At 52.4% G+C, this 70,999-nt stretch overlaps 2 protein-coding genes and 1 long non-coding RNA gene across 4 annotated transcripts; 2 read left to right on the plus strand and 1 right to left on the minus strand.

Annotated features, from left to right (window-relative positions):
- The first annotated feature begins 18,890 nt into the window (after positions 1 to 18,890).
- On the plus strand, positions 18,891 to 35,739 carry LOC119098211 (apoptotic chromatin condensation inducer in the nucleus). The gene is made up of 17 exons (XM_037221138.1): positions 18,891 to 19,043; positions 19,743 to 19,811; positions 23,817 to 23,922; positions 24,450 to 24,539; positions 24,733 to 24,788; positions 25,154 to 25,276; positions 25,445 to 26,788; positions 27,018 to 27,113; positions 27,728 to 27,936; positions 29,549 to 29,632; positions 30,436 to 30,443; positions 31,625 to 31,761; positions 32,210 to 32,281; positions 32,974 to 33,159; positions 33,617 to 33,739; positions 33,774 to 33,848; positions 35,038 to 35,739. Exons 1-17 carry the CDS (start codon positions 18,912 to 18,914, stop codon positions 35,287 to 35,289), a joined length of 3,162 nt encoding a protein of 1,053 aa, XP_037077033.1. The 5' UTR covers positions 18,891 to 18,911; the 3' UTR covers positions 35,290 to 35,739.
- A 1,462-nt stretch (positions 35,740 to 37,201) lies between these two features.
- LOC119099530 (uncharacterized) lies at positions 37,202 to 44,275 on the minus strand. Of its 2 annotated transcripts, none has more exons than XR_005094395.1 (3): positions 44,193 to 44,258; positions 42,788 to 42,837; positions 37,202 to 37,241 (listed from the first exon to the last, which is right to left on the minus strand). It is a non-coding gene; the product is annotated as an uncharacterized LOC119099530 (long non-coding RNA). The 2 variants fall into 2 exon arrangements; XR_005094394.1 differs by having other exon boundaries at positions 37,206 to 37,241; positions 44,189 to 44,275.
- An 8,796-nt stretch (positions 44,276 to 53,071) lies between these two features.
- On the plus strand, positions 53,072 to 56,295 carry LOC119098212 (bifunctional polynucleotide phosphatase/kinase-like). Its single transcript, XM_037221139.1, has 5 exons — positions 53,072 to 53,200; positions 53,713 to 53,856; positions 54,590 to 54,733; positions 55,348 to 55,409; positions 56,066 to 56,295. The coding sequence occupies exons 1-5, from the start codon at positions 53,072 to 53,074 to the stop codon at positions 56,187 to 56,189; spliced, it is 603 nt and encodes a 200-aa protein (XP_037077034.1). The 3' UTR covers positions 56,190 to 56,295.
- Positions 56,296 to 70,999: the final 14,704 nt, after the last annotated feature.

A 70,999-nucleotide genomic window follows, 5' to 3' on the forward strand; every position in this document is an offset into this window, starting at 1 on the left:
TAACAACAGCACGCACGATGAGGAACCACGCAGGACACACTGCAGCACAAACGTGCAGACGGCACATTGCAGCACCGGAAATTTCGGTTCGGGATTTGTTTGCACTGTTTGACATGCTGCGCTGTGTGAGCGGCAGTGGACGCCGGAAGAGTGTGTGAGTGCTAGCACGGCCGGGCCAGCGGCGGGACGACGGTGTTAGCCACTCGGCTCCGCCGTCCCGCCGGGAGCGGACGGCCTCCATCGTTCATCAGCAGATATTGCCTCGGCACCACCTCCGTCGCTAACAGGCAAGAGCAGAGCCGCGCGGGCTGGGGGTCGGCTGGGCCACGAGCGGCAAGGGCAGACACAGCCACGGATGCAATTTGAGGGTACCGTGTCAGTTAAGCAAGGACAAAAGAACCGAACCTATAGGGAAGAGGGACAGAAAGAGAGAGAGAGAGAGAGAGAGAGAGAGAGAGAGAGAGAGAGAGAGAGAGGAGAGGAGAGAGAGAGGAGAGAGAGAGAGAGAGAGAGAGAGAGAGAGAGAGAGAGAGAGAGAGAGAGAGAGAGAGAGAGAGAGGTGAGACAGATAGAGAGGGAGAGCGGCGGAGGGAGATGGAGAAGAGGAAGAAGAATGAGGAAGAAGAAGAAGAGGAAGAAGAATGGGAAAGTTTTGCGTTGTTTTCAGACCTGGGAAGTGGGAAGGGGTGAGGTCTCGTTGAGCCGTGCTGGATCCGCCGGCGACAAATGTAAGAAACAGGCAGGACGTGTGCTGACCTTGACAGTGTGTCCGGGAGGCACAGCGTGCACTTAGCCCGAGACAGCCGACATCCGAAATGCAACCCTCCTATAGAATAGTCATGAGACGAAACTCTCGGAAGCTAGCAGCTAGCTGGCGGAGTGATTTTGACAGCTGCATGCACGTAGAATAAACATTTTCTTCCCAGAAGCTGGCTGAGAGGAGGTGTAGGAATTGCGCACTTTGCAGCATAGGACGGTTAAGAGTATCTTCAATAACTTCAACCTCTAAGCTAAAAACATGGGCTGCGATACACACTGCAGTGAAGAACGCCGTGTTGGAAAATAGTTTGACTTTTACCCCGCGACACTTGATATCGTATTGCATCAGTTTATGAGCTTTTAATATGTTTCAAACATTTGCATTCACGTGTTACTTTCAACGTCCCAGTCTTTTTCGATGCGGCTCGGAGACGCAAGCAGTTCTCTGACGTCCGGAAATGCCTCTGGATGTCAACGCACCACACCACAAAACAGCACCATAGCAAACCGAAACACCAGTAAAAAGCCATAACTGAGGCAATATTTGTCGCACTGCCTTTTATCCAGATTTCAACTTCAGCGTGGTGGGTTTCTCCGCAGAGCATCTAATCATTTGCGGTGCCAGGCTGCCCGCGTGACCTGCTCATTCACGCTGCGGAGCGACCCCCGTCAGGCTAGGCTGTGCCGCCGTACATGCACGCCCCGTACACAAACGGTCATCACGGTTGATGCGTGGGGCTGAGGAAAATTGGCTGTTGTTGGAATTGAGGTTAGCGTCCATGACAATAATTTACATCTGTTTGAAACAGGTTCAGTAGGGTCGCTTTGATACTAAGGACTAGTCAATGCCGTCCCCCCTGCCGGTTTGCCTGGGTGCGCCTCTGTGCAAGCTTACTGCTGTCCACCGCACGTTCCGAGCGCCGGCATACAGTGCACAATGGCCCGCCAGCGGGAGGTGGACGGACGGACGGGTATCGACCCACGTCGGTCGGCTCCGGCAGCGGCGTCCCCGTCGACCAGGCGGCAACACGGCGGAACGTCCGGCCCCAGACGTCGGCCGCCGGCGTCGTGAGGCGAGGAGGCTGAGAAGGCTGCTCGGCTGCGGCGGGGGATGGCGTGCTTGTGGAGATGCTGTGGTGAAACTGTGAAGGTCAGGCCGCCTACGGGGAGGCCTGACATCTCTGAGAGGGCTGCTCCAGGGGTCACGAGCAAGCATTGCTGTTCGACCCGAGTTGAACCGGGTGTGGTGGGCGTGAGCCGTAGATTGGGGCCGACAGGCTCGGGCCCCCGCCGGCCAAGCCTGCGGCCGTCTTCATCGCCGTCTTGAGTGTACCACTCGAAAGACGCGCGACACTACGTCGTTCTACGGCATCTCAATAGCACGTCCTTTGGGACGCTTCGGGCTCGTGTCTCGCAGGTTTTTGAAATGTCCCAAAGTCGGGTCAATGACCCGTCTGAGGGACCCACCGCAACTGCAGACGAAGGCATGTGTCTGGCATCCTGGGTTGTCGCCATGCTCCACGTGTTTTATGTCTGCAGATGTGCGGATTATTCACGAGCGACATTTACCGCTCGCAACGCTGAGAATATTTCAGGGCAAGGGAGGCCTTCACTGCAAGCCAGGTATTTGGAGTGGCGAGTGAATGAAACCGACAGCTATTAAACTTCGCCGATTTTCGGAAACCGCGTGAAACGCAATCAAAGCCGCTGATTTGAGCGTCTTGATTCAGCCGAGCTCCGGCACCTTTCAATCGTGAACGCAAGCCGTGCTGAATGACAATTCCAACCTTGGCTGAAAATGTGAAGTAAATGAAACTGGGTTCGTTCATGGATGAGCTGGCATTTCCGCAAAGATAACGTCCATATCATCGCAAGCCGCCGGTTTTGATCATTCAGATCGCTCTCAACGGTAAATGTGGGAGCACGGTTTTAATCAAATGTCAATCATCACAACACATTTTACCAAAGCATTGTTTATTCACCATTCACAACCCGAAACAAAACACTGTTTACTTCGTGACTGATGATTCCTTTATTTCTAGAAGCTTCTATCATTACTCGACAGAAATTGGACGAGACGTTGCATTCCAAATGCCCGAGACGAAGCTCTAACTTTGCCAGCCTGAGCTGCGCGAAAATAAATCGCTGTCCAGCAGCTGACGTTGGTGACGGTGCCCAGCCGTGGCATGGAAATTACTTCAGCCTCGGCACTACTTTATGATTTATTTTGGATGAGTGCTGCCAGCTTTATGAAACTGGCGTAAGAAGTAGGGACTACGCCGAAATCAATTTGGTCAACTAGAAGGAACAGGTGACTGCTCTTTATGATACTGGTTATAACAAGGGCCAAAATTGGTTACGCACCTGTGCCTAATTTTAAGAGCATCTACAAACGCGCACAGATAAACGTGTTGAATGAAATATTGCAGCCCAAGAAAGAATTAGGTCACGCACAAAATGAAGCTTATCAAATACATGCCGGCAATTTTCATGTGGTAGCTATGACATTGCTAAACATTATGCGTAGGGCGCCAAATGCAATTCAATCTATCCCTTATCCAGTGGTTTAAATGGCTCCACTTCGACGCCTCTTACGCTTTGCGGGTTTAAAAAGGGTTAAATTTTGCACATCACCCATGCTCTGGCCCATACATGTTGATCCCTAATTCCCTAGCCGTTGACGTTTTCTGGTTTGTAGACTGGCTCTCTTTTAATGATTAGCCGTTCAGTGACAATCAATTCGACCTTCGTTTGTATCGACTTCTTGACATTCCGCACATCAAAGTACTGTTTCAGTATGAGTCAAGTCCGAGTTCGAGTCCGAGTCCGAGTCTGAGCCCGAGTCGGCTCTCCTTTGACATTTGGGATCTCAACTGTGATTCCGATCATCTCCGAGGTGAGTCGATTCACGTGAGTCCGAACCACAGCTTGTCATAAGCCGGTTACAATTCCAAAACGGGTAGATCCGAACACATGCCCGACTGCGAGGGCGCCATCGTGCCCGTAGGCTTCATCGTGCCCGTAGGCTTTGAGTTGGGGATATTCGCCGTCATATTACCAAAAGGTGTAGTAAAAAGATATCTACCTAGTTGCCGCTACATACTTTGTTATAGTCGCCATAGTTACACACTTGGTTATAGTCACCATAGCTACATACCTAGGTATAGTTGTGATATTACACACTTACGGGCAAAGACAATGCTGCAGCTGTACTGCTTCCGCTCACCGCTTGAGGCCGAAATAGTGGGCACTAAGCCCACTTGGCACATGTGGCCGCACCCCCGACATTTTCACACGTAAGATTCGGCTTCAAAGCAAGGTTTCAGCTCGCGGAACACAAGGGCTGACGTCAATGCCGTGATTTCGCGACCGTCGAGAGCCGAGTGATCGGCTCTTGCCAAAAGAGCCTCACGGCAACAGCGAAGCAGACGACTTTATCTGCAGCAAACTACAAGCAGGGTCAGGCCGCCCCATCCAGCGTTATCGTGGTGATGGTGTATTAACATGTGCCAACAAACTTCAGCCATCACCAACAGAGGAACTAATCACCAGGTACTATAGCTCGCCAACAGTAGAAGTCTACACGACATTTGAGCGATGAAAGTTTGCTGAATGTCTTCTGAGGAACATCCTGCGTTAGTCCACAGATATTTGAAACCTTTGATTAAAGGTCTATTTTTCATTTGGGCACGTTCACATTTGGTTACGGCTAGACTGCAATTGCAAGGGCCTCTTCTGTTTGCTTCGAGCAGTAGGCGCCCGGGGTACATCGACTTATATGGTGCAGCCAGGTTCTGGACGGCTCCAGCCCGGACAGTGTCGTTAAATTGTTTTTCATTTGGATGGAGGTGTGATGCTGCTGTCTAAGAGGTCAGAGGTGAAAGGTGAAAAAGTAAAAAAAAAATTATATAACTGCTGACATGTTTTAAAGCCACAAAAATGGGTTGGAGCGAGTAACATTTGACAACTTACTACTTGTTCTCTATTCCTTTCTCTTTTTCAGGCCACAATCGCCGCCCTGATGATCTGGTTTCCTTCCCAGGTACAAGCTTTTCCTAATTCCAAACTTTGCCACCACCCGCCATTCGCTGAAGGCGATATGTTCATAGTGTGATAGTTATCCGTGATCGTTAGCCAATGCTTGAATTATTTGAATTAGTAGACAATGCATCTCAAGTGCCCAATGACCTTTAAGAGCTTCTATCAACCGAGCTATAGAGTACACCACACATCGACGAAACCCTGTTGCCACGATTTCAACCCAGCAGACGTTGAAGACACGGTTTTTTCACAGGGTGATGTGGAATTAAAGGGAACTGGGCCTGCCAACAAGTATTGTCTTTCAACATACGTAGAACAGGTAGCATGCATTCAGTGGGCGCTTCTCACGCCACCTCCCCCCCCCCCTTCCCGCACAACAAAGCCAGAGTTCATGACCTAAGTCGACTTTTCGTATCATACTTGCCCAACATTTCCACGACGGATGCATTGCAATGCGGCACTCATCCGTCATTGCGCCTGTGTTGAGAATAAAGCTGCCGAATTACTGCTTCTCAGCAAACCCAGCAAAACTGAGATACCGAATGAATCGAAAGCATGCACGACCTCCCGTACAATTATGCCACTAATGATTTTTGAGAAGCCCATCCTATCAACAATTAAGCAGTGGCGTAGAAGAACTATGTCAGACACCCGTGTCAGCAGATTTTTGTCGGAGGCCAACGGTCTATATCAATATTGCCGGGCACTTTCACTAAGAAGCAGACTTTCTTTTATGTTTAGCAGTGTTTGGGGTGTCCGGCGGTGCGTTCAGTAGCACTTGGGCGGCGTGCCCGAAAGGTCGGAGGTCCCTCCCGAGAAAGGGTGATGGGCTGCCCTGGGAAATAAATGACTGAAAGTGTGTGTTCAGTGAGTTTTTCTGACAAATATGTTGTCTGGTTCAGCGCGTCAGTGGGAATGTGCTACCGTCTTTGAGTATCCCCGTCATTGCTTGGCCGACGGCGATACGTTGTGGGATGAGCTGAAAACCATATAATAACTCCGGCCCTGATTCGCCGTTTTTAATAATGCAGGATTATGGATGGGAGCGATGTAAGCCACTGTCGTCCTCAGATGTAAAAAAGATGGAGCCTGTCCTAAAAATTACAGCACATTGTTCTTTAGGAGATCTCACGATTGGTAATAAGTTGTATGCCGCAAGGTTAAAAGTTGGCTTCATCAGGCCAGGCCAAATAAAAAACTGTCACAAAATTACAGCTCTGTTGGCTTTACCTGCTCATATGTACAGGACCATGCCTTGTGCCGACACAAAGCTTCTACAGACGTATTCATTGTCTAATTCTGAGCACAATAGCATGCAGCTTATGTGTCTTGAGCCAACGTTTATGATGCATGGCTCCGTCGATGTGACAGTGTCGGTCCTTTGCTCATGTCCGCGGAATCGACGGCTGCCACCCGCCCCCCCCCCCCCCACAGTGGGTCGCCGCGCAGTGTTCCTGTTAATGTAGTGATCGTGGGTGTAACTTGGGGGGACATCAAAGGTGCCACTTCACGTGTTACAATGAGGCCCAGACCACCCTAAAACAGCTTGCCATTTTAACATATAGCCATCATAATGAATACAAGAATGGCTTAACAATTCTGTTATCAGTATCAGCAAAATGATCATTGGGTTATAACACTCATTTTAAAGTTCCAGGTGGTGTCATGTTATGTGTTTTAACCGACCTGGGAGCATTTAATTATAAGAAAGTGTGCTAACATAGGTTGCGCTCGGCCCATACATGCACCAATTGTTCCATATAGGGCAAGTAAAGATACCTAACGATAAAGGCACCCAGGACCATGCATGTAACAACTGGGGGATATGTCCCCCAATTTCAAAAAATGGGATTTTGCTTACCTGGGAATGCACGTATGTACCTTTCCCACTAAAATTTCTACTTTCTGTCAGGATGTACCTGTTCAGATTCAAACTTACCTCCCCAATCCTGAATTTGCCCCCCCCCCCCCTCCCCGTCGTAGAGAATGGGTTACGTGCACGCCTAAAACAACACTTAACAGCATAAAAAGCGTTGCCCATGGCCACGATGGTTGTCGCACGATTAATGCATTGTTATTCTTTGTTTGACATCAACAAAGATACAGCACAATTCAGGTATGGCATTATAAACCTTTCCTGCTTCCACCACAGGCTCTCAATGTTGCAGGCACAGAGATGTTTGTTACCTCTGTGACTTTCAAATAGGTGTTGCGAAATAGGCTGCTCAGGTTGGCGTGCTTCAAACTCAGAACCAAGAGAGTTTGGAAAATTAAACAGGACATGACTATAAGCTGCAATAAATGGCCTTGACCAAGACCAGGGCTATTTCAGTTCATAACTCCACACAATTGCGGCGCAGTCTCTCTGAGGTCTTCGGGCACACAGAGATATCGCAGCTACTAGAACATGTCAGCGTAACGCACGGAATTAAATGGGACGTGGCTAAGTCCCCCTCCCCCCCGTCTCCGCATTCCAACTAGCCACCAGTACTGGTACTCCCGAGTATATCAGCAACACCATCGGTCTGGAAGCTTGCGAGCTATGCAACTGCAGTACCTGACACAGACCGCGTTACACAGCCTGGACCCCGAACTGAAACAGGTAAGAGCCGACTGTGTATCCGAGGGGTCAACGCGCTGGATCGCACTCATATTGACCTGCATGTACTACTGTCCAAAGGAGATTTGAAACGAGCAATTCTGTTCATTGGCCACTAAAGAGTCTGTGTGTGTGCTTTGCGCGTCGTCAGAGTGGTTGCCAGTCTTTTATCTTCACCGTTTTATTTTTATTGACGTGTGAGGCGAAGAGCTGCCATGGCTTTGGGTCCTTGACGAATGCACATCTGAATCTGGGTCTGGACTTGGGTACATCCCGGCATCTACCAAGGAATATCGGCAAGCAGATATTAGGACCTGAAGCCCACTTATATTCGGACGATTGGGTCAGTCTAAATAGTTTCATTTGCAAAATATGACTCAGCGAGGCAATTGACCATTAAACAAAGAGGTCAGCCAAATATCAATGGTTCTCTGTCTTGATCTTGCATGTGTATACCGTTGCGTGCTATGAAAGAAAATGCACGGCATTCTCTGCAAAATAGATGAAACTACGATGTTGGATCGACTTGAATACCTCACGACAAAAAAAAAAACGCCAGCTTCAGTGCCGCAACGCAAGCTCCAGCGCGGATTGAATACTACAGCACCGAACAGCTGTGGTTGTTATTTTGACACAGCTGTGTCAAAATAACAACCACAACGGGCGCCGCAAAATAAGCCCGCCAGCTGGATTATGCCAGATATCGATCACTGCAGCACATAACCAACGACCCTCACCTCGAAGGTGCCGAAGCCCTCGTGGTCGCGCGTGCACCTGCGCTCGCGGATGCGCCGCTCTAGGTCTCGCGGTAGCGGCGACAGGGGTGTCATCTCGATCACCTCGGGGTCATGCGCGGCGAGCTGGCATGCCTTGCCATTGCACTGGCTCCACGGCCGGCGGCGCTCCATGACCGCCACGACGCTGCCTCCCGCGGGGTGCAGCTGAGAGACGCGGGGCGGCGGCACACGGCCGTGCCGACCTCACAGAGATTATGCAACTGAGTCGCCACAACCGTATAGAAGTACTGTATCTTGCGACGTATCTTTGGCTAACCTAAAGGTCACCACGTCAGTTCATAGCCAATCGTCGTATCAGAACGCCCACTTCACAGGCAGAGCTCCATAGAACTCCACTGGCCCTGCCGGCACGCCTCGTGCAAGACCGGCCGTCCCTAGCCGGCGGTCACAGCCCCCGATACGACCCGTCACCGCCCCGCCGGCGGTCACAGTTCCCGCGCCGACCAGTCACCGCCGCACCGGCGGTCACAGCTCCCGCGCCGACCCGTCACCGCTTAGGCAGTGATCACAGTTCCCACGCCGACCCGTCACCACCCCGCCGGCGGTCACAGCTCCCGCGCCGACCCGTCACCGCTTAGGCAGTGATCACAGTTCCCACGCCGACCCGTCACCGCCAGCCGGCGGTCTGACCGACTGGTGCTCAGGCTCGCTGGCAGCTCGGCGACGCCGGTGCGAGAGCGCAGACGCGGAGACGCCGTCGGACGCAGGACGGCACCGGCGTCCGGTACCCACCGATGCTGTGGCGCACCGCCTCGCCGCGCTCACGTGAATGACCGGCCATTCTGTGGCATTGGCTGTCTCGATTTAAGCGGGATGTCCCGTATGACAACTCGCAATCTACGTCTGGTCCCGCGTGTTGTTTGCCTGAGATTAGTATCGCTTTGCGAACGAGGTCAACTCATATTGCCTACTAGTTCACATGACAGGACGGGATCATCAGGTCTCGAGTTATTCAGAGGGAGAGCAGTGTCTAAGCTTTGGTCCAATCCTCCTGTCAACTCAATGCTAAGGCTCAGCCAAAACGCTTTCGGGTCGTTTCTGTTGACCCAAACGCGAACCTGAACGCTGAACGCTGCCGACGACATTGTCCACGTCACACCTCAGTAGGTAGGACGTAGGACGTATATATATATATATATATATATATATATATATATATTATATATATATATATACACATATATGTATATATATATATATATATATACATATTATGCATCACTTCATGGCCAGAACAGCAGTCGCTGACATTGTGTAATGTATTTATTTGATGTATTTGTTGCATATTTGATGTAGTGTATTTATTGTACTTGACTGATATGCTCATATGATATACTGATGCAAGACTACTGATACGGTATGACGGGTGTTGTAGAGGCACACCACTTCCTATCACGTGAAATGCATTTTGCTACTTTTGCCGCTAAGGAAGCTCGATCAGGCAGCTTTGCATTATCGATTGGTCTTGGCATGCCCGAGACACGGCTTGTTATCTGAAAGACAGGACCGGTCACTATTTCTTGCTCACACTTGAGTGCAAAGATTTTGAGATATCATATTTTGAAATCGTTCGGGGCCTGCGTTGATAATATTTTTCTAACCTACCCCCGAAATCTTATTTTTCACAGAATTTATTGACATCCGAGTGGCATCCGGGAAGCCACTTTTATTGGCATCCCAAATGAACAAATAAAACAAAAAAACAAGTCTTTAAAAATATGGCCAATTCTGAAATTAGAGCTGATGGCCGTCAACGATCGGCCGGACGAATTCCTGCAGCCAGTTCAGCTGTTGCGCATCCTTGACTGACGTGGGGCGCACCTGGAGCGTCCTTTGCTGTCGCAATTTGACGGGTGTGGAATCAGTGATGACTGCCGCCAAGCTTCGCAAATGTTCTGCCTATATAGTCATATATAAATTACGCTGGCTTTGTGACAAGCATCATACGTGGGCTCAACCCTGTCTAGCTCGCGCTGTAGAGTGCAGAAGCATTTGGGAAAATCTGACCGTACAAGTAACATCCTTTCGAGTCCAGACGCTTCGCCCATCTGACATTACTTAGTCACGTGTGACACTCGCTTTAGCACGGAAAATTTACCGAGATGGAACGACGAAGCAGTTCTCTTGATAATAGGATACTGGAATCGCTTCATGTTCACCACAACATGCCGTCATTATTTATTATGGTGTCTGCATATCTTCTTTGAATTATGGCGTAGCCTTCTTCATGCGAAGTCTAAGTGGTCTTTCGTCGCGTGATTTTGTATTTTTTTTGTGCTGGCCTGACCGAGTGCACAGAGAGGTGCCTTGCTCGTGTTGAATTTTGTTAACCATGATCATAAACTTCCTTTGAGTGACAAGCAGGGTGATACGACCTAGCGATATTTGTTAAATATGCCTTGTTCCATTGTGTAAGGATGCGTCAGGATAATGATGCTCAACGGTAACGATACGCTGACGGATTGTGATAAATGATAGCGGATGCTGCCCTGACCATCAATTTTTATTTCTTCTAGCTATCTGACGATCTTCCATGCATGAGATTAACGAGAAAGAGAGAGAGAGAGAGAGAGAGAGAGAGAGAGAGAGAGAGAGAGAGAGAGAGAGAGAGAGAGAGAGAGAGAGAGAGAGAGAGAGAGAGAGAGAGAGAGAGAGAGAGAGAGAGAGAGGGAGAGAGACGAGGAGAGAAAGAGAGAAAAAGTGAGACAGAGAGAATATATATATATATATATATATATATATATATATATATATATATATATATATATATATATATATATATATATATATATATATATATTTACAAATACTGCAATGAGCGTGAAAGGTCAGAGAGCTTAACAAATCCTTAGGTATATACAAAACAAGACTTTATGTTCACTTGCCAGTAAAGGAGAAACAATCAGTGACACATTCAAAACGCACCGACAAGGGACATCTGCTCCCTCCAATAAAAATGTTTTACGTACATAGGTATGCGAATGAATGAAGTCGTGCATCGCCTAGTTGTTCGTCATCTGCTAGTTGGTTGCGTTCCCGCCAAATATGCATTCCATTTGTTCGAAAATATCGGGTTACGCTAAATGCCTACGACAGATAAAGGTACGCAACTTGTTGAACAAAAGCGTGGACATTCGTCTGATGTATAAAATCAAATCAAATTGGGTACGTTGAGGGAGGAGCAAATGAATGTCCGGTGGGTGAACTCATGTCCATTTCAGGCGGTTTCCCGAAAGTTTTTTTCTGTGGTGTGGTGCACCGTACGATTACTCTAAAAAGGTATTGAGGCGGTTGTTCCGCGGCCGGCTTACACTCCAGTAAATAGTGCTGCTGATCCATAATAACCATCAAATTGGTCAAACGATCAGTTCACAGTCATGCGGGACAACCAGTCTAGTGCAGAGGCCGCCGACGGCGGACGGGAGCAGGACTCAGACAAGGAAGATGCGAAAGGAACGCCTTCACACGGTGACTTGGTTTTTACAGGAGAAATCCGGTTTTACGGCTTTTGAGCCACATTATGTTTGGCAGGTAGTATTTGAAGCTCCGGGGTCTGTTTCTGCCCACAATGCGACAAAAACGTATTTGTTGAAAAGCGGTTGGCGAAATTCAGGTATATTTAAACTCAAGCACGCTATGGAAGGTTCATTCGGATTTGAAATTTTGAACAATCTGTGCCAAGGGCCGTGCTTTGATATCTAAACTTCGAAGAAGCTGCTTCTTTAATCACCCACAAAGCCTACTCGCTCGTAGAAATTTGCCTCCCAATGGGAAACAATGCTGAGACGCAGAAATATTTTTTAGGAAGCTGGGTAACCTCACTTCCTGGATGGTAAAGATGAGTCGAATAGGTAAGATTGTGCACCCACCAGCAGGAAACAGTTGTAATACATACGTATTTCCAAAATGTGTTGTGTGAATGAAGAGCGGGCAAAATTATCCACGTTCACCGGTCGCCCACACATAAAGGTATAATATACCCCGGCACAAAAATATCCCGAGTCCTGCCCTGCTGTCACACACTTTTGGAAGCAGTACTACGCCCGACTGGCTACGCCGGTCGAATCATACCCTCGTCTGATAACACCGCGTAAAGCGTAACGTCCCAAAGCAGCAACGTCCGTGTGACTGTTGTCTCTATAGCCTCGGCCCACGCTTACCAACATATAGTGTCAAGACTGGTCACTGGTGCAGGTCACTCAGCGACTTGCATTTATTGCGTTCATTTTTGACCACTCACATCGATTTTTAAGACGCATAGAGAACAAGCTTTCCTCCCGAAACTTACACCAGGGGATTCAGCATAACAAGTTCGACCTTTAAGGCGTTGGAATCGGTAGTTGTAGTTTGCATGCACTGAACAATGCATATAGATAACACAGACATAAGTCAGGTGCATGTATTCTTAGATGAATTTGAAATCAGCCTAGCAGCGGTGTCATTCTCAGCTATCCGAGTATCAGCAGCATCAACACCGACCACAATTATTAACGCGAGAAAACACCAATGAGCGTCCAAACACAGAGAGGTTGCAGGGAACCTGGGCGGATTCATTTAGAATACACTGAAATTTAAAAACATGACTCGCGTGTTACGTTACACTCCTATGCATGAGGGAACATATGAGATCGTGGGATCGGGTGCATGGTACACAGCTCTCATTCAATATCACTTTGCATGGTGACTTGTGCTTGATTAGGATAGATTAGAAAACATCTCAAGAATCACTGAATACCTGGCAGGAACATCCTGGTCGGGATCATTCAATATGTCACATACATTGGATGCTGATACACTGACACGACATTTTAACTGCGGGCTGACCCATTTACGAAAGGTAACAACCAGCTACAAGACTACCGTCATTTATGCACGCATACGTTTCACACGGTGACATGGGTTTCACGGCAGCCATTCTGAACGCTCCAGGGAGCTAGATGTCACCGAGCGTGACCAACGAGGTAATTTCAAGAAAACAGCAGACACGGCACCCGATGGGGTATGCAATACCTCATGTTCCCCTGTCATTGCACACGCCAAATATCTATCGGTGTTCCTTCTTTATGAGAGGCATCAGGAACTGCGCGTTAGAACCAAGAATGAACTCCGACCGTTACTTTGCATGAGTGTAAGAAAAGTGAACAATTCGTACGTTGGTTCGCAGTGTAGCTCCACGGTCATTTTTGGCCCGGGTCGAATGTCGTTCAGCAGTGCAATCATTTCCATTAATCACCCAGACACCCGTATTTCACCAAAATACAAACAGCATTGTAACTCGTGAGCCGACTCTTCAGCCTCTATCGCGTCACGTTCAGCATTGCGACGCTCATCCCAGGCACCGCCCGGCCCTCTGTAACCCGCACATCACGACCAGCCCGCCTCACTCGCCCCAGCAGTCACAGGGCCCCAGGCACAGCAGGCATGTCTGCGTCTCCATGTGCGTGACGGGCGCTGGGTTCGTCGGCGCCACCATCAGACCGCCTGGCTCCTCCGTCAGCCACGGCGTCTGCGTCTGCGAGTCGTCCGTCAGCCAGGGCGTCTGCGTCTGGATGTCGGTGCCCGAGAGCTCCGAGAGCTCGGGGAACAGCAGCTGCTCCTCGTCCGAGCGCAACAGGTGCTTGATGACGTCGAACGGGTCCTGCGTCTGTGTCTGCGCCGACAGCGTGTCGGCGTCCGTCTGCGAGCCGGCGGCCGGCGGCATCGGCGCCGGCGGCGGCGGCGGTGGCGGGCAGCCCAGCAGCTGGTCCTGGCGCGGGGAGTCACAAGTCACGACCGGGACCATGTCCTGGCCCGCGCCTGCCGCCGCCCCTGCTGCCACGTCCGCCTCCACCTCTGCCTGAATATCCACCACTGTTTCATCATCCACCCCGACGTCCGCCGTGAGGTCCAGCGTCACGCCTGCCGGCACGGCCGCCGCCGCGGCCGGCAGCGGCAGCGGCGGCCAGAGCAGCTGTCCCGGGATGCCCGGCGCCTCGGTCTGCGTCTGGCAGCTGGCCAGTGCGCGGCCCAGCGCCTCGGCGTCGGGCCGCGGCGGCAGCGCCCACAGCAGCTGCACGGCCGGCGCGCCGCTCGGCGCACGCAGCTGCCAGAGCCGCGGCGTCGCCTCCGTCTGCGAGGCACGGGCGGTGGGCGGCGACGGTGGCGCGCACTGCGAGCCGGCCGAGCGGCGGCACCGAGGGCCGCCGCTCGTCAGCCGCGTCTGCGTGCCGCTGCAGCGGCCGCCGCGCGCCGCGCGCCGGCCAACCGTCTGCGTGCTGGCCTCGCGCGTGCTGCAGGCGGCGCGCGCCGGCCCGCTGGCCAGCGCGATCGACGCCAGCAGGTGCAGGTGAAGCGCGTCGCACGGCTTTGGCGCCAACGGGCGCAGACCGGCCGGACGGCCGTCCGGCTGCTCGGCGGTCCAGCGGCTGCGGACAGCGGCAGCCGGTCATTTGGGACCCTGAAGCCTGCGACGCTGGGCCGCAGCGGCCGCCAGCCAGTGCAGCGGGCGATGCAGTGAGCAACTGACGACGACAGCGTGGACGGGCATGGGGTCGCTTATCAGGCGTACAAAACATGGGGAAGGCGCATTCAGCGATGGACGTATCAGTTTTTTCACACTCACGTCGTCATCGAAATCAGGTAATGCAGGAACTGTCTACCGCGCATCAGCTATTCTCGCCTCGCTGTTTATAAAAGTCAGGTCGCAATCCATATCAAAAGCGGATGGTGAGCCAGGAGCCAGCTTTGGGACGCTTTTCAAACTAAGTGCCAACCAAACGTGCGGGTCTGAAAAGTATAACAAATGTCATTTCGCAAGCTGCAACAAGTCCAAGCTCATCAGATCTTCACAACACAGATAACACTCATGGCAAACACGAAACAAAACCACGTCCTAAGACTCCCCACAGACCACATCAAGTGCAGCCACACTCGGCTTCACTCAGCGAGCGAGCGCCCGTGCGCGCACTTACCCGGACGTGGCCACGGGCGTGTGGCCATGGCGCGCCGCGTGTCGGCGCAGCGTCACCAGGTGCGCGAACTGGGCGCCGCAGCCGCAGGCGTGCTCGGCGCCGCAGCTGCGACGGTGCGCGCGCAGCAGCGGCTCGCTGGCGAACGAGGCCACCCGGCACAGCGGGCAGAGGAGCGGGCGCGGCGCGTGCACCTTCAGGTAGTGCTGCCGGGACGGGCCGGGGTCACGGTCGAAGACGACAGGATTTCGACAATGACAAGAGCACCTGTTGATCTTTGGCATTGTGAACAAAGACGGTTTTTCGTTCTCCTCTTAATGACACATATCAGCGTTGTTCTTCCGGTGCACTCTGAGGAAGTGTTTGTTTCATGAAAGATGGCGTGACATGCCGAGCTCTGGACGTCAGTCCACTTACAACTGGGCCTCAGAGGGCGTGGCTACAGCAGCGCCCCGCCTCGCCGAGCCGAGCCTCTGACCGCGCATCGGCGCGACCTGCAGCGCGTCACAGCACGTATCCCCCCCCCCCCCCCGCCCTCCCCCGTTTCTCCCTCCATCTCTCTCATTCGCCACAAACCTGTTTGAGTCGCTTGAGCGTGGCGAACTCTGTCTTGCGCGCGCTGCTCGTGCCCATGCAGACCGGCTCGGGGCAGACGTAGACGGCGGGCGCGGCGGGCGCCACCCGCGCGATCGGCTGGCGCCGGTGCAACCGCGTCACGTGGAAGCGCAGCGCCGACGAGTGCGGGAACACGCGGCCGCAGCCGGGCTCCGGGCAGGGCAGGTCACGCCTCACGCGGCACAGCTCCTCGGCGCTCGGTCGGATCACCCGCCGTGCCTCGGCCGGCGCCGACATGGGCCCGCAAGGGGGCAGAGTGGGCTGGGGACAGCTGTCAGGTCACAGCACAACCATCTAGCTGCAGGGCATGGCCATCTGCTGCAATCAGACACGAAGCAGAAGGTCAGAGGTCAAGGGCCATGACATGTCATCACCAATGGATCCATTGATGTCTAGATTTGACACACATACCAGTTCTTCAGCTTGTTGAATGTTGAATGTTCACAAATTCTGAGGTGAGTGATATCGTGAGCATCCTTTACAAGCTTTTACAAACTTTTACAAATTTTTAAAAAATTACAAACTTTTACAAGTTTTACATGCTTTCACAAGCATGCAATTCTTGTAATCCTGTTAACAACCATGTTTTAACCAGTTCACAATGCAATTACAGCCTCACCCATTCAAACCAGGGAACTGTTTGACACATCTGCTGGATTCCCACCAATTGACAATGACAAAGGCCAACATGCAGTGACATCATTGATTTGGGTGGGGCATTTGCTATGTCCATCACTCAGCCATTTTATGCCATTTCATGCAAGCTACAACTACAATGCACAGTGTGAGCCCCAACTGGTTTGACAGACACCCCAATGACCAAATGTGCATGGTATGGGACACCTCTCAGATTCCTTAACCCAATTCATTTGTGTATATCACAGAATACAAACAGACCCTATTCATCAACCCTGTTCTATTCAGTATTTTCAGGAACATAATCCTGACCATCTTTGACATGGAATTCCACATTGTGGTTTGTTATCAACTGCTGGCGATATCAAACTTCTAAACTTCATTTGTTATACTAGTTTGCTAACCTTAACACGTGCCCGGGTGGCCAGCTAGATACCCTCCGCTCGGGTGGCAGGGGGGGGGGGGGGTCAGTTTGACTCCCCCCTGAGATATCAGGAACTAAGACAGCTAGAGACACTAAATTTGCAGGGTGTCTTGATCTGTACATGAGCTCACTTAGGTCAAAGTTTGAGCTTCCTAGGTCATGACATTCAGGTCAAATAAGGTCAAACAAGGTCAAATTCCAGGTTGGTCTCCAAAGTGCCCCCAGAGCCTGGGTGACTGTTTCTAACAAAAAGGTCAAAACCCATTTGAGGTCAGTGACCTTTTTTACCTTTAGAAGGTTATGGTGACCAAAATCATGCAAGACTGCTTTGAGTTTTGCATTTGAATAAGCACCAAAGATTACTCCAGGCAGCATGTTCCTAAAACAAAATGTTGACCTGGGTTGTCTTAGGTCAATGACCTTTTCGGACCCCTAAGAAGTCAATGGAAGATATATCATGTCGTTCCTGCTGTCAATAAATTTGAAATGAGCACCACAAACTATCCCATACAGCAAGCCCTAGAATAATAAATCAGCTTGGTTGTGACCTTGGTCAGACCTTCATACCTGTCCTTAGGTCAGCATAATTTGCTCATTCAATATTTGTGGTGGCTAAGAAGGCATCTCAGAGATGTATGGCTTTGTCAAACACTCTGTTATTGTATCAGATTGGATGATTCCCCAGAAACTGCCCTCACTGAAACCATGGCCTAACTTTGACCTGCCATAGGTCAGCAATCTTATAAGGTATATCTAAATTTTTGATGACAAGCAATCTGCTATTCAACTGTCTACAGCTATGCAAATTTTGGTGTGTCTATGCCTCGTCATTCAGAAACCATTCTGGAAAAACCTTTAGGGAGTCAATTTGACCACCTCCACCTGAGAGCATGTTAAATCCTGGCAGAGGATACCTTGCTACATTTAATTGTTATGTCAGCAATTCCCTCAACATGAACCCAACCAACACAGCCTTCTTTCTGCTTAGCACATCTGAGTTCTTCAAACTGACCATACCCTGGAATGTACATGCCACATGATTTCTTTCATCATCTGTGAAGATGCGGAGTGCCACAAGTGACAATGATTTATCCTGAGAAGAGATCATTTCACAAGTAGGCAACAAGTGTAACTACATGCCTCCATGTCCAACAACACTTTGCTCTCCCCACATTGTTTGTCTGGGATGAGACCACAGTATACCACCTCAATTGGCTATAGACAGTCAGTGACTCAGGCTAGGATCATCATGGGAGACTGCCTCATGACCTCACCTTGATCTTGGAGGTGTTTGGGTAGCATTAAAGGAGGAAGCTGGTCACATTTCAGGATAATGTCAGCATCTACAGGCCTCTGACCAACCAGCAGGCTTCAAAGGCAATCTGCATTTTTGGTTCTAAGGGACTAAGCTCCTGATCTAAGCTCCAGTTTCTGAACTAGGGTGATGCACACCTCAGTAGTTTGAAGAAACTGCACAGCATCTACCAAAATTGGCAATATTTTATGACAACTGTGGTGATGAGCAAAGATGTGTGCCAATTGTTCCTACAGACGTAATCAACAACGAAAAATTAGAATAATGCTTACTAAGTGCGTTGAGATGATGCCGTACAGCTACGGCTATCGCATGCCGCGACGTCTTGTAGTTACGCTTCGAAGAGGCGGTTCAAATGCGGTATATCCACGAGCGTCTCACCCCGTTAAAAATAATTTGCGATTTAATCATTCCACAAAACCGACTCCGTAAATATAATACAACCAAAGCCGTATACACGTACAACAGTCCTACGCATAACGTCACGATAACCCCGTATTTGTCGCATACAAAATACACATCGTTAGAGTTGCGAACTGTAAAGACAAACTGGCTTTGGGTGAATGGAATGAATATTAAACGCAAATGTAGTAATATCATGCAAGACAAGTCTCGGTTTGCTATCAAAGTATTTTATTCTTTCATATTTAGACGAAAATTGTGATTTTTTTCAGTTTTCAGAAAATAAGTGGCATTGGTTTCCATGTTTTGTGCGCGTTTTGTGCATCTCTACCCAAAATGGTAAGCGTCCACGGAGCGCGCGTGCTGTGCTGCCGCGATGGACGCGGACCTAGAAATAGACGGGAAGCCACTATCGGCACTGCGTGTGATAGATTTAAAGGATGAGTTAGACAAAAGAAACTTGTCTAAGTCTGGCACAAAGAAAGAATTGTTGGAGCGGCTTCGCGCGGTGAGATATTCGAAAGTTTTGGGATTGGTGGCGTTAGTGGCGCTTTGTACATGCGGACTTTGATGCGAAAATTGAGTAGAAAAGCTGTATTTCTATGTCTCAACATTCTATTTTCACTATTTCCACAACTTAGTGACATCCGATAGCTCCAATGTTAGGTAAACTGAGGTCAGTCCGCGAAAATTTTGAAAGCTACTGTTTGAACTCGGTAGATGTGGGTATCATAAACGTTCCTAATCGTGTGCGGAGTGGTCATGTGGCCATTGCCATCAGAGTGTTCAGAGATTCAAACAGTTTTGTGTTTTTTGGTGCACTAGAAGCACATATGCTTACGTCTTTGATATAAAAGTTGCTGGAAGCTGGACAGTTGGCTGCTGGGCCAGGCTGCTTCAGGTCAAAATTGTAGCATCCATTGTAGCACTATTCAAACTTGTTGTTTGTGTGGCATCTCTTGCAATGGATGTTCTGGGGATTATTTAACTCGGACATTGTACAGGTTTTGTCAAAGACCACTGGTTGTAATGTGCAGCTTGTTTACACCCAAATTGTGATGTCAGTCTCATGTGCTCAAAATGCTTACAGTTTGAATGGTCCCTAGGTCTTCACTTACAACCATAGTTGTGGACATTGTCTTGTCATCATGAAATTGGCTCATGGCCCTAAGACCTTTGAACTGACATAACACATTGTCTTTTGCAGCATGTCCATTTGGAGAAAGAGCGAGAAAGAAGTGCTAGCAGTGAAGAAGACCAGGCACCCAACATCAGTGTAAGTTCATCACAGTAATATGTGCACAAACCCACATCATTGATAAAGTCACTGGAGTTGGAGCAACATCTGGGCTGGAGTAAAATGATCATGTAAATATTGCATGCTTTCTCCTATCTTATCATTATCATTGGCATACTGTCATTGCCTCTTGTTGCCTAGCTGCCCTTAACCATAGAGATTTTATTCACTGTCACCCACAATCTTTGTCACATAAAATGCTTGCCGGATGTGCAGAATCCTTGGTCAGGGTGTACTTTCCTACCTCATGTTACAAAAGAACATCGTACATCAATCGTTGTTTTTAAGGCGGAACATAATTAATTTAAAACAGGTGATCTATACTCTTACCTTGGAACTTAACTAATTATGATATTGAACATCTGACCACAGCAAACACAGCACCTGTGATACCGATGCCATTGCTGTGTGCAGTCACAACATTACTAACATTACTGCACATTAAGCAGCATCAAGAACCATAAAAATGTAGGGGGCCAAGGTAACAAGAATCCATGAAATTTGACCATTGATGCCAAGGGGACAATGGGTTGCAGGGGGGATTGTAGTTGTATAGGATGCTAGCCCCTCCCCAACTTTAGGAAGAAGCTTGGTCAAAATCAGGGAGAACATAGTTTGCAACATTTACTTCGCATGGAAGAGTTCTCTGCTCACCTGCTCCACAAAGTTATGTACAAAACTACACCTGGGATGTCAGGCTGCTTCGTGATCAGGCCTTGGAGTCCAACACAGCAGGGGCAGAGGAATCATTTCCTCAGAGGGTAATCCAGCTGTACAAAGTTAGCATCATTACATCTACTCACCAGCTATGAGTCTGATACCATATTTCTCTCAGTGCACGACACTGAGGTGAATTTATGTCTTGCCTTTATCCTTCCTACCAACCAGTTGCGCTATCAGTGCTCCGCATGACTGAGATAAATTATGCATTGCCTCTATCTATACCACCAACCAGTCGCGCTATCACTGCTCCACACGCAGCTCTTGCAAACAAGGTCAGAAGGCTACATAAATGGTATGCACTAAATAGCAGTCTTCAAAGACTGAGCCACTGTAATTTATTTATTGGTTTGTATATTGTGTTCTTAGGACCTTAATGACATTCTAAAAAGATTTATTGGCAAGACCCCACTCAAAGAAAAGGCAGATCTTAAAAAACAAATAATCATCTAAATACAAAGCCAAAAGGTCTGCTCAACAGAGAACAAGAAACCCTGCTTCAGCTTTATGGTGACATCATGATGCTGTGGCGATGCTCTGTAGATCACAAGGAAAAATTCATGCTTTTTTATTCACTTTAATCATGTATTCCATGCGGATTTCTTGGCAAAGAATATGCCTTTTCTCCAATGCTAATTCCTCCGCAGGAGCCGGAGACTCGCGGAGCGTTGGTTTTCCGCGTGCCCAGGCGAGCGTCTGGGATGGTGTTTGACGCCACCATTTACCTTCTATTCAATGCCAATTTTTGATAGCTTCAAAAGCAGTTTTAATAAGGGTGCCTTTTGAAAAGAATTATAAAATTGTTCATCAATATATAATTAATTCACCCTATATTTATGCTAGTGTGACATCATATACTTAAGTAACAATTTGTAGTGTTACGATGATTTTTACGTATAATCGAGAAACGTTGAAGCGTGACGCTTTGAGTGCGGGCTCGGACCCGGCGTCTGAGGGCGTCGGTGTCGTTGGACGGTAGGTGGGTTTAACGTGTGCTGGTGAGCTGCAGCAGACCTGGACACTGAGTGCATTGCGAGGAAATATTGTGTGAAATGGTAGAGAGATTCGGCTCTAACCCGCGAACAGTGTCCCTCGTTTAATCGTGTGAGAGTGGCTCGCGATGCTGTCGAGGTTTCAGTAACAGCTTGCCTTCATCTGACGTCGCCCACGGAGAACAATTTTTACATCCATTCCAGTGTATATTTGTGGAGAACAAAATGTATTGGGGCTTAAAATACCAAGAAGCACCCAAGTTTCAGACACTGGTGTAATGTGCTGAAAACAATATTACTGGCAGGCTTCATGGTTAAAAGAGTTGTCCCTTCTTCTAATGCTTTTCATTCAAACCTAGGTTAGATTTATTCTGAAGGGTTTGCATAGGTGGCTTTTGGTTTAGTTTAGTTGCTAGGTATAATTGTCAGGTTTGCTATATGTTCCCTGAACCCCCCACCTAACTTGTGCCATCCAGTTCCTGGAGACAGGCCATCCCTGCCTGCAAAACAATGTGCATGCTCTGGGATTTGTACCCGGTGCTGCTGGATTGATGTTTGCAATGCACTTATTGGCCAGTATCATTGGGGTTGAATGATATGAGAACCTGAACCACTTTTTAGGGGATGAAGATATCCAAATATGAGGTCATTAGCTCATAAAATCAACACGGCATGATATTAATGTGCAGTAACTTGCATGAGAGCTGGAAACACTTTTTGGAAGGGAAAGTTATTCAAAAATGAGATCATTAGCTGGCAAATTCTACAAAAAATACGTGCAGTGTTTTTTTGAAGTGTTTTGGCAGTGAATGATCCAGCATTGGTCGGGGGACAGGATCCACATTACACCACCTTTCGCTGGTTTTCATTCCACTGCTCTAGAGCAAATCTAAGGCCTTAGAGACGGGCAGCGTCGGTTAGCAGCGCACCAGTAGCGCTCGTGCACATTGAGTCAGGGACGGTGAGGACGCGAGAGCCCACTTGATCCTGTTTAACGTGGCCTGGTGATCAGGAGTTCAGCGAGATGCCAGTAATGGTCTGAGCGGGTCCTTGGGCACGTTCAGCCGTCGTGGAGATCACCGCCGGGAAATCAGCCGACTGAATGACCAGGCCCATGAGCCACCGGAGAGTGGGCATGTCCGGTACTGGGAACCCAGCAGAAGCGTACAGCTGTCATGAGCCCGCTGTCTTCCCATCCCGGGATGCGCTGTAGCTGCAGTGGCTGACCCTGTCGGAGGCGATGATGAGTGTGTCCGCCCGCAACGTGATGTGACGCTGGGGGTGGTGCTCGAGGGCGGCCGCACCTGCTCGGCTTGGCCCAGAAAGCTGGCGTCTGAGTCGAAAACATCATCAGTCAACTTGCTCACGTATTCATCGCCAGCAGTTGCTTCATTGTCTCGTCACTCTCAAACCCGGTTGAAACCAGGCCCATGGGTGACCACAGAAAATTAAGTATTCCCAAGGTGTTCAGAATGTCGTCAGAATCAGAGGTACGCGGTTCGATTCCCCGCGGTGCCCGCTGTTCCAAACAGAGTGAGAAACAGGCGACGCCATAGCGACGCCTCAACAGCTGACTACGTCGGAAAGCTCCAGTCATGATAAATTTACTTGTAATGTAATTTCCCTGAATAACTGTGAACGAAATTCAATTGGGATCCAAAACGACCATGAATTGTAATGTAGTGAACGTCGCACGCAATTCGTGGAGAGTCCATGTCCATTCGCGGAATGACATCTGGTTCTACTTAAAGTAAAATGACTCCAGCGCCGCTCTGAAGTGTTGACTGGGTTATTTGGGCTCGAAAATAGATTAACTGGGCTTAAATCCAGGTTCAAGGGGTTTACCAGAGCATGCGAGCATGCCTTATAGATATGCTCCGAAGGTGGCATAGTCCCTGCATTATGGCTTTGCTACTTCAGTGTGACTGGTATGTGTCACTTATTTTTTATACCGGGCATGCGCAGCTCTTGTCACGGCAATGCGATCTCAAACGCGGAAAGAATTGGTGTCGCGCTGTGAAATCGTCCGGTAGGAATCCTTCAGGACGTCACATAGAAAAGCACATTCTCGGCGTGCTGCGAATACACCCTTAGTCTGAATGCTGCTACTTATTGTCTCTTGGTGTATTTGCTCATCTGTTCTGTTGAAATAGTTATGCCTATTTAGCTGCTGTACCTCGAAGTAATGCGATGTTACGTTGAAGTGTGTACCTGAAGTTAACGCCGGATATCCTGATGGACAACGTCGGTAACTGCGTCTGTCTCATTCCAGTTGAGGAATGAGGGAGCCTTGGCTGGCAATGACTTCATCAAGCAATACCTAGAGAAGCAGCAGGCGCAGCTCATCCAACAGCGTGAGGCCCGCCGTAAGGTGGAAGGTGGGGCTGTCAGGCTTTTAATCAACCGGGCCGTGCCGCACTTACGACATGCATGCGGACGCACTGGGGACGACCAAGGCTGACGGCTTGCGGGGATGCTTTCGCTTCACATTTGCATGATGTGCATTCGTGTTTCAAGGCGTTGCCGTGGAGTTAGACCGGCGGGGTTCTAGCGAGTTACCACGTGTGGCTGGGGCGTCTTAGATGCATCCCCTGAGCGAGACTTCGTGGGGCGTTGTGTTGTGTTTCGTGGTTGGAAAGCGAACAGAGTATCACATTTTCGGCTTCTTCGCCTGCATGCCACAATGGTCTTCGCCGTTCTAAACCAGGTCATCGGATGCCTGGGCCGTCCTCACTAGGTTCCATGAATTCTACCCACTGAATGGAAGTAGTTGATAAGTGTGATTGGAATGAACTAACAGAAGCTAGACAGGTGATCTAATTGTGGAAGTAATTTTAAGCGTTCTTTACTCATTGCTCGCCATGTCTGGCTGGGTGACGGTATTGACAGTGTGCGTGTCGGCCAGGTGACGGACAGCGCGGGTCCCAGTCGGAGAGCGCCGACAGCCAGGAGGAAGAGGAGGTGGACACGGCCCGCGAGCGGCGCCCCACCAGAGGTGAGCACGCACTGCCGGCTGGCGCGCCGATGCGGGCAGAAGGCTGCAAGGCGGTGTGATGTCTGAAGGTGGCGTTGCCACTATTCGCTTTGCTGGATACAGTTTGTGTGTGCTGTGTGTAAATTTTAATGTCTTAGAGTGGTTTCTGTAAGCAGCTGTGTCAGGTGGATTAAGGATGGGCTTTTTGTTCCAGGAGGATCGTCGGAGCAACGCGACCAAACGTTTAAAAAGCCAGAACCCGAAGAAAAGGTAGGCTGACACGATATTGTCGTATGGGATACCTAATTATCGATAGATAGTCAATGCTATACAATATTTTCTTTGAGGAGCCCTCATTTCATGCTGTTTTATGTTTTGCTTCTACACACAGCTCCCAGGATATGTGCAAACGTGACCTACAAACACCTATTAGTGATGAGGCTTTTAATGTTGTGGCATTAGGCATGTCCCGCTCTAGTGTGCAATGGAGGCTATCGAGCTTTCTCAACGTTGCGCTATGGACGGATTTTGAACACAAGTCTCATGGTCCGAATTGCATCGCAGGTGGTGGTGACGGCGATGTCCCCATGTCTCCCGTCAGGCCTACGCAGCTAACTGTACATCGTGTGCCACAGACGTCGCCGCGCAAGGCCCGGCCTTCGGAGGCGGCCGAGCCGGACGGCGGCGCGTCGCCACCGGCGGCGCCGGCCGGCCGCCGCACGCGCCGCCACACCGCCTCCACAGACACGGACGGCGACGAGCCGGAGCCGCCGCCGCCGCCGCCGCGGCGGAGCCGGCGCGGCCCGCGGCCCTCCACTGACGACAGCGCCGCCGAGCGGCAGGACCCCCAGCCGGAGGAGGAGGCCGGCGGTCGGCCGGCGGCGGCCAGACGGACGCTGGCTGACGGAGGCGACGGTGATGTGCAGGAGAAACCCGCTGCCGGCGAGACGGAGGAACGGGCGGAGAAGGGGAAGGTGGAGGAGGCTGAACGGAAAAGGCGGGAAAGCAAGGAACAGGCAGAACAGATAGAGAGCAAGGAGATGGAAAAGAAGCGGGAAGAACAGAGAAAGGAAGCGGAGCGAAATGAGCGCAAGAGGAACGAGGAGAGGGAAGCAGAGAGAAGGGAGCGTAAAAAAGATGAGGACAGAAAGGAGGCGGAGGAGGAAAAGGAACGGAAGAGAGAGGAGGAAAAGAAAGAGATGGAAAGACGAGAAAAGAAAGAGGCCGGGCGGAGGGAGGATGAAGAGAGGAAAGAGGTGGAAAGGCGTGAACGGAAGGAAGCCGAACGGAAAAGGGAACAGGAAAAAGAAGCGCGAAAAAAGGAAAAGGAAGAGGCTGAGCACAGGCGAGAGGCGGAAAAGAAAGAGGCTGAAAGACGTGAAAGGAAGGAGGCGGAACGAAAGAAAGAGTTATTGAAAGAGGCTGAAAGGAAAGAAAGAAGAGAATATGAGCGGAAAAGAGAAGAAGAAAAGGATGCCGAGAGGAAATCGCGAAAGGAGGCCGAGCGGAAGAAGGAGGAGGAGCGAAAGGAAAGGAAAGAGGAACGTAGGAGAGAGGAAAAGGAGAAAACAGAAGAAAGAAAGGAGTCCGATCGCACTAAAGTGGATGAAAAGGACGTGAGAAGGACTGAGAGGAGGGAAAGGAAACACTCAGGAAAGCGAGATGCAGAGAAGAATGATGAGGCTAAAGAATCAGCTGATGATGGGGGAAAAGCTCGCTCCGGAGAGACGGGAAAAGTCTCCGAAAGCGAGGCAAAAAAGGAGGGGCCCTCCAAGAAAGACGAGGTACCGCAGAAAATTTCGCCCACTACGGTTGGAGGAGATGTGCAACAAGTTAAGGAAAAGAAGTCGATAAACAAGGATGAGTCTGGCGTTACAGAGCCAGAAGTGACGGGAACAGACAGTACATCTGTCACGTCGGACCATGACCAGCCGCCGGAGAAAAGCCTGGGGAGGCGTCGGTCTGACCCCACAGCAGAAGGCTCAGGCCCAGCGAAGCCCCCCGGCAAGGGAGACGAGGAGTCGCAGAAGAACAAGGAGTCTCAGAGGGACAAGGAGTCCCAGAAGGATAAGAAGTCTCTGAGCGATAAGGCTGAGGATGAACCCACAAAGGACAAGGAGTCCCAGAAGGACGAGGAGTCCCAGAAGGACGAGGAGTCCCAGAAGGACGAGGAGTCCCAGAAGGACGAGGAGTCCCAGAAGAGCAAGGCCGCTCACAAAGATCCCGAGAAGGAGAAGGAGTCTCAGAGGGAGCCACAGAAGGCGGCCGACGCCGGCGACGAGCGCAGGCGGTCGCGCGCCGACTCTGCCGAGCGGGCAGCGCCGGCGCCACCGGCGAGACTCGGAGGAGCGGCGTCGGCGCCGCTCGCGCGACAGCGGCGAGCGCGACTCGGCCGAGCGCGGCGGCCGCCACGAGCGGCGCCGACGCCGCTCGCGCGACGACGAGCGCGACCAGCGGCGCCGCCGCTCGGGCGACGAGGAGCGGCGCCGGCCGCACCGGCGCTCCGAGCCCCAGCGGCCGCGCGCGGGCCGTGACGAGCCCCGCGACGATGAGTGGCGCGAGAACGCCGACTTCTGGCGCGTCAAGCCGGCCGAGGTGGGTCGGGCGGGTCCGCTGGCGGGGGGTTTGTGCGATTTGTGGCCGCGGGTTGTGGGCTGTTAGCTGCAAACAATTCGCAAGGCATTCTGAGGTGGTATTTTGCCTTTGTGTAATTGGATCTGGCCCACTGAAACGGCATTTGTGAGTAATATCGTGATTTGTGGCGTCCCCGAAAGTCAGGTTGTCTTATTTGGCATTGTTTATCTGATCATTAGTGATGTAATGTTTCTTCAAGTTTGATGTTAGACCTCCATATCCAGGTTTCTCTTTGGTATGGAGGTCTGACATCGAAGTGGTGAAGGAAACTACTATTTTGTAAGGCAAGTGTCTATTGTGCTTGCTGTGAACCATGGGCGTTTCTGGCAATGCATAATGCCCGTTGCCCCAGTTGAGCGGCGTTTTAAAGCATGCGCGCCCACTTCGCTCACCCCTCACTGGCCTTCAGCAAGTACGGCTGCCATGCCAACACCCGGAGGACGCGCCCCCTCAGCTTGGAGTCGAGGCCCCTCTCTTCCATTCCCCTCCCTCACCACCGTAGTTGGATGGAGCCGGTGTCGACCGCTGTGTTGGCCCGTTTGCCACTGACGTCAGTTAATTTGTTTCTTCTTCAGGGCGAACGAGACCCCACCTCCAAGAAATCGGCGGACAAGCGTGACGCCAAAGACGAGGAAGATACTAAGTCCGACACCAAACGCACGAAAGATTCCGACGAGGGGCCAGTCAAAACAAGCCGGACAGAGCTTGACGAAGTACAACCTTTGAAGAAAGAGGAACGGCGCAAGATAAAACTGAAACGCAACACAAGTGCCGGAGAAAAACGGTGAGCTCCTTCGATCGCTGATTAATCAGTGACTTGGCGGTTCTTGAACACACGCTTGGGTGGGGGGGGGGGGGGGAGGTCAAATTGACCCCCCCCCCCCGAGGTTTTCCCGGAATGGTTTCCGAACGGCGCGACGTAGCCGCGTCAAATTTTGTATAGCTGTAGACAATTGAATAGCGGACTGCGGTGCGCGCCCTTCCTGCCAGGGTGAGAGGCAGGCGACGCCACATAGCCTCAGCAGCTGATTTTGTAAAGCCCCAATGGCACACAGTTGACTAGCGGATCATCTGACATCAAAAATTTATATATACCTTGTAGGGTCACTGACCTATGGCAGGTCAAAGCAGGCCATGGTTTCAGCAAAGGCACGTTCTAGGGAGTCGTTCAATCCTATCAAACAGCAGAGTGTTAGATGAAGCGATGCATCTCTGAGATACTTTCTTAGGCAACACAACAATTGCATAAAAAAACATTAACTTAGGTCAGGTATGAAGGTCAGACCGAGGTTAAAACCAACTTGTTTTATTACTCTTGGGCTTGCTGTATGGGTTGGCTTCTGGTGCTTATTTCGAATACATTGATAGCAGGAGCCGCATTATACACCTTCCATAGACTTCTTACAGGTGAGAATAGGTCACTGCCTAAAATGACCTAGGTCAGCATTTGTTTTTTAGGAGCATACTGCCTAGCATTATCTTTGTTGCTTATCTAAATGCACAACTCAAAACAGTCGTAGATCGTTTTGGCCATCATGACCTTTAAAAGGTAAAACAAGGTCACTGACCTTAACCGAACGTGTGACATTTTGATTAGAACAGTTGCCTAGGTTTTTGGGGGCCCTTTGAAGACCAATCTGGAATTTGACCTTGGTTAACCCTATCTGACCCGAAAGTCATGACCTAGGAACTTCAAACTTTGACCTAAGTGAGTTCACGTACAGTTCAACACACCCTGTGAATTTTGTCTCTAGCTCTTTTAGTTCCCGAGATCCAGGGGGGAGGGGTCAAATTGACCCCCTCCACCCGAGCGAAGGGTATCCAACCGGCCACCCGGGCGCGTGTTAAAAGGTCAAACAATGTCATTGACCTTGACGGAGCGTGTGACATCTTTCTTAAAACAGTTGCATGGGTTCTATGGGCCGTTTGGAGACCAATCTGGGATTTGGTATAATTTGACCTTGTTTGACCCGAAGGTCATGGCCTAGAAACCTCAAACTATGACCTAAGTGAGTTCCTGTACAGGTCAACACGCTCTGTGAATTTAGTGTCTCTAGCTCTCTTAGTTCCTGAGATCTCAGTGGGGGTCAAATTGACCCCTCATCCTCACCCGAGCGAATAGTATCCAACCGGCCACCCGCGCGCGTGTTAACCTTAGTTTTAACGAAACTTCAAACAGCCAGGTCCTTGCATTCGCCGCGGATCGCTACGTTCAGACAGACCCTGATTAGAGTGGCATTTCCGCTCTGCTATCATGGCCTGACCGCGGGGACTCCACCAGCTGCGGACGCGACGTGAACACGCATGTAACGCGCTTATCCCACGCACACGTGCTGATATTGGTGAGCGGGCCGACGGGCTGCGACCGTGACCCACGCCATGCCGTCCTGTTCCAGGCCGGAGCCCACCGAGGCGGCGCCGGAGCCGGCTGGGGACGCTGCGACGGAGCGGCGCTCACCCAAGAAGGCCGGCCGCGCCAGGTACGGCGTCGCGCGCGCCATCCCCCCCGCGCGGAGCGTGGCGCCCGGCACCAAGAGCGGTCACCGTCACCGCGCTCCGCGTCGGCCTGTGCCGCCTCATCACTGAGCTGACACAAAGCTAGCCATCTGACTGGAATAGTATTTTTGAATTTGGCACTTTAAGACCGTGACGGCGGCGACATGTTTCGTTGGTCGGCGTAGCTTGCTGCTCCTCTGGGTGCATTTAGCAGCTTTGACTTTATTGTATTTTTGAGGTATTGGTGTGCCCGCCATTAGGACCCCAGGTGCTCCCTACCTGTGATTGCAGCCCATAGTGTTGACTTACAAGGATGTCAGACTGCTTACTGCAGTTTGCGCTCATGGTAACGTATTCATGTTGTGTCCGCTGTACGCACGTAACTTTACAAGAGCCCTGGTGGATGCCGACGGAGGTCGGAATCAGTCGTTTTCCGTTGTGTTCGCCCAGAGCGGGTGTATTGGTCTGGGTGGGCCTTACAACAAATTATTGGCATCAGCGTCGTGCTCGCCCAGCCCGAGTGGTGGCGCGTGCCGCGGCCCCGCTCTGGTCGTGCTGACCGGCCTGGGGCGCCGCCAGGTCGACCTCCAGCGACGGCGAGGCGGCTCCGGCGGGCCGACGCCGCCGCTCGCCCGTGCAGGCGCCGCCGGCCGCCGCGCCGCGCAGTCCCGAGGCAGCCGAGCCGGCAGCAGATCCGGAGTCGGAGCGGGAGCCCGAGCGGGAGCCGGAGCCGGCCGCCAGCAGTGCGCCGCCGGCCCGCTGCCGACCCGCCTGCGCCCGCCTTCAGACGGCTCGGTGAGACTGCTTGGATGAGGCGCACGACGGTCGGCTCACCTGTAGCCTCCCTTAAAAAGACATTTAATGGTACATTTGCGGGATAATTTTCGAGTTCTCTGTTTTTGTAGAATTTGTTCCACGAAGGGAAATGTGAGAATGACAACTGCAAATCACAAATTTACCAACCTACATGCAAATTTTAAAAATCGCCGGAGGAACTTCTACGAACAACATTGTTATGTTGTGAACGGCCTGCTCCCACTCCTGTGCCCCACCCCGGCGCCGCCTGTGCAGGAAAAGTAAGAAGTCTCCGTAGAGCTCAGTCCACGGGGCCCTTTCATCAACGTGTCCGTTAGCACAACTGGATAAAAGGGAACTAGGGCAAAAACCAAAAATTCGGACCCAGCTCGAAACCTGGGGAATTTTTTCCCTCGGGGCTTTCACCAAACTGGGCGTCTCCGTCCCTCTCCCCTCCCTCATTCCCCCAAGATTACCAAAATTCCGGATGAGTATGGCTTTGTTTGTCTGGCTTTCTGATTCCACACCGAGTTTTTTTTTTGATGACATGACATTTGTCGGCTTAAGAGGAAAGAACAGTTTTGCCCGTCAGTTTTGACAAAATGCAAATATATCATCGTCATCGCAAACATCCAGTTTGTAAAATGCACGGCGCGGAGCCAGGCGCGTTGTTTGCTAGGCCAGGGCTCCAGCGACGTCAAGCCAACGTTGGGCGAATGGGACGCCCGAAAGTGGGACGGTCACGCCTCTTATGTACCTTGGAAGCATCGCTGATTGCCGGCAACAAATTGCGCGGCGCCGAGTGTTACAACTGCGACTTTACAACGTGTGTGGCGTTCCTGGAACAGTTTAAGTTGTGCTTTGCAAGCTCAAATGACAACTTACAAACGCAAACGGTTTGTAACAAATCTTTGGAAGAAATGCCTCTGGCGTTGTGCTTTTCGCTGCGTCGTCACAGACACAATCACAAAGCGACGTAAGTTCTAACTTTTCGTAAATTCGATCCGCGGACGTGCTAGGCGCCAGCTGTCGTGGATGAACAAGACTTTCCTGGTCTTTTATTAAGTGTGGCGTAGTACCGAGACATTGGTGTGGCTTCGTCGCGAGCTTGAGCGTGGACGGAAGTGACCCGCACCGCGCGGGCGGCCGGCCTCTAGCCTGACGCGACCTGGCGCCGGCAGTGTCGCTGAGGCGGGACCGCAAGCGGCGCGAGGACAAGGAGAATGACGCCGGCCCCGGCGAGAAGCGGCGCCGTCGCTGGGGCACGCAGCTCTCCGACGAGAAGAAGGTGGTCAGCATCTCGACCGACTCGCTCAAGGTGAGGCGCCGCGCCCCCTGTCCCCCGGCGCGATTCGGGAGATCTGGTGCCGCTTGCGGCGCTGCCTTGTTGGCAAAGCTTCGGTCCGGCGCTGCTTCCGCCGGCTGTCGTCTGTGTGGTGCTGGATGAAGCGCGGCGATTGGAGTTTTCTGTCGTGGCTTTGCAGGCTTTTGCTGTCGTGACGTTCAATTGTCGGACGGAAAACTCCATCCAAGGGGCTCAGAAGTTCGGATTGTGTGCGTTGGACAATTTTGGACATTCATCAATACCACCAGATCCGTTCGGATTTTGTGATATTGATGAATGCAAATGTTCGACAGTAGTAAGTTGTCCAATTGTGGTGGAACACGTTAGCGAAGAGGGCTGGTTGGCGAGCCGCCAATATGTAACTGGTTTGTGGAGGCCCCACGCGCACTGACGGCCTGTGCGCCGCCCCCCGCCTCGTCAGGACCTGGTGCCGGACGTGAAGCCGCTGCCTGCGGACGACGTACGGCTGGAGCCGGACTCGTCGGAGGGCGAGGTGGACTCTGAGCCGGCGCCGGGGGCCGAGCGGGGCAGTCCGTCGCCGGCCGATGCCGCCGGCGCCGGCAGTCCGGCGGCGCCCGCCGAGAACGGCCGGCCGGTCACGCCGCCGCCGCAGGAGGAGGGCCCCGGCGCCGCCGCCCCTTATCAAGCGCACCGTCAACGCAGGTGAGGCGGCGCGGCGGTCCGGTGCCGGCCCGCCGGTCCGGCGATGTGGTCCAGGGCCCGGGCGTCACAGGGCCCGGGCCCGGGACGGTCACAGGGGTGGGGGCCGCCTCCGAACGCCCCCGAGCCCTCCATCTGGCAGTCAGCCACTATGCTGGGCTGGAAGACATTGCCGACGTGTGTGCTCAGGTCCAAATTGTCCCGTCGTCGTCATATTCGGCGTGTTGGAAACGCTCGTCTTTGTGGCCCGTCGGGCGATCCTGCGCTACGACGTTTGATTTGCTCCGTGTTCTCCACGCCACTTGTTGTCGTCTGCCCATGCCCGCACATGTGCTCTCGAGCTGCGTATTGATGTGGCGCTCAGCCCTCCGGTATCCACGCGTCGTGATGTTTGCGTGTGTTGGTGGGTGTGGCGTGAAGTCCCTCGGCGACCACCGGTCCGTCCCGCGGTCGGCGCCGGAGCCGACAGACCACCGCTGTGCTGTCTCCGCCAGGATGTGCGCGGCGGTGGAGGCGGCCGCGCGGAGCCGGCGCGGCGGGCCGCGCATGGAGCGCCAGCCGTCGCCGGCCCGGCACAAGGCCTCCAGCGTCGTCCTCATCCGAAACCTGGTGCGGCCCTTCACCGTCAATCAGCTCAAGGAGCTGCTGGCCAGGACAGGCAAGATCACAGACTTCTGGATCGACAACATCAAGTCCAAGTGCTATTGCCAGGTGGGTGGGAGACGTGGGAGGTCTGGAACAGGGCTTTTGTGGTCCTTTTTAGCCAGTGTGATGTGGTTAAATACAGGCTTGTCCGTGCTTGTGGAATGGTGTCGGAACGTATAGGGCGTGGAAGGCTGTGGTCTCATGCGATAGGAAATACCGCGGACTTCCCACGGTGTGGGAGCTTGCGTTTATCGTTGTTCCACACCCAGTCATCGGCGGGTTGCTACTTGGCACAACAGGAGTGAATTTAATTGGAGAGACCAGCGCGTCAATACACACGGGGACTAGTCCTGGTAGAATTCAGGCTCCCTTTGATTACCGATTCACGATGTAGGCCATAGGTCTCACGAGCGCGGTGGCTCGAGTTTGGAGGCCGCTGAGCCCGGCGACTCGGGTTTGGAGACTGCTGAGCCAGGCGGTTCGAGTTTGGAGACCGCTGAGCCCGGCGCGCCCCCGCCCGCAGTACGAGACGGAGGCACAGTCGGTGGAGACCCGGACGGCGCTGCACGGCGTGCGCTGGCCGCCGTCCAACCCCAAGAAGCTGCTCGTCGACTACTCTACCGCCGACGAGTTGGACTTCCACAAGGCGCTAAACCGAGCAGATCCCGCGCAAGACCGAGCCGCTCAAGGTCTACCCGTACTTCGCCACGCGCCAGCAGGAGGAGCAGCGCGCTGAGACGGCGCGCGAGAAGCGGGTTAGTGGCCGGGCCAGCGGCGCAAGCGAGGCGCTCGGTCGGCGGGGGCAGTCTCGGGCGTGGCGTGTGGGTCTCGGGGCGTCGGCAGACGACTCCCAGCAGGCTCAGTGGTGGTAACTATGGTTCGTCGGTATGAGCTGTTGGACGTGGGCGGGCCGGCTGACTGGGAATCTCGCCGTTTTGTAAGTCAGCCCATACATGCTTTCTACTGTGACCGAGTTGTTTTGCGTTAACCATTTTCATTCCATGCAAGGCCCAAACCGAACCGAAGTAGTTAGTTTTTACGTCTAATTTTTCGTATGACATTTTACCTCGTGACGCCCGGTAGTTACGCTGCTCCTGGCCGCTAGTCATGTCAGCTGCAGATTGCTTATCTGCGCACCGCATGATACATGTTTTGCGTCAAGTCCCTCCCATACCGTACTTCACTCCGGTCCCCGCCATAGGTCCCCTCCCCAGGTCTGCTTCACGCAAGCGGTCAGGTCGACGGATGGAAGTGCAGGGCTAGTCTGTTGTCCGTAGTCCGCGCATCGCCTCGTCTCACCGCCCCGCGACGGAGCGGGGGGGGGGGGGGGGGGCGTCAGCGCGGCCGCGCGGTTTTGACTGGCGTCTGGCGCTCTGGCCCGGCAGCGGGAGGTGGTGCGGGAGTGGGACCGCGTCAAGATCGGCGAGACCAGTCCCGGCGAGAAGGAGCGCGAGCGCGAGCAGCGGCGCCGCGAGCGCGAGGAGGAGGCCGAGCGGAAGAGGAGGCGGAGCAGAAGCGCCGACAAGGAGAAGGAAGAGAAAAAGGGTGGGTTGGTGACGGTGCTCGCCGCAGTTGGTCATGCGCGGGCGTCCGGTGTAGTGGAGTTGTCACTCACATCCACACGAGGAGCCGCCAAATCGACGTATGAACAGACACGTTAGCGTTGCACGATGTATTGATGGACAAGTTTGGAAGGTGGACAGTCTTTGTGGGGGAGGGGGACATTAGTGTGGTGACCGGCGAACAATGGAGTTGTGGTCCAATGTATCGAAATGTGCCCAGTTACGCCACATGTTGCATTGACTCAGGTCCGGTTGACACTTTCTTTCAACGGCTCTAGGACGCGACAACGGTTGGGACATGCTGAGGCGTGGAGGCCCTCAGCAGTGTCATATGCAACGACGTGGCTCGGTTCCTAACTGCTGATCTCTCCGGCTCCCACAGAGAAGCGGCAAGAAGGAGGAGGCGCCGGCCAAGCTGCTGGACGACCTGTTCCGCAAGACCAAGGCGACGCCGTGCATCTACTGGCTGCCGCTGACGGCCGAGCAGATTGCCGACAAGGAGCGCCAGCGCCGGCTGCGCATGGCCGAACGCCAGAAGCGGCTGGACGCCATCCAGGCGGCGTCGGCGGCGTCGGCTCCGCGCCGCAGCCGCAGCCGCAGCCGGTCCGGCTCGCGCGAGCGGCGCCGCCGCTAGCCGCAGGCCGGGCGGGTCTGCCGTGGACCGTCTGAGCACGCGGCCCAGGATCGACCGGCGCGACGCCCGATAGGAGGCCCCAGCACACCAGTCGCCGCCCACCGCACTGTAATTCCTGGTTCATTTTATTAGTCTAGCCTCCGCGCCTGAGCACGTGCGCGCGTGAGTGTGTGCGTGTGTGTGTTCAGACGATCGTTCCCGAGCAGGTGAGTACGTCTTAGTTTGACGCCGTTCGCCCGCCGGCCGCCGGGCGGCCGGCTCGGCGGGCGCCTGACCGTGAACCATTTTCAGGGCCGGACGGCGGCGCGATGCAGGTGAGTCTCCGCTGAATGACCGCTGATGTCCCGTTCTCCGCCAGTAGGTGGCGGCCTAGCGGGGTGAGAGCGGCCCGGGCGAGAGCGGCCAGTGCGCGCGCGTGACATGTTGTGGCCGGCGGGCGGTTGTGGCGACGCGCGGGAGCGAGAGGACAGGGGCGCGGCCGGCCGCGGATGGCCACGGCGGCCCGGCCGCGCCTGGCCGGGCCGCCGCCGGTGGCCGGCCGGCCGCGCCGGACACGACGCCTGCGGGCGCGAGCAGCGCAGAGTGACCGCCGCGAGGCCGGAGCCGGAGCCCGACGGCGGCGCCTCGCCTCTGCCGCGGCGCCGTCGACGTCCAGCCGCCAAGGACGGCGGCGTCGCGCCCTCCTTCGAAGCGGTGCTGCACCGCGGCCTCCCCGGACGGGGACGCCGCATCCAGCAAGACTCGCCAGCACCAATCGTCCCGTGGTCGATCTATTTACATGGAAATAAACGTCATAGTTCAACGACAATACATTGTCCGTACACGGTTCGCGGGTGAGGCTCCAGAAAACCTATAAATGGGGTGGATTCACACGTCAGTGGTGGGTTCACAGAGGGTTTGCCTGTGCATCGCGCAGTCGGACCAGGCCCCGGTCACTATTGGATAGTTGTTGCGGCAGTGGTGCACACTGCTCGCTCCCGCACCCCGCTGTCTGATGCATTCGCGTCCGCTGCATTGCTGTCCGAGGGACGTCGGCTAACTAGGAATCACCTGAAAAGGAGAGCCACAAGTCAGCGGCCATGGGGAGCGGGGGCGTCGCTGTTGGAACGAGGCTCACGTGTGTTGCCGTTGGGATTAAATGACACTGGCTGGCTTTTGGTGGGGAATTGCGGCCTTTGGGTCCACATCTGAGAGACTTTGTTGATTACAGTTCACGGGCGCACCGACTGCGGTGGTCATTTGCTTCCGGGTACACGAGACTCAGATGTCCTCATCTGGGGACTAGGGCATCTGGGTCTCGTGTGCTCGGAAGCACGTGATGTGTGTGTATGGATACATTACGGTCGCTCCGCGTGCTCGAGGCATTCTAACTGTAATCACAGCGATAGTGACCAATGGCTAAAAAATGAACCGGCGCAACGCTCTGCACTCATTTCATGACATGCGTGCCTCTGGCTTACCTAGATCAGTTCTTCTTGTACTTGTCCGTGAACTCCTTGACCTTGTCCCACAGTTCGGTGGGGTCGTCCACCCGGGTATCTGCAATCGGGACAGGACTGTGGGGGCATGCCTCCTTAAAAGGTGGCATGATCTGTGAAAATCTGTGAAAATTGGCTGGTAAACTGGAGGTAGAAAATGCGACGACCAGCCCCAAATGTGCGAAGTAAAGCAATCGCCGATATTGGGCATTAAGTGTGGACGATTGTAAGCAACATTGCATCAAATGAGTCGTTCGGCGCGGCGTGTGTTAAAGTAGACACACGCAGTTTTTTTGTAACGTCCCCATACAGTTTCCACCAAAAGGCAGTGGTACCGCCAGCGACGGGGATTCGGGATTGGCAGAGGTTACGCCACGGCAGATATGCGCGATTGGCCAGAGCAATCCTAGCCCCACGCACCGCATAGTTTTGCAGACGTAGACGCCCCGCGTACATGCCGGCACCGAAGGACAACTGGAAACGGAACGCGGTCGGTTAGCTAAGCTTGCCGCCGTCGACGCACATTGTCACGCAATGCGCGGACACGGGAACAATGCGCAGCAAGGAGCACTGAAATGCCAGGTTTGTCGCAGTGAACACCCGGTTGGTGGGCAGTTTTCGAATGAAATAAGCGTCCTCCGTGTTATCCGTACGGGTAACGGTACAGTAGGCTGTGAATAATCACTGCTCATTCTTTCGGACTGGGAGGGAGAGGTCAACGCAATAGCTTCCAGAATGCGTATGTATGGACGCCAAGGCATTACTGCGAACCCGCCGGGTTACCAGAAAATGGGAGCTCAGCGATTACGGGCAATTCAGCACAAAGCCGGACCCACCCAATGCGCGTCTAATCAGTGGCAGATTGCTTGGATCGGAAGGTCAAACACGCCAAGGCATACAGTGCTCTACGGGGGGAAGCGGCTCGCCGCGCAGGGACTATTTCGGGCCCAATGGTCAGCATCAAGCTCGAGCACATGGTACCACAACACATAGAGCCACTACAAAGTCGGTGATTCGCAGCGCAGCTGTAACGTAACGTGACACCACGGGCGCCTCGGATACGTGAACACATTCCTGTCACACCAGGACGACACAAGACGACGCCGACAGCAGTGCGGCCTCCTGACACCAGCCGACAATAGATCGAGTCGTTACACCGCTCAGCGATGTGCGTCTCCGCCCCGACAATGTTCACAGCGCGACGATGGCGGCAGAGGAAGAGAAAATGGCTTCTTACTGCGCCACCTACTAATAAATGGGCGGCAATGAAGCCGACCATGACCAGGTCGTACAGGAGGACGAGCATCCTGCCACGGCCAGGTCACCGTCCGTCCATGGTCTCGACGGGTCAGCACGGGTCAGCACGGGTCACCGGCGATCAGCGGTCGCTCCGCTGTGCGCTCGCGCCGGGAGACCGTCACAAAGCCGCGCGCCACAGTGGGCGGCAGCCGTTCTGACCCCGCAAATAGCCTGGCCGTCGGGCCACGCTGCCAGAAAATGCCCGCCGACAGCGCCCGCCGTCGGAGGGCGCTTCCGGCACCGCGAGTGTCTGGGGCTCGGTAATGAACCGGCGGACGACGTCCGGGGGTCGGTCCTGAACCGGCAGACGGCGTCCGGGGCTCGGTAATGAACCGGCAGACGACGTCCGGGGCTCAGTAATGAAACGTCAGACGGCGTCCGGGGATCGGTACTAAATCGGCAGACAGCGTTCGGGCCTCGGTACCGAACTGGCAGACGACGTCCGGGGCTCGGCACTGAACCGAATGACGGCGTCCGGGGCTAAGTAATGAACCGGAAGACGGCTCGGTACTGAACTGGCAAACAAAGTCCAAGGTGCGGTACTGAACCGGCAGACGACGTCCGAAGCCAGGTACTGAACCGACAGACGGCGTCCGGGGCTCGGTACTGAACTGGCGGACGGCGTGTGGGGCTCGATGTTGAACCGGCAGACGGCGTTTGGGGCTCGGTGTTGAACCAGCAGACGGCGTCCGGGGCTAGGGACTGAGCCGGCAGAAGGCGACCGGCGCCTTCCTTGAACTTGGTCTCCTGTTTCTTGTCCCTTTCCACCTCTTCTCTCTTTAGGCTGACCATCTCCTTAAACGACGTGAAGGAATGCGCTTTTGCTAGCATTCTTCAGCGCCAGGGTCCTCTTAAGAATGAACGATTCGCTTGCCCTCGATCACTTCTGCAGTTGGTGCACCCGTGGGTCAATCCTGCCCACCAATTGCTCCACGTCCGTGTTGTGCACGATCGCATCGTTTGGCATGTTGACCTGCTTCCCAACCGAGATCTCAATGGGGAACGCCTCTTCGTCCAGCCTGTATTCTCGTCTCCATTCGCCAGGGTGACGCCCAACTCCCACAGGACCGTAATAATCAGAAGCATTCCTCCGGCTCAAGAGCTATTGACACCACGGACTGCTGCACAGCTCGTCTGTAGCTTTCCTTCACAGCGCTGAAGAGGTTCTACGATACACCATGCAAGAACGTCTCATCCAGCAGGATGCAGGAGCTGTCCACGCCGCTGCTCTCCACGCTCGTGTAAGGTCTTCATCTCTGTGCACATCGCCCCAAGAGCGATCGTGCAAAGAACGGCTAGATGCGTGTCGAGCAGGGCAAACGCCGCACACGCCAAACTCAAGTCCGGCAGATTGGGCAGCGTATCAGTATCATTGGGGCTTTACAACGCACTCAGCTGCTGAGGCTACATGGCGTCAACTGCCTCACTCTGGCAGGAAGGGCGGAATCGCAGGGAATCGAACCCTGTACCTCTGGTTTCCCAGACGTGCAGTGGTTAACGCAGACGCCGTAACCATTACATTACCGGCACCCTGATTGAGCAGCTTCCTCACCAGGCCACTGTCGTGCCAAAGGCGATCTACCTGAGCGAAAGGCCGATGAAAGATAGCGGATTACCGGACGTTTGGGGACAGGCTCAGAGAACTGGTGGAGCGCGACCCCGCAAAAACTGCCTGTCTGACAGATAAGGTGGATTCCAGTTGCCTGAATTGTATGCTACCGTGGATATCTCAGACCTTGGTGGATTTAGTCAACCCGGCACCACTTGAGAAATCCCCTGTGTCCGCCACTTGGGTGGTTAAAAGAACACTCCTGTTGCTCGGGACCTAATTGTCGCACTCCACATGTTCCAACATCATTCGATATTCTGACTTTTTCACCATTGTAGCACTGTACTGACACCGGTCATATGCCTGAAGACGACGTCACAGGTCAGTTGACACCCAGCAAAGCTCAAGAAGATTGCTGGAAACTTAATATGTGGTAGACACCAGTTTCGAGGTGGGAGGGGTAATTTCGGAAAACGGGACAATGTTCCTGTAAAAGTTTCTTATTTTGGTCAAGGACGGAGGTTCGCAGATCCATTTTTTCGACTTTCGATGGTTGTAGATTTTAACATAAAGGCTACCAACCGGTAGTTGCCTGTGGTCTACAAGTGAAACCGCAGATAGAAGTCAGAACTCAATATTGGAGCGACACATGACGTCCAGAACTGACTGCTGATTTCGTATACGGCGTCCAAATGTTCGATAACGGAGGCAGCAGATGGCGTCAGGAACTGAGGAGCGAACTAGCAGATGGCGTCCAGGGTTCGACACAGAAACAGCAGAAGGTGCCAGGAACTGAGTACCGATCCAGCAGATGGCGTCCAATGTTTGGCACAGAAACAGCAGAAGGCGCCAGGAACTGAGGACCGAGGCGGGAAAAGATGTGCCCGCGCTGGTTGACAATATTAAATTACTGTACCACAAAAACGGTCGATTTTGTTCAGCTATATTGAGTGGGTCAGAAAACCCCATTAAAAGAAGTTTGCTTGTCTGCTTGCTTGCTTGGTGGAATGGAATTCATGAATTTCTGATGATCGTAGAGCAACATGCTGAGCAATTGCTCAATATAATTAATAAGTGATTTAACAGCACATAGGCTGTTAAGAATGCAAGAAATGATAAATTTATGTTCACCACCATACACTACATATAATAGAATATGTCTGATGCTTAAGGAATCAACTTTCCCAGCAAACACAATTTGGTGCAGGGACAATCTGACAAGGAAGTTTGTGACATGGATGAATGTCCAAGGGAGGAATATAACCTCATATTTAATTTATATGGTGCTTAATATAAATCAGTTATATGGGTCATCACATAGCCCAAGCACCGCACCAGGTGGACAGGACTGGTGCCGCACCAACTTCCCGGGCTTCTGGAAGATGTACGTAGCCAGGAACAGCCTCGACATGTCGCCGACCGAGAATCTCTGGGGCGACTGCCAAGGAGGAGCTCAGCAAGATGTTGCTGGCCGCTTCAGAGAACACCCTGTTCCAAACGTGCAAGCGGCGTGGCGGAGCGTCAGTGCATAGACTCTCGACAACCTGATGCCGGAGCGCATGCGACAGTGCATACGACTGCATGGAGATTACATTGACAAGTAAATCATCAGCTGGTCTCAATTATCTTCTCTGTTAGTTAGGACGACGCAACCGCTCATCACCTTCGGGACACACTGTAACTGACAAATGGATGGAAACATGAACAAGTAACCACGTTAAGCGTAGTTGGTGGCAAGTTACTCAAGTCACATTTTTTTAGAGACGCAAAACATTGTGCCTGATAAATGCTTGCGAGGAAAGCAAGAGTACAACACGTCTTGCTCCACCAAAACTTCACTTGTCCGAATCCAAGATGACGTACGTGCCGGCGGCGCGGGGATATCCAACTCTATAGAAGCTACTCGGTATAGAAACAGTCGTGATATCCAATAATCATTCAGTTACTGAATCCGTGAAACCCATCGTAACTTAGGTACATCGTAACTTAGGTGTTCTTAGGTATACTTAGGTGTCTCTGGAGTCACATTCCTCAGCAGTTAGAATTTAGTAATTTCGCGCCGCTTCAAGGTACTCAAAACGTTCTGGTCGGGAATCAAGGACCACTGCCACAATTTGTCGGAAATCTAAAAGGCGTTGGTTGCATTGCATCGGACAGGCTCGCATTAAAATACCGTCCCTGGGAGGCAGTGGTAAAAGCGTTGCCTTCCGGGTACTCATCATACGTGTGGATTGCACGCGTGGGGCGCGTGCGTTGGGGCTGTTGTGTCGCATAAAAGTCGCGGTCACGCGTTTCGCATCGATCCGCCGCGTGGACCGCGCTGCTGGCCGTCCGGCCGTCTTGTGGCGCTCCTCTCCGACCCGCCAGCTGACCCGAGGGTCAAGCGCCTCCGGGTGACTGGAGGCCGTGATCCGGGGCACGTCCTGTTACGGGTCGGTCCTGGCGTATGCTTCCTTTGCGTGGCGTGGAGGGGAGGGCCCTAGTCCGAAACATGCATTACATGACTGGCTTATTTCCATGTAAACGATGCACATTTTTAACTTTTTTAACGGGTTTAACGGTATTAATGCCAGAAGCATGCCACGTCAAAATCTACCAACAACACTTTCTTTGCCGCTTGCAGCCGCACAGACATTGCAAAAATGGCGTCACGCAATGTCGCTTGGGTCAGTATGATTTAGGATCCGTGGACATATTTCTGCTTCCGCCTTTTAACCACTCAATTTAAAGCTAGCGACCTATACACCTGCAACATTCTACTAGTTTCATCGTGCGTAAGTCAACGATTCAAAATGTGTTGTGCCTGACTTCGGTTTGTATTCAGTGGTCCACTTTAAGTTGTTTTGGCCACATCCTCTCCGAAATACTTAGCTCAGAGAGGTGGGAGCACATCAGACTCCGGAAAGAATGCGCGCGCGCAATGTACATAACTATTTACTACTCCTTGGAATGCACGATGCGTAAAGGGAGATGGCCTCCTGATGAAAAAGAAGAATGTTACCATGTTGCCGACCTTTCTGAACCACTGCTTGATACAGTATGTCCGGAGAAGAGATAGAGACCATGCAGACAAACTCTTGTGATCAAAATGATACAGCAAATGTGAAAAACTACTCAGTGTATCCAATCAATACAATGTATGCTTTCAATGGTGTGAAATCATACAGCTTACCAAAACTTAATCATTGCTATGGATGTAGATGCTTGAAGTTGATTCAACACCTGAAATTAAAACAGGGAGTTATTCAGGTCACTGGATGTTACCAGCCACCTACATGTTATTCATCATGTGACTGGCCACTTCTGTGCAAAACATGTCACCATCAGGTGTGTCAGCACATCACCTGGAAACCATCACCCTCTCGAGACAGGCCTCACTGATTGGAGGAACAACCTGTGGATCATGCATTTATCTGTATTTGGAACTGGACTGGATCTAAAAATATTATGTAACACATGTCAGGCCTGGACTACCAATATCAAATTGTTGGTCAAAACATACTAAAATTGATTTCAAAACATGATGGGTTGATGCATTCATTGTGATACACATGTCAACACAAGTTTTGACTGAACTGAACCACAGCTATTAAACAAGGTGCATCCCATTGGTAGTTTTCAAGTTGCCAACTGTTCAAAGCATTTTGGGGGTTAAATATTATGTTTATTATCTTCAGCATGCTAGCAGAGAGCTTATAGATGTTAGACAGATGGGTGTGCTAGACAAATACCACCTATCACAGGGTTCTCCATGATGGCATCATTTGCATCAACCCCACCAGAAAACAGCCCTAGTTAAACCAATATGTGATATATCATGGTGACCTGTATGAGCCACCCATAAGAAATGCTGGAACAGGACATTTTGCACTGTTCCCTCTCTAAGCTTAGCATTTCATTGGAAGGTATCTGGAGGTACAATGCATACTCTGTACAATGCATTCACTATAAGCAATCATGCTGGATACCAATAAACACTTAGCTGAGAGTTTTAAAAAGGGATCATATTAATGTGACTTACGATAATGAGATGTCTCTAAAGGATTGTTTTGTAAGTACTGTCTGGTGTACAGTGTCTTAATGTTATCAGTTAAGTAATGCATATTGCAGCATAAGGTACCATTGTGAACAATGACCTGGTTTGCAGCATAAGGTACCATTGTGAACAATGACCTGGTTCTTTGCAGAATAGAGCTAGAGGTGCACAACCAGCCACACAGCTATGAGGCTGTCAAAACAAAAAGACAATGGCATCCTGATTCAAAGGTTACATAACAAAAATTTCAACATCATTGGAAACCACATTTAACCTCACAAATACAGCATTCAGTCCCCTCCTTCTGTTGCGGCTTTAGTTTATGCCTCATCTCGCCCTCCCTCCATGTGTAACGTATTATATGGGCAGGCCCCATACACCAGAAGGTAATGCATACAACTGACGAACAACGCATGAACGAACTTGTTCTGGTCCTAGGGTGCTACGGTATGGTAATACCCCCGCACTTAACAAGAACTCATTCCGTAAAAATCGGCTCCTTTTAAGCCGAAGGCACCGCCGACGCTCCGTATTCACCTACTTCGATGAAAGTAGCGAAACTGAGGAATACCAAGAATCGTGGTAAGACCGTGGTGTACACTTGGACCATGACGCGACATTCTGTTATTGCTATCGAAACATAAGCGCCGTTTCAGAACTCACGTACAGCTACCAAATTTCAGTAAAAGTTTTCAACGTGTAGGTAACAGATTACGTAAGTTGTTCGGCGCATCAGCGAGGAACATTATTCACTTAGATAAGAGGTTAAAAAAGACCGTGTAAATTGACTGATGAGTGCATCTATTCTGAACAGGTCCTCTGCTTAAATCCAACACGTTATGGATGTACACAAAATGCCGCTTTTGTGTAAATCGATTCAAATCCGAGCAATTTTATACATAGACACTAGTGTAGATACCCTTTGGAGTACATGTACGCAGGCAAATTGAACATGCGAGCAAGTTAAATGGATCTGCGTGGATTTACACAGAGGCTCTTTCTGTGTACATCCAACCGGGAGTGGATTTAAACGGACGAGCTGTTCTGGTAAGATGCAATCATAACCTGTTACACACAGAAGCACCATTATGTGTAATTCAACTCGCAAGAGGATTTAAGCAGAGATGTTCTGCGTTGACGCACTCACGATGTGATATACACGAAAAAATGCTCGGTCTAGATCGTGACGTCGAGGAACTATTCAACTAGGTAGGGAGCAGCCCAACCAATGACCTGAAATCCCCCTTGCTCAGTAAACTACGAAAGCCTCCCCCTCCAGTGAAAACTTTGTTTTTCCGACAGTTCACGCCCGATCGGATCTTCGAAATAGTCCAGGGAGGGGGTGGTAGATGCATGCATTGTATGTGAGATCAAATATTATAAGGTGAGGCGGCCGTTCTTAAGGGGAAAGAAGAAAACAAAAAATAAGCTAGAGGCCTGTTTTGAAACGTTAGACAAGCCAGATAGGACCTGTCAGACATTTAGACGACGTACAGACGTGTGTGTACCCCCTGTGGTTTGTGTATATATACATATATATATATATATATATATATATATATATATATATATATATATATATATATATATATGTCTATATAGGCTATATGCTGGTATGGGTATGTACGTTCCAACGTTCTTGCCGTTGCAGACGGGACCGGTCAGCAAAATGACATTGCATGCTCTATATCTTATTTTTACGTGTATACGTCTCTTAGCTGGAATGTGATCAGTATAGTTGGTGGGCCAACATCTGGGCACGGATATTACCAGCAGGTGCCTTTCATGCCTGCGACAGTTCTGCTGGATTTTATTCTGATCGGTTCAATTTCAGGAACAGTTGCGGCCGTAAGTCAGATAAGACAGACCGCGTAAAAATGCTGCGAGTCCCGCAGGCAGGGTCAGTGCAAAATGTATAGCTTCGCACATGGCGAACGTGACATCCCGCTAGTGACATCCGATTGTAAGTGGAATCTATCATAGAACCGTGGGGTCTGTCGGCTTTGGGTTAAGATGCTTGCGTTGACGACGAACGCCCTGGGGAAATCTTGGAGGCATGATTTGTCCCTTGGTTCTCTCCGTGACATGACACTTCATGGGCCTAGGACGCAGCTGATCACTCTTAGTGCACTCATTCAACACTTGCTGCTGCGGTTTTTCCGAGTGGAGGACAGGGCGGTGCGGGGCAGATAATGGGAACAGCTTCACATGTGTCCCCTTCTTCGTTTCACCGCCCGTGCTTACTTCCTCTGGTTGCCGTTAGATTGTGATATCGAGCAATCTTTTTACAGCGCAGCTTATCACGACGGTCTGAACAAAGCATTGCCCAACCCAGTCTATATCACTCAACACCCATCCTATCATCACTGAAACACGGACAATACGCAATATTTTTAAAGCCGATGATTTGTCACTGGGACTAAACCACGTACCTATCTATCTATAAACATATATATATATATATATATATATATATATATATATATATATATATATATAATATATATATATGTGTATATATATATATAATATATACCTATATCTATATCTATATCTATATCTATATCTATATCTATATATACATAAACCACCGTACTTACCACGTACGTACTCACCACGTTCGATAATTAACTCATGTATTATTGAAAAAATACATAGCATTATCATGCACAGACAGTGGTATTGTCGTTTGGATCTTTTTAGACACGGACATGCACCCAACTGTAGCCGGATAATTTCCTTACCCACCAACACACCGGTGGCATAAGACACCGCAGTCGTGCCTTCTATATTTTTACGATGGATCAAAATGTGCAGTTTAACTTTACACGTCCAAAGCAGGGCGCGCAACTAAAACTGAAAAATGTTCATTTAAAACCGGGTCCTGTGCCGCAAATGTGTAAGATGTCTTTAAGTGCTGTGAAATAGCATGCACGTTCTCGATCTAATTTTTACGTTTCCACCTGAAATGGTTGACTGTCAGTAGTTAGTTAAGTACCTAGTGGTATGTGCGGACGTCCTGTCTCTGTGCACAATGATTTACGCGCGTGCCTCCAGCGGTTCATGATGCCGAAGTCGTATCTCTCCGCCGCCGAGGTCCGCGGCGGCCAAAAGCAAACGAGTTAACTCAACACTTGCTGCATGCATGGCCACCGAACGTCTTTGGTGCACTTTCAAAACTATGCAGTGCGGACCGGTGACACTGGAATGCAGTACTTGACTGGTTCCGTAATAACACGCAGCATTAAACGACCCCCGTTTTTGATCATGCGGCGTGCAAAAAGCCCGTGTTAAAGCTCAAACGATGGCCTTCTGCTCGGCTGTCGGTCCGTTATCACGCGCCTTCTTTTACAAGCCGGAAATTCCAACCCTTTCATGTTGTTCACACCTGTATTGTTTTCTGTTTATCTACCAATGCTACAATCTTCTAAATTACTCAGTTCCAGCCTTATCCACAATGCACAGTTTGACATATATCCACTGCTACGACATGCACAAATGTGCCGATGAGTACATCACAATGAAATGTACGTATCAACAAGTGACGCTCATGGATGCAAATGTGACATGTCGCCAATGGATTCGTCCATTTCCACACTACAATACCATGCACCACAGAGGACTTGAATTGTCCTCAGAGGGCAGTCATCTCTTCTTTTTCATGTTTTTTTTTATTTTATATTATATTGATTATAGCATATATATTATATGATATTATACTATGTCATACATATTATATTAGGATTTTTTATGTTACTCTCTCAAGCAGTTACAAAGACGGGCCAGTGATTTACAGTAGTCGGGGCCTCCGTATCTGTCAGTGGCCCACCGTGTGTAATGGGGGTACTGTATATTCGCCAGCTGACCTGAGCCGACCAAGGGCAGTGTTCCATGAGGGTTCCGAAGAGGGGCTCGGGCGGCTCACCGGAACCGGCGATCAAGGGCCCAGTTGGGAGGGCCTACGGGCCCGAAGGGTTGGCTTGAAAGGCACATGAAAATCGCGTTCCGTAGGGTCATGACCTAAAATATCAGTCAGGGGGCCTTATGTACCGTTTGAGGAACCCCTGAGACAACATGGTGTCTGAGTTGACTTGAGACCGCCAACACGAGCAATTGGCTCTCTGTCGTGCTATGACCGCTGTTCGTACCATTCAAAGGCTAGACTGGTGACTTTTTACGAATTTGAGGCTTGTCCTCTGATAACTCAGACAGATTAACAGTTACATGTCAGATCCAGACAGAGACAGAGACAGAATAACAGTTGCAGCCACATGAAGAAGAGATTCAACCTTTAACCCTTTCAGTCCCACCACCAAGATTCCAGCACCACTTCGCGGTCCTGTAAAGACTGATCCGTTTTTATCATGAATCTAAAAATCCCACAGGTGAAATATACTTTAAGGCTGGCTTCTGAATATACAATCTGATTGTCCAGCATTCAAAGGTCCTTCTTTCACCTGCGTCATTAGTTTTTGCCCACTCGGTGGCCGAGGCTCAGTGTGAGCTGTGGGTCCGATGTTGCCGCGGCTCAAGGGGACTGCAACGGTCTGGCGTCTAGTTTTTTTGTTCTGCTTAGACTTGCGAGCGCAACCTGCTCAAAACTACGTTACCACATTTATATCCCAAATCGATTCTTACTGAATGTTGATTAGTCCCAGACAAAGATGGCTTGGCCATGTTAATACAAATTGATGATCTATTTTGACCTGCAACCTACATTCGTGAAATCCTTAATATATCTGTAGAGCCCAGACAGAAATTATGACACAGCTTCGAAGTTGCCTCGGCCTGGGAAAAGTGGCACTACACCATTGTGAAATGAAGAGCGCCGGCGATTTAATGCATGCAGCTGTTCAACGTATGATTCGTTCAGTTTATTGACTGAATTTCCGGCGGATATGGATCTCACGTTAGCTTCCGGATCTTATCCCAGTTATAGAAGATGGAATAAGAGAATAGCAAAGGAAAACGAACCCTCAATAACAAGTGCGTCCTATCCGGCGATTTTCTTTTCCTGACGGGGGCTTTCACTATCAGGAAAGTCCTTTGTTAACCGTACCCCCTTTGCCAAGGCTCTGGCTGTGTGCAACCGGGCATCGGTTCTAGTTATGACGGAAATAGACTGGGAAATCGAATAACACTGGAATCGACCATGTGAATGTAAGGAACCAAAAGTATGAGCCTCGGACCCAACATGCAAGAGGAAATATGCAAGCAAGGGTCACAACTCGCGCACGTAGCGGCATCCCAGTTCTGCGTACATGCAGGGCCTACTATCTATAGGCAAGTTGAGGCAATACAACTAAGTCTGCCTGTTCGCTACGGTGGCAATTCCACACGGGCAATTTGACAGCAACTCTGACGCCATCTGAACGTTCCATTACGCAATCAAACGGTGCCATACTGAGCAAGATATTCAGCAAGCAGTGAAATTATAATGTTTAGAGCAGTCTTTTGCACTTAAATAGACCAATAGTTTTAAGTGAGCCTTTTCGGTCACTTCTGATGCATGCCCCAACATCTTTAAATATGGAAGTTAGAGCAATCCATTTAAAGTTACTGATGTGCTTGCATCAACCAGGAAGAAAAAGAATATTCCGTTGACGTCATCCATGATGCCTAGATTTTGCACGTTTTGGTGCTTAAGTGACTGGACGACAAAAATTTTACGTGACGTCACAGAGTATCTTTCTCGCACGTGCTGAATCTTGCATATGAGCTGATCTAATGTGAGACAGAAATAGCGCATCAGATTCAGTTTTTAAGAAGTCGGTTTGCGTACCGGAAGGCGGAACGACCAACGAATGATATGATAAAAAGGTGTTTCACACTTTACAAACGGCATGCTTCGCAGTTTGGCGTCAGTAAGGGGTACGCACGGTACCATATGATACCTCCAAGCGAAAACCTTTGTGTTGGGGTGCGCAGAGTTATCTTCACAACAGGTACCGAGATGTTGACAGAAAGCGCATACGGTGAACTCGTCCAGCGCAGATATACGGACGATACGTATATACAACATTCGTGGAATGCTACAAATGCACCTTACGTCTTCCAAATAATTTGCGACATCACTGGGAAATCAAACATGTAGGTTAATTTAGTGTCTTAACCTAACCTGAGCAGTCTTCAGCTGATCACTAGGCATGACTACTACTATTTTGAATGTGAGATGGTTCATCCCTGTTCTCTGATTTTTGATGGTGTTTTGAGGTCTAATAAGGAGAATTCAAATTGAATGAGTGCTTAGAATTATATATTTTATTTAACTGTACTGTAGTCTCATAAACACATCTGTCTGCAATTATTTGGTGCACAGGTTCTGATGGTCATCATGTGTAGTTACAGAACCATCAAAATGGCATTTACCAGTTGCATCCTGAAAAATGTAGACAGTGGTCAAAGTGTGAAGCTGTGTGCAGGAAGCAGTTTGTGGGAAGGTCACGAGAAACAAAATTCAAGATACTCGATGCTCTAAGAAGCAAGGCAAGTAAGATATTTGCATGCTACCTTGCATTGTTCCAGAACAACAAATAACTGAGGTATCATTAGATGTGCCTTGAGATATGACAGCTTTGTTTTTCATGTGCATAATGATGCATTGCTGATTGGTGCATTTTGTTATGATTACTTCCTCCACCCAACCCCAAATAATATTGTTTTGGGATAGTGGCTATCTTTCTGGTAGGATGATCTCATTTAGAGCCCCACCAAGGTTGTGTCATTAATGGATGACCAAAAGTTAGTGATGAAAGCACTAGCATATGTCGTGCAGAAATATGTGCATACTGTTATTTTATAGAGAATTGCTTATTTTACACTTATACCTTAGCTTTTATTACATGTGAAGTGCCTGCACCAGCAAGCCTGCCAGCTGCTGACACTTCCACCTTTGCCTGCAGTCGAGTGTGATGTGGACCTGGATGTCGGCTCCATCGCACTGCGGGTGCTCGGTGCCAACCCGTCAGCTGCCGGTGGGCTGGAGCTGACTGCCGGCCAGACAGCCACCCTCCGACATGGTGACAGTCTGCAGTGCTGAGCGGCCGACACGAGTTTGTCGTGCAGTTCAGCCCGACGCCAGGCCGAGGCCAGTCGGAGGCTGGCAAGCGCAAGTGTGAAGATGGGACCTCCGGAGAGAAGGACGGGTCCTCTCTAAAGCGGCCGCGCTCCGAGGCTACAGCAGAGGAGTCCTTTGAACCTAACATGATGGAGACCAAGGAGGAGGAGTGGACGTCGGCGGAAAACGATGGAATTCTCTTATTTCACTAAAGGAGTGAAGCCGGCTGCCAGAGTAAGTCTCATCATAGTAATGTGGTGTAAACTTGGTACTACACCATGCTTAGCATCTATTCGTCGGACTCACACTAGGTTCTTATGCATGTCGCTGCCCAAACTGGGCACATAGACACTGTGCCACTTCTGTCCATCCATTTTCATTGCGGCCTGTACATGATCGGTTTTTTTTCTAGATCGCCGCATTCGATATCGATGGTACTATTATCACTACAAAGTCTGGAAGAACTTTCGCGAAAGATCGAGACGACTGGCAAATCTGTGCTCGGAGGTTCCGGAAAGCTTAAGGAACTCGTCCATCGTGGCTTCAAGATCGTGTTTATCACGAATCAGGTAACGTACACTGCAAGTTCATCTCCATTATTTCACTTGCCAGTCCTCTTATCATTTGTGTGGGCTCCTTCAGGTTCTAATGACACAGGCCAACATTTTCTAGTCAGCGATTCAGATTTTACCGGCCACCTGTGGCGTAGAAACTACTGTGTTCTACATCGTGTGCTATCTGTTGTGTGCTAACCTCAGATAATAACATCTGTCCCGTCTGCCTCCGCGTCTTTCTGTGCGCCTTATCAAATTTCATTAACGTTGTGAAGAGCTGTGGTGTTACAGATGGGCATCAGCAAGAACAAGCTGCAGCCGGAGGACCTGCGCGTGAAGCTGCGCAACATCACGGCCCGGCTGGGCGTGCCCGTCCAGTGTCTCATCTCGCCTGGCGACCGCTGGTTCCGCAAACCCCGGCCCGGCATGTGGGAGTACCTGACCACAAAGGTCCGCCTCCAGCAACAACCGCTGTCGCTGCTGTTGTCGTTACTCTCGGTCACCACTCGCGTTTCATTGCGGCTAAAGCACGGCTGCATAACATACATCTGTCTGTCGTTGGCCTTTCACGTGGTGCATTTCTCAATATTGTGTCATGCAGTCGCCCTCATGAGGGCACCTCTCGTGCTCCTCTCGTGTCACCACCCTTGCGTGGTACAGCCCTGTCCAGCTGTCGTTCATCTACTAACGTGGGTGTTGCCTTCGGTCCTGCTATGGCGGTCACTCTGACCCGGCATTCCCCGTCCCCACCGGATGCTAAGGTGATGCTCCATTCAGGCTCACCATGTTTTGTCCGCTAAATTGTAAAAATCTTATGTAAAGGTCGAGTGAGCTTGCACCAAGACGAAGTGTGTTCTTAACGCCCTTTTCACCACAGCGATACCAGCGATTTACCACAGTGCTGCGTCGCAGGGTAACGGCTCGTGAAGGTCGACATGTCGGAGAGCTTCTATGCGGAGACCTGCTGGCCGTCTGGAGGGCTGGCAACACCAAGAGGAAGAAGGACTTCTCCTGCTCTGATCGGCTGTTTGCGCTGAACATCGGCCTCCGCTTCTGCACGCCCGAGGAGCTGTTTCGGGGGTGAGCTGGAGGCGTGGGTAGCGTTGTGTTGCATCGTACTGTACGAAAATTGTCTGCTTCAATGAAAAAATTGGTAGTAAAATGCATTAAACATATAGTTCCGAACTCGTGCCGACCCGGCCCGATCCGGTCTGACCACGACGTGACGCCGACCCCGACCCCGACCCCGACCCCCGACCACGACCCGACCCCCGACCCCGACCCGACCCCGACCCGACCGACCCCGACCCCGACCCCGACCCGACCCCGACCCCGACCCCGACCCCGACCCCGACCCCCGACCCCCGGCCCCGCCCCGACCCCGACCCCGACCCGACCCCGACCCCGACCCCCGACCTCGACCCGACCCCGACCCCGACCTGAATCGAACCGAACCGAAGCCGAACCGAACCGAACCGAACCGAACCGAACCGAACCGAACCGAACCGAACCGAGCCGAGCCGAACCGAACCGGAACCGAATCGGACCAACGGAACGACCCGATCCGCCCGACCAGACCAGACCAGAACCCGAACCGGGTGTCACGCCTCGGTCGTCATGCCGACAATACGCTAGTATCTGCCACCGCTGCTCGCAGGCTTATGCAGTTTTCAGTAACAAGAAGTGCAATTTTTGAAGTGTTCGTCATCTGCATGCACTGTGCAGGATTTTCCCACATCACGTCAACAGCAATCGCAGTGCTATGTGCCCGGGAGATTGGTGCGTGGTTGACTGCCCGTGCCGCCCATGATGCGTGTGGCGGCTGCGCAGGACGCCCGGCCACACCCAAATACCAGCTGCCTGCGTTCGACCCGCGAGCCGCCGTCGACGAAGGAAAGCGGATGGCTCCAGAGACCCGCTGCCAGGGCGGAACAAGAGGTGGAGGGCGCTGCTGTTGAGGACAGAACCGGGGGCCAGCCACCGCCGGCCGCTTCGCCTCCTCTGTCATCAGCTTGGCCCGAGCTTCGAGCATTGGTTGGCGATGAGTGGACAGCGGTGTGTGAAGTGGCAGCTGCAGTCTGCGTGGCGTGACGCCACATCGCCCGCGCGTTGTGACGTCGCCGGTGTGACGGTCACGCCGTCTGAGGGTGACGCGGACGCGGCGTCACCGGTGTGCCGCGTCAAGATCCCGAACGGAGTGTCGGGCGCTGTCCGTCGGTCCGTGCGCGGCTCTGCTGTCCTGTGCGCGACGGTGGGTCCAGTTAGCCAGAACCTGCTCCTGTTACCAGTTGGCCCTCCCAGGCCCGCTGGGTCGATAATGCCCAGGTCAGCCCCGTCTGCCATCGGCTCGCGCACCGGCCCCTCGCGACCCGACCTCTGTGGCCGCACCGCGGCGCTGCTGTGGCACCCCGCCAGTGCCGGCGGTTCGCCTCAGGTCACGTGACCGGCAGGTGGTCGTGCTGGTGGGGCCGCCCGGTTCTGGCAAGAGTCACGTGACCCGGCGTCAGCTGGTGCCGGCTGGCTACGTGCCGGCCAACAGAGACACGCTCAAGTCCTGGCAGAAGTGCGTCCAAGTGGTGGAGCAGGCTGTCAAGGTAGGAGCAGAGAGATGCTCGGGTGGGCGCCCCCGGCTCGGCGCTCGCGCTGGTGTCTCAGCCAGAGGGGCTCCACGCTGCTGGGGGGCTACAACCGACCGCCCCTGTCGGGGTCGTACACACGGTGGTGTTCAGCCGGTATGTGCAGCCCTGGTTTGGAGGTTTGGTGCTAGTCGTTTCATCTTTTGGGACCAGCTGGCCTGAGGTTTACACATGAATGTTTTGATTCCTCAGCATGCCTCCTGTTCATTCAGCTCGGACGTGACGGACATGCTTTCTACAGGGGCCTTGCCATGATTGGCCCGAAGGCTCCAAGACCAAACGGTTTGGCAGGTGCTGTAGCTATGGGGGCGACGAGCCTCTCAGCGCCGAGCCGGTCGCCCGCGTCGGAGGCCGAGCTCGTAGAGTATCGCTGATCGTGTCTGCCTGTCGGTTCGCTCGTGTCGGAGGCAGAGCCTGGAGAGTCCCGGTGATCGTGTCTGTCTGTCGGTCGCCAGTGTCGGAGGCCGAGCCCGTAGAGTCCTGGTGACCGTGTCTGTCTGTCTGTCTGTCTGTCACCCGTGTCAGAGGCCGAGCCCGTAGAGCCTCGCTGACCGTGTCTGTCTGTCTGTCGCCCGCCTCGGAGGCCGAGCCCAGAGAGTCCCGGGGACCGTGTCTGTCTGCGTGTCACCCGTGACGGGGGCCGAGCCCGGAGAGTCCCGCTGACCGTGTCTGTCGGTCGGTCGGCCGGCAGGAGGGCAAGAGCGCTGCCGTCGACAACACGAACGGCGACCGGGAGAGTCGGCAGCGGTACGTGGCGCTGGGCCGGCGCCTGGGCGTACCGGTCCGATGCCTGCTGATGACCACCTCGCTGGCCCAGGCCAAGCACAACAACAAGGTAGCGACGTCGGGCCGCCCACTCGCAGCGCGATGTTATCTAACGGCGGCACGCGACATGAGTTTGCAAAGCGCGTGTTGTGTGGACGGCTTGGTGGTCGTAGCTCTGGCCTCCATGCCGGGAGTCGTCACAGCCGGTTTGTACGTGGCCCGGATTTGTGAACGTGCTGGGCTCTTGCGAGGTTAGGTGTGTTCTCGTCTCTCGCCCGAAATAATAGCGCCCTGACCCGACTTGTTGTACCGGCCTGACCTGACCTTTGTACGGGCTGACCTGACTTGTGTACCAGCCTAACCTGACCTGTGTTCTGGCCTGACCTGTGTACTGGCCTGACCTCTTCTGTGTCCTGGCCTGACCTGACCTGTGTACTGGCCTGACCGACCTGTGTCCTGGCCTGACCTAGCCTGTGTACCAGCCCTGACCTGGACCTGCATACAGGCCTAACCTGACCTGCATTCCCTGACCTGACCTGCATTCAGGCCTGACCTGACGTTGTACTGGCCTGACCGACCTGTGTCCTGGCCTGACCTAGCCTGTGTACCCCTGACCTGACCTGCATTCAGGCCGACCTGACCTGTGTACTGGCTTGACCGTAGCGTGGCGTCGGACCGTTTCAGTTTCGCGAGCTGACTGATCCCAGTCACCAGCACGTCACCGAAATGGTCTTCAACATGTTCAAGTAAGGCTCTGCATGTGCATTACGCCTTGATGAACGCCTTGATGTCAAAAACGACTATCAGATGTGTAGGCCCTCACCGTGCGGCCTGCTTAGATAGAAGTCCACGAGCAGACTAGGCGCAAAAAGATCGGGAACCCGAGAACGACAGAAAAGCGACGGCGATATGGGGACACTGATGCGTCTTTTTGCAGCTGGAATGGTCGGCTTGCGATTGGCCGTCATCAGGATATTACATACACAATGAGAAAGCAAGGCTATATTTAACAAACGTCGCTAGGTTACACGCATACATGGTTCAGACATTGGTCTTGACTCGCACAACTGATCAAGCGAGCACAGCACTTACCTGGACGCGGACACAAAACAATGCATCAAGAGACCTCCGATTTGGACTTCGTATAGGCTAGGAGAGGTCGCTGAACTAAATTTCCCTCATGAACCCGCTATGTATGACGCTATATGATCATTGTATTGTATGATTGCTTCTGATGATCCTCTGATGATGGTCTGACTGGCTCTTGGACCGGCCAAATGTTATACTTAGTAGCTCTGGGCGGCATTCAGAAGCGCGGCCGAACAACATCCGCGTAAGTGAAGAAGAGGTCGGGACGCGTGTCACCCAGACACGGTTGTCCACGCTCGTTCGGATGTCGCAGGTCCCGATACGAGGAGCCCACCGAGGACGAGGGCTTCTCGGAGGTGACCAGGCTCGCGTGCGTGCCGACGTTTGACGACCGGGAGCGGGAGCGGCTCTACCGGTTCTACCTGACCGAGAAGTGAGCGCCGGACGTCACACTGCTCGTCCCCGCCGGCTCTACCCGACCGGGAACGGGAGCGGCTCTACCGATTCTACCTGACCGAGAAGTGAGCGCCGAACTTCACACTGCTCGTCCCGCCGGCTCTACCCGGCCGGGAACGGGAGCGGCTCTACCGGTTCTACCTGACGAGAAGTGAGCGCTGGACATCACACTGCTTGTCCCCGCCGGCTCTACCCGACCGGGAACGGGAGCGGCTCTACCGGTTCTACCCCGACGAAGTGCCGCGGCGTGTCGGTCGCCCTGCGCCGCTCCCTCTGCCGCACTGGGCTGAGCTGCTGCCCTGCTGCGGCTGGGGCCGCTGCGGCCGGTAAGGACGCTGACAGCTGGGAAGGGGCCTGCTCCAGCCCCGGTGCCATGCATACACGAATGCGGCGGCGCCGGCGGCGTGCGCCAATGACGTCACTGGACGCCCGCCGATGACGTTACTGGACGCCCGCCGATGGCGTCTGGACGCTGCCGATGACGTCTGGACGCCTACCGATGACGTCTGGACGCCTACCGATGATGTCCGGACGCCTACCGATGACGTCTGGACGCGTACCGATGACGTCTGGACGCCTACCGATGACGTCTGGACGCCTACCGATGATGTCCGGACGCCTAACGATGGCGTCCGGACGCCTGCCGATGACGTCTGGACGCCTACCGATGACGTCTGGACGCCTGCTGATGACGTTTGGACGTCAGCCGATGGCGTCACTGAACGCCTGCCAATGACGGCACTGAACGCCCGCCTATGACGTCACAGATGACATACGTGTCATGATTGGTGGATCAGTCTGATTTATTTGTGTTCGATCGCGCCGGAGCGGTCCTGTTTTAAACTTAGCCGCGGTCTGACTTGTTTTTTTCGGCTTGTGTCGTGCCTGGTTGTGATGCAGGTGATTCAACCCAAACTTTGCTGTTGTCTGTTGACATCGTTTGGCGCCGTGCGACTGTGATCGTGGATGAGCTCTTCATATGTTATAAAAAACGGTGCCGCGTCCAGCGCCTATTTGAGAACAAATATGCCAATAAAACGTGCATAGAAACGCCTCTACCAGCGCAGTTTGCCAGCGCGGGTTTGATTGGTTCACGGATCGACAGCCAGAGTCTGGCTGGACTGCACGTGGTTTGCTGGTCAGGGGTGCTGCCCGCAGTACGCTCGGGTCCATCTCGGGGAGGGACAGGCCCTGTCCCAGCAGGTTGGAGTGGGTGACCTCAGTCCCGACTGGCTGGAGTGGGTGACCTCAGTCCCGACTGGCTGGAGCTGCTGACCTCAGTCCCGACTGGCTGGAGCTGCTGACCTCAGTCCCGACCGGCTGGAGTGGCTGACCTCCCCGACCGGCTGGAGCTGTGACCTTTGCTGATTTTCTGCTGCGCCGTAATTGAACTGGTTTTCTTCTTCGCGTCATCTTTGTGCTAACCATTGTGCAAACATGACTTTTTTACTGAAGTCAGCTTAGACCTTCAGAATCCAGCTCGCCATAAACTAAACGAGGATGGTAGTTGGGAACACCGACCGCATGATAATCAGGCGCCTCTTCGCATCCGCCGAAACAGAAAGGTGGTATAATTGGCTTTGTGACCTCGAACAAACAAAAAAGAAAAACGAAAAAAGAGGCTAGTTTAAGTGGACGAGCGCCGTAGGTGTGCTGACGTTTTATAGTGTCCTAGTTTATAGCGCATCGTTGCCATCAAAACTTGTGACGCATCTGTGTTGAGAACAGGACGCATTGTAATACGTTCTGGTGGTCAACACAGGTCAACTAACCCATCCTCCCATTGACCTGGATAATCAGCACCCCACTGAACTGAAATCATAACTACGTCCTCCATGTCTATCGCACCCCTTGGCACCAGTACCCCCTCCCCAACCTCTGCAAGCGTGACCCTCTCCCGTCCAAGCTCCTGGACGCGCCGGTGGCGGCAGCCGAGATCAGTTGCGATCTAATAAATCATTCATACACCCAGCCCGAGATCTACTTGCGTCAACTTCTGCATCTTATTGCATCCCGACGTCAGTACCGCAGCTGATTGGATTGCCCTTAAAAACGGACAACAAGCCGATGCCGCCACGATCGCCCGGGGGTGCCCATGTCCGTCAGCCGAGCCCAACGGCGCTTTAGAATAGCTGTCCTCGCGTTACGGCTGGGGAAAAAGACAGCTTCGCCTCAATGCGTTCGAAAGGTGAAGTGCACCGAGGAACGTGCACTCATAGTGGTGTCTTATCGGAGATTTACTGGCGAGTCCACGATCAAACCGTAAGCTTGGCTCCCTGACAGTTTGGATATTGGTTGTGACAGTCATGCATTCAATCATTCATGCATTGCTTACGGCGCTCCGCATGGGTGCGGCTTTCGGGTCATGTGTTGGTGCACAACTCATATTGGAATACGTACGGCGTGCAAAACAAGACAGATGGTGCAACAATGAGGTGTCTTTCGTCACTTAGCTGCAGGCATTTCGCCAATCTTCTCTGCATTCTGCCCCTGCACACAAACCGTTGGGCGTGCCTCTTTCTTCTACTGAGGTTTTATTGAAGGTGTCAGTGAACGCAAATTCTACAATAAGAAACAATTTTGCTAGTCCGCTAACAAAATACAAAAAAAGTGCAATGCCCCGTTGCAATGCCTGGCAGCTGGAGTGGTCTATCCTGCGACTGGCGTGTCTCGGATGTTTTCTCCTCCTTCTGGATCGTTCACGGAGCGAGGCAGGTGCGTGAAAACTATGCACTAAGAAATATCTGTAATACGATACAATTTTTAATATTGATTGAAAGCACTAAGCAATACACACCATCGCGCTATTTCCTTCCATAATACGCCAGTCTAAGGTGAGCCATTTCAAGTATCTTCAGTTTTGTCTTGTGTTTCAATTTTGTGTTGCGTTAGTTTTGTTGTCATCAGAATCGACAGGAACATTTAACAATCCTGGTGGTGTGGTTTATTATTATTGGGTTCACTTGCGTTGCGCTGCTATACATCCGTTCCACGCTGTGATGCACGTGTAGGAGAAAACAATGACTTTCATTGTATGTTTTTGACTTCTTCGGGTGGGAATGGACTAGAGGGCAGTGTCTGCTCGATATCTGAGTGTGATGAATCTCAGCGGAGTTGTTTGGCCTTCGATGACAATGCATGGTTACCATTTGCCACACCGTGCCATTCGACCATCGACTCATGAGACAGGACGGTGATCAGTTTATACTGTGTGTGTGTGCGTGCGTGCGTGCGTTCGTGCGTGCGTGCGTGCGTGCGTGCGTGCGTGCGTGCGTGCGTGCGTGCGTGCGTGCATGGTGTGTGTGTGTGTGTGTGTGTGTGTGTGTGTGTGTGTGTGTGTGTGTGTGTGTGTGTGTGTGTGTGTGTGGTGTGTGTGTGTGTGTGTGTGTGTGTGTGTGTCTGTGTGTGTGTGATTCAGTGCGTTGGTTTTGAATGACTGCCTTTTTCTCACGACCTTTTAGCCGTCCGCGTGTCTGTCGGCGACAGGTAAGTGACGACCCGGAATTTATTCGTGATTGTCGAAATACAAGTCAATCAATCACCACTCGTGTTATTGATACAAAATAGTCTAAAAACATTATTTTCACCAGCGTTGCATTACGGCTGACTGTTGTCACTGCTGCGGACGTCGCCCGCTTGTAGCGCTCACCTCCGGTGGCAGTTTGCTCGCTCGGCTGCCCTGCTCCGGTCCGGCCCTCCCGTCTTCTCGCCCTGGCGCCGCCCGCGCTCCGGCTGCCATTTTCGGCATCCTCGCACGCCGGGATGCCTCCCAAATGATGGCGTCCTCTTTGTTTGAATCCGGCCTGGACATGGTTGTCCAGTAAAAACGGCTGCTGGTCGGGCTTATCGGTCGAATAAATTACCGACTGTCCGTGCCGGTCGGGCGGCCGGGCGGCCGGCGGGCGCCGCTCGCACCTCGGCCCGCGTACCCCTCTGCCGCCCGGCCGGCGCCGCCACGGCCGGAAGCTGGGCGCGTCAGCGCAGCGGCACCGCTGTCCTCCTCCTCCCCCCCCCCCCTGCCCCCAGCTCGCCTAGCTCGGCTAAGTTGTACTGCAAACTGGGACCACGTGCGGGACTGCGCGTGCTTTGGTGATGCAGCTGCAGATGTATTCCAACCCGAAAATAGGCACCATCCATTGGAGCCAGTGCATCCCCAACACTTGGCACGCTTAGTACACGCAGATTGGACAGAAATGATCAGGCGAGATGTGGCAGGAATTTTCATTTCATTCAAAACCACTGCATCGTGACTGAGTGCCCCGACCGTGTGAGAGAAGTCGTGGGTTCTATCCTTCGTGGGTTCGATCCTCCTGGCCAAACGTTTGGCTGGCTGTCGCCACAATGGGCCGAAACATCGTTGCTAACCGACCATAGATGTCGATGCTGTCATTACGACTTTGCGACACAATCAGTTGCTGAGATTATGTGGCGCTGGCTGCCTCTCACCCCGTCGGGAAGAGTGGGCATCGCGGGGGAATGAACCTCGCACCTCTGCTTTCACAGGAGAGCGGCCCGCACTCGACTTGCGGTTGAATTGAGAGGTTGAATGCATCGATATACTCCATTCACAGACAATCAGATCAGCTTAAAACCAAAAATTGGCACATTCCTAGTAAATAAGCCGGTGTAAAATAAGTCCCTTAATTGAGGTACCGAAGAACAGACCACAGACGCAGATATTTCATGTTTCTATGGTATTTTCCCCCTGTTCTTGAAAGGCAAAGAGTTGTGCAGACAACGTACTTTTGGCGTGCTGGATGTGATGTACTTTCTCAAGCCATCACGACAGAGAAGTTAGTGTTCGCTTCCCTATCCGACATGGTGCACTGACAAGATAAAACTCCGTCAAGACAACTTCGCACTTTATAAAGATTTATATCTGCATTCAAATGCGGGCCACCACGATGTGGCCCAAATTCATGCCACTAGTGGTCGATATGTTAATTGTTACTCATCACCACCATTATGGCCTACCATTTAATCTATAAGATCATAGCGAAGGCCACAACTTTGGTGAAGGTGTGCGAAAAATGCGTTAGAGCATCGTACCACGGCTCCTGGTGGTATCTGTATCATCATTTTCATAATTACTCGGTAGGCTGCCACTTGGAACTCTTGGACCCTCTTGGAAGAAAAAAATAAAACGTTGCACGTGTACACCCACAAAAACGGAGGCTAGCTACGCAGTGAGGTAGCAGACCCGCCAAAATGGAGTGTAGCTGCGCACAGGGCTCGTACACCCTCCAAAACGGAGGGTGGCTACCCAGCGGGACTTAAACAGCCTCCAAAGTGAGCTACGTAATGATGGACAGAATCCTGTCCGTGGTGTCCACCCGGTCACCACAGAGCATGCACTAGTTTTAAAGTCACTAAGGCACTGATCAGCGTGAACGCTGCCCGCATGAGTGCAGATATTGTCCTTTCCTGGTAGGCTGATGCCTTTGCAAGGAGTGTCAGAAAGATGAATTATGCATCAATAGGCTGCTCATTTCAAGCTTCTTTCAAGCTTACCATACGATCCCCCAGTCTTCAGCTCCTATGTAGGTTACACTTCTGAAGTTAACGGCACACAACAAAAAGAAACGCTAAATCACAAATCCAGCTATGAACGTCGCAAAAAGAGCGTTAATGAGTCGTAGGTGAGAGCCCAAGCTCGCAGAATCAAGCTGTAAAAGGTATTTCGGATATTCTAAGCAGCCCTGACGTTACAGAACACTATAACATGCACAACATTCACCCATTTTACGACCAAGCTGCAGCAGCCTTCTTGCAGTTTCATTGCAGTAAAGCAGGCGTGGTTCGAGTTTCATCAAACTTCTCGCCGACAGCGATGCTCATCAGCAACTGCCCAGCCCTCTGGTGGCTGAAAAGATCGGAGAGGGGTAGACAAGTATTCTCCGATTATTGGAGCGACAATGATGTGATGACAAGCGGATGCATTAGAGCCAGGCTCTCGCTGTTTACGCAGTGGGTGTGTAAATCATCTCAGATTTTCGCGCAGAAAAATTATCTGTGACTTATTTGCATCCAGCCTCTCGTTTGAATAGACTCAGTCATCACATGCCCACATTTTTACACTGGAAGATCCGCGTCTAAGGCGGACGCCGCACTCCGCCAAAGTTCCGTTTGGTGCATGTCTTCAACAGACTTGAAAATCTTTCAAATGGACGAGCACTATGTGACGAAAAGCACACAACATCGCTTTTAAAATGGTTTGAACATTTTCACTTATCCTTTCAACCAGGTGTTCGGAACTACGCGATTATTTTCCCCACTTTCAGGACGCGGGTCATGGGAATGTCTGGTCCCAACCGGAAATAAGAGGACACCAGGGGCACAGAACGAGGCCACAGACAGTTCAGAGACGCAAAAGAGACTTAACAAATTCCAGGGTACCCGAGATGGGCTGGTGTTTCAAAACCTGATGGGTAGAACGGTAAGAAGCAAACCATCGTCATTTAAAAACCACTAACCGAAGCAATAGTTCTGCAGACGCCCTGGCGTCCAGGATGAGTCAGGATGTCCTTGACACAGAAGAACAGAACAAAGAACACCCAGAACTCGACAACATGAAAACCTCCAGCTCCTGGCCAGCCTGCGGCTATCTGTTTAGTGTGGATTGCAGTGCCCCAAGACTGGCAAGACTGGCCTTGGCAAGAGGTAAAGTGATGACCTCCGATCACTCCTGTCAGCGCGGCTGTGGGTCGCGAGCATGTGAAATGCTTTGGTAAAAATGTTCAGATTAAAAATGTTGCATTTTTACATAAAAATGTAAACGTTATTGGGTAATTGGTTTATTCTGTTTCGGTTTTCTACGAAGCCTCTCGCAATCACAGCCGGGATGGTTTATACTTCTCGGCATCGTTGTCCGCCGTCGGTTCCGAAAAGTTCCGAAAAAATCGGATTTTTGGAATGATGGAAAACACCATAGGGAAAGTCGACAAGCGACTAAAAGTCTGTTTGTACAGTTTCGACGACAGCGTGTTCCATTTTTTCGTAATGACAACGTTCCCCGGTTTCCCGACGAGTGCTGGCGTAGCCATGCGACGCACAAATTCGTGCTGACTCATGAATTACGAGCGGTACGTTGAGCGGCACTTTGGAATTGGATGCGAGCCTTTACCCGCCCTAGCTGCCGAGAATTGGTATAAAACGTGAACCCCCGTAAAGATTCGGAAAATCCATCTTGGCCGTTTCTGAGTAATTATCTACCGAGGCGTGCCAATTTCTTGTTGCTCCGACCCCTCGCTACCAAGATGTGCCACGGGTTTCGAACGGCTGCTCGTCGGCTTTGTGATAAGCTACATTTTTAGGCCACCCGTGCGGCACGTGCCACGCCTGAACCTCGGACCGCAGCGGACCGTGAGCTACATGTGGAAAGCCGCCTTATGCGCCCGTGCGTTGTATTCAAATCTTAATACACCTTTCAGTAACCCGCCGTTCGGCCCGGGCACGACGCAATGCAAAATGGGACAGTCAGACACACAGACAAGCGGGCGCTCTCCCAGAAAATATTATATAGACAAGAGCTCACGGGTGCACTTCACTAAGAGACGAGCACTGCTGACTCATTTAATGGCCATGAGCTGACTCATTCAAAACGCATCTGGAGGCCTGTTGCATTCTGTAGACGATTTGTGTTACATTCAACGTCATCAATAGAGCTCCCTGTTTGATCCGATCTCTGGCCGCTGACATACCTGGGGGAACTGGATGAGGTGTGCTGACTACCAGGGACATATGTGAGTCATGGCAAACAAACGTTGTATGTAATCCAGTGAGTTTGTGCAGCGACGCGGCGTGAATCGCGTACAACCTTGACGGAAATCGTCAATGAATGAATCGCTGCGCGTGGTGATGTAAGTTTCATCAAGATCATGGCCACAGTTTAAACGACAGCCGGTTATTTTCGGCGCCGCTTTTCCTTCGTTTCCGGCTTACGCAACAGCTACTGGTGCAACCGTGCGTTGCACAAAGTCGTATTGGTCTCATGGCTTGCAGACAGTACGTTGCTCGACGCTTTGGAATTGGATTCGCGCCCCCTACCCGATCTGGCGTCCAAGAGATGGCATAAAACGTGAAAAAATGTTCGTGCAAGGCCAATGGCCCAAAACTGTGCCTTCCAGAACATGCCGAGCCCGAACCCGGGCCCCAGCGGCCCACGAGGTTCCTTTGCAATACTGCCTCGTGCACCCGAGCGTCGTTTTCAGTTTCACCATTCAGCGGCCCGCCGTTCGGGCCGGGCACAACGCAATGCAAAATGGGACAGACCGACAGACAGACAGACAGACAGACAGATTGACAGACGCAACCTAGCAAATAGTGTATGGCCAAGCGGTACCCGCTTGCTCTACTGCGTTGCTCGCGCCGGTTGCGCATGCTCTTAGAAGTGCGGGCTAAAACGCATTGCAAGCAGGGTTTGTCTGTCAAACACCAGCAACAACACTGCACGCCACGCCACCGCTATCCCTGTGAAGCGTCACACCACACCACTGTACTCCTGTAAAGCGTCACACCACGCCAACGTAGTCCCTGTAAAGCGTCACACCACGCCAACGTAGTCCCTGTAAGACGTCACATTCGCTGCTCTGTCTCATCATCTATAAATGAAAACAAACCTTTAAAATGCTCGCACGCGCTTCTTCCGTGACCACACGGAGTCTTGTTATTCATCAGCACAAGGTACAGTTTAAATGCCTCAGCTACTTTTGTATATGTAGCGGCAAATAACGTGCGTCCCAAAAGCGGGATTATTCAGTTCACTTTAGTTCCAACTGTCGCGACATGGTTTCAGTCCTGTGATTTGGGTTCTCCTCGCCTCCCCCCTCCATGTCGGATTTCATCACCACGAAACCCGCGAACATGGCGCCCCTTTTCGCACGCTGTCACGGGGCTGTCAGCGACGTCAGAGCGGGCGCGAGATTGTGCCACGGAGCGTCACAAAGGTTGTACTCGTGGTGTGCGCAAGTGCCACTGCCATCGGGTTAGCCGTCCGGGCCTGTGTGTCTCGCGGATAAACCTGAACATACAGATAAAAAAAAAATGTTTATGTATGTATGCTACTAATTGAGTTGCTTGGATGCCGCTGGACTTCCGGTACTGCTGCGTGGAAAGGGCACAGACGTGGTTGTCAATGCCGATTATCCCGCTCGACCTGGGTCAAAGATTTCCAGCGCCAGCCATTTAAACTGTATTCTTAACGCTGGACGAGCAGCTGCGACACCGAACCACGCCCAGGTGGGATCTGGCGCGCCCCGATAGAGAAACGCCAGGCTAGAGCACCGCGCTGCACCACCAGTGGCGCCCTTCAAGGAGTCTGGGGCTTGGGGGAGGCCTACCGAGGCAACAGCAGAGAGTCTGAAGTGGGAGAGAACAGCTGAGGGCAGCGGTTGAGAGTCAAGAGGTGAAGGAGACCAGCTGAGGCAACGGAAGAGAGTCTGGAGGTGGAAGAGAGCAGCTGGGGCAGCGGTAGGGAGTCTGAAGGTGGAGGAGGGCGGCTGAGGCAGCGGTAGGGAGTCTGGAGATGGAGGAGGGCAGCTGAGGCAGCGGGCTGAGAGTCTGGAGGTGGAGGAGGGCAGCTGAGGCAGCGGTAGAGAGTCTGAAGTGAAAGAGACCAGCTGAGGCAGCGGTTAGAGAGAGTTTGGGGCTAGAGAAGGTCAGCTGAGGCAGAGGCAGAGAATCTGTGGTTGAAAGAGGCCAGCTGAGGGAGCGGCAGAGAATCTAAAGCTGGAGGTAGCTAGCTGGGGCAGCGGTAGGGACTGCCGACTCGCCCTAGGATGAGGGGCAACGGGAGCAACACAAAGATGGCCAACAGGGCGTTGCGAAAGCTGGGTGGTGGCGGTGGGAGCATCGACAGCACTGATCATTTCAGAATGCCGCAAATTATGCAGGTGGGCAGAGCGATGGGGCGCTAGCCAACATTTGGCGCATTGTCGGAACGGCGCCCTTGGTGAGCCGTTCTGATACTACGTCATACAAAACGCACATTATATCAAGCGAACAAGTCATGAACACTGTCCCATGCCTGGTGCCTATCCAAGTATGCGTGGCTGGAGATGAACCATCGGGAAGCTGAAACTAAGACAGTGGTTGAGGCTGGCGCGGAATCCCCTCCTGAATGACAGCGCCGTGACAGCCTGCCACACAACAACATACAGCGCCGTGACAGCCTGCCACACAACACATACATTCAACCTTAGATTCTCCAGTGCCAGGGCTACGTCGCCAAAGCCACTTCCCGTTCCAACTTTGGCCCCCCCCCCGCGCTCACAGCTTAAGTGCTGTGGGGATATACCGTCAGAGAGGGAACTTCACAGGCGCCATGGGCGCCACGAACTCATTGGCACAAAACGCAAGCCCAAAACTCGACAGAATACACCACACACCCGACCGTTTTGAACTAAAAACAATGTCAACAACGCTTAAGCGGTAAACGTATGGAATCGTACACAGTGAACCCTACTGCACTGCCGCACACGGTGTGCCATATCACAGATGTCACGGGAGGAGCCGCCGCCAGACGCACTGCCGACAGCGCGGCCATATCACGTGCGGGGCGCGGCAGTGCCACGGCCCCTAGCCCAGCTTTGGCATTCTCGGATCCGCCGGCACGTCGACCTGGCTTGACCCCGCAGGCGCGGTCACACTGGGTCGACCTCCAGAGGGCCTCGCAGTTCGCCAGAGTCCTGCTCCCTGCGCTCTGCAAACAAACACAAGGAGAGTTGAGAGTTCAGACGACCGGCATGGGAAAGAGTGGAATAATCGCAGACTTGGGGTAATGCTGGAGATGATGTCGAGAGAACTTTACATTGGATGCAGTCGGCTGATATTAGTTGAATTCTCTTCAGCTGGTTGTATGGCTCATGAGAGATCAATGGCCGCTTTCCACCTCCGTTACTCAATAGCTTGTAAAGTCATTCAGGGTGATTTGGCTGTTGTGGCTGCGCGTTGAAGTATTTTGAAGAATGCATTGCGCGGTTCCTGGTGCAACACTTCGCCGTTTAACAGACACGGTACGCATTTATACTCAAAGCTTGAGTGGTCGATTGTGCGTTGATAGAACTGTCGGAGTTGGTAGTGCGTTCCTTTGGCTTTCCGGGAGCCCACCCCCCCCCCCAAAAAAAAACCTTCCAAACCGACCCTAACGACGCTAGAGATGGCCCACTAAGCCAAGTGTGCGCGGTTCCGAGCGCTACACCAAACGGGACCGTGTATCCGGTACACCGAGCGGGACCGTGCATCCGGTAACACCAAACGGGACCGTGTCTCCGGCGCCGAGCGACTGTGGTCCCCGCGCGCCCGTGTCCGGTGTTGGGCGTTGGTCTGCAGACACGGCCACGCGGTCTGAGCCGGCTGTGACAGCTGCCCTCTATCCGTGTCGATCTAACAAGTAATTGGCAGGATCCACCGGCCGCGACCCCGTCCGGCCGGAGATTAGTCGGGATCGCCCTGCGCCCGCCTCACCCGTGCATTCAGGTGAACAGTACCGCGTGCGGTCCTTATCCGACTGAACGGACTGGCTGCGGTCCAGATCCAGGTGAACGGGTCCGCCTGTGGTTCATATCCATGTGAACGAACCCACATGGCTGTCTGCATCAAAGCGAACAGGTCCGCGTGTTGACCGTGCCCAGTAAGTGAACTCACCGGCGCGAGGTGCGTGTGCAGGGGAACTGGCATGCGTATGGTCAGGTTCCCCAGTGACGTCATCCGCGTTCAGTCTGCGTTCAAGTGAATCGACAATCAATGGGCCGTATCTGCGTGGACTGACCCGATGTGGGTCCTTCTCAGTGAAATGATCTGCTTGTGCTCGGTGTCCAAGACAACCGACCGCGTGGGCAGCGCGTGTGGACAACCGACCGCACGTGGTCCGTATCTAATTACAGTAGTGCTTGTATGGTCTCTATTCAGGTGTTTCGCTTCGTTTAGGTTTTTGTGGTTCGGGTCTCCCAATACCTTCAGATTATAACGCCAGGCATACAGCGCTGAGTATCAACGGCGAAGCCATGGAGTTCGGCAATGGAGAAGGCCGCGGGGGGGGGGGGGGAGGTCGGGCTCCGAGTGAGCTTGGTAGTCTCATAAATCGAGCTAATGGCTGGTTGCTCTGTTAAAGTTCACAGTTCTCTACCTTTCGTAAACTTAAATGTATCATCGGATAATGCGATAGAGAAGACTTGCCAGGCAGAGTACGCGGGGGCCGGCGCCGAGAGCTCTCATCCGAGGTCTGGCCGGTGCCCGGGAGCTCTCACTTGAGGTACGGGGTGCCGGGGTGATCTGCAGGTGCCGGGACGGTGTAACCTGGTGAAGTCCGACGCCGGCCGGCTCTCACCCTCCCCTTCAAAAACAGGTGGACAGTCAGAGCCCCCGGAACCGGCCCCGAGAGGCTCCCACTGAAGTCCGTGCCGGCCCTGAGAGCTCTCACCTGAGATCCGCCGGTGCCGGGAGCTCTCACCTGAGATCCGCCGGTACCGGGAGCTCTCACCCGAGATCCACCGGTGCCGGGGAGCTCTCACTTGAGATCCGCCGGTGCCGGAGCTCTCACTTGAGATCCGCCGGTGCCGGTGAGCTCTCACTTGAGATCCCCGCCGGTGCCGGGAGCTCTCACCTGAGGTCCGCTGGTGCCAAGAGCTCTCACTTGAGATCCGCCCAGTGCCGAGAGCGCTCAACCTGAGGTCCGCCGGTGCCAAGAGCTCGTCACCTGAGGATCCGCGCGGTGCCGAGAGCTCTCACCTGAAGTCTGCCGGCCCTGAGAGCTCTCACCTGAGATCCGCCAGTGCCGGGAGCTCCCCACCTGAGATCCGCCGGTGCCGGGAGCTCTCACCTGAGGTCCGCCGGTGCCGAGAGCTCTCACCTGAGGTCACCTGTGCGGGAGAGCTCTCACCTGAGGTCCGTGGTGCCAGAGCTCTCACTGAGATCCGCCGGTGCCGAGAGCTCTCACCTGAGTCCGCCGGTGCCGAGAGCTCTCACCTGAGGTCCACCGGTGCCGGGAGCTCTCACCTGAGGTCCGGGTGCCGAGCTCTCACCTGAGGTCCGCTGGTGCCGGAGCTCTCACCTGAGGTTTGCCGGTGCCGGGGCGGTGTGACCTTGTTAAGTCCGGCGCCGGGCCGGCTCTCCCCTCCCCCTCAGACCGGTGACACGCAGCCAGGGGTCGCGCCGCCGCCTGAACCACCGCTGTAACACAGAGCCGGCCCGCGTCAGTGAGGCGGATGCAAAGTTGGAACCGCTGGTTTGGCTACGTGTTCATATTGGGGGAATATCGAAGCTTTTGCGGCGCGTCTGTCTATGCGACACCATGGGTTATGCGACAAAGTTAAAAAGACAAAGATTAAAGGACAGGAAGTAAAATGGCAAAAAGGCAAAGGGGATAAAATTCACATGGAGAAGTGAAACGTAAAAAAATCATAACTGATTCATGTCAAATGCATAAGAGCCAAAAAGACAAAAAGTCAAGAGGATAAAAAGCAAAAATATATAACCGATAGGCAAAAGATCAATCTAGTAAAATCCAAAGGAAATGGAAGTCAAATGGAAAAAGGCTCGAGGAAACACACCTGCCCCGGCCAGAAGGCTCTGGACTTCATTCGGCTAACAAATCCATTAGGGCCCCCTGATCACTTCTTTCTCAAGAGAGCGGGGAATAGTTCTAGATCTGAAGTTTCACAAGATATGTGCAACTGCAAAATTTCAGTTTGGGTAAAACGGCCTACCCAAAAAGGGACGGCAAATGCACGTCCTTGTCCCCTGGCTGGCAGGTAGGGGACAACCACCCCCTCCCGCCCCTCTTCGTGCTGCGCCGCCCCCGATTCGGCCTACAAAAAGTGGCTCTTTCGTCACTAATTGCCTGTAAGTTTGCTGACATATAAAAAGTCACAGCCATCAAAGTGAATGGGGTGAAATGTCTCGTGGCAGGGCGGAGGGCGTGGAGTGCCCCGGTTTTGTCCGAAGGGAGCCACGTTCGGTCGGCTGCTTCAGGACCCCGGGGCCTATTCCATTTAAAAATGTTATTGGCGTTTTGTTCAGTTGACTTCTTGCATTTTGCTTGCATCCCCTAGAAATGCATTCCCTTAAGCTCCTTTTTCAGGCTGGCTTTTGTCCCGATCTTTATCCTTGTCGAGCATTGGAGTTATCGTGTCTGTTGACGACAGTAGAATAAGATGGGTGGCAGGATACAATGCATATGAAAAAGGCCCGCTCGGAACATAGAGATCTAGCCAAGGTACCCGGCGCACTGAATCTTGTCATTCTCTCCCAGCCTGTAGATGATGGCCATTGCTTGCATTAAACGGTCAGGCAGCTGGGTAAGCCACGAGGCAAGGCCTACGCAATCCGAGGTCGTTTCCTTTCCTTCGAGGCTCATTTTGCGGTTTGCATGCTGGCCTCCTGGCACCCACCATTTGCATGCGCATCGTAGTTTGCACTCTGCAGAGCGTCTGATGGCATTGGCACCCGATCCTACCAAAATTATCATAATTCTGATGAGGGCAATCACCATAAAGCGCCATTGGCTTCGTGATGCATCGAGGCCCACTCCAGGTTCGCCTTCTCTGTCCTGGCAACAGTTATGCGACCCAGTGCACGTTCCACGTGAAGCCGCGGTTTGGGTGCTGTTCTGGCGCCCAGGTGCATTAAAAGCGGTGATGTTTGAGCATCGATGGTCGGAGCAGGTTTCGTCCAGTAATCTTTCCAGTCGGCGATGTTTTCCATGAACCAAACTGCTGGTTGCGCGCCCCCCATGTGAATGCCTGAGTGGCATGACTTGCTTTTCCTTCGAGTAAACTGTGCAAGAGTTATGAAC

This window comes from Pollicipes pollicipes, unplaced genomic scaffold (assembly GCF_011947565.3).
Source record: "Pollicipes pollicipes isolate AB1234 unplaced genomic scaffold, Ppol_2.1 Scaffold_4740;HRSCAF=5597_pilon_pilon_pilon, whole genome shotgun sequence".
Classification (NCBI taxonomy): domain Eukaryota; kingdom Metazoa; phylum Arthropoda; class Thecostraca; order Pollicipedomorpha; family Pollicipedidae; genus Pollicipes; species Pollicipes pollicipes.

What these genes read in the sequence shown, in the direction of transcription:
- LOC119098211 (XM_037221138.1), top strand. Translation starts at nt 18,912, where the DNA reads ATGGACGCGGACCTAGAAATAGACGGGAAGCCACTATCGGCACTGCGT. An exon ending in TGTTGGAGCGGCTTCGCGCG is followed by an intron (nt 19,044 to 19,742) that starts GTGAGATATTCG and finishes TGTCTTTTGCAG; the next exon opens with CATGTCCATTTGGAGAAAGA. An exon ending in TCTCGACCGACTCGCTCAAG is followed by an intron (nt 31,762 to 32,209) that starts GTGAGGCGCCGC and finishes CCGCCTCGTCAG; the next exon opens with GACCTGGTGCCGGACGTGAA.
- LOC119098212 (XM_037221139.1), top strand. Translation starts at nt 53,072, where the DNA reads ATGCGTGTGGCGGCTGCGCAGGACGCCCGGCCACACCCAAATACCAGC. An exon ending in CTGCCAGGGCGGAACAAGAG is followed by an intron (nt 53,201 to 53,712) that starts GTGGAGGGCGCT and finishes CGTGACCGGCAG; the next exon opens with GTGGTCGTGCTGGTGGGGCC. An exon ending in ATGGTCTTCAACATGTTCAA is followed by an intron (nt 55,410 to 56,065) that starts GTAAGGCTCTGC and finishes CGGATGTCGCAG; the next exon opens with GTCCCGATACGAGGAGCCCA.